Source organism: Bos mutus, chromosome 13 (assembly GCF_027580195.1).
Source record: "Bos mutus isolate GX-2022 chromosome 13, NWIPB_WYAK_1.1, whole genome shotgun sequence".
In the NCBI taxonomy this organism is placed as follows: domain Eukaryota; kingdom Metazoa; phylum Chordata; class Mammalia; order Artiodactyla; family Bovidae; genus Bos; species Bos mutus.
Genome location: NC_091629.1, coordinates 58091795 through 58163883, shown reverse-complemented (window position 1 = coordinate 58163883; position 72089 = coordinate 58091795). Strand labels below are relative to the sequence as shown.

Sequence of the window (72089 nt, the reverse complement as noted above, 5' to 3'; positions counted from 1 at the left end):
TGCTATCTAGGTTGGTCATAACTTTCCTTCCAAGGAGTAAGCGTCTTTTAATTTCATGGCTGCAGTCACCATCTGTAGTGATTTTGGAGCCCAGAAAAATAAAGTCTGACACTGTTTCCACTGTTTCCCCATCTATTTCCCATGAAGTGGTGGGACCGGATGCCATGATCTTCGTTTTCTGAATGTTGAGCTTTAAGCCAACTTTTTCACTCTCCTCTTTCACCTTCATCAAGAGGCTTTTGAGTTCCTCTTCACTTTCTGCCATAAAGGTGGTGTCATCTGCATATCTGAGTTATAGATATTTCTCCCGGCAATCTTGATTCCAGCTTGTGTTTCTTCCAGCCCAGCATTTCTCATGATGTACTCTGCATATAAGGTAAATAAACAGGGTGACAATATACAGCCTTGATGAACTCCTCTTCCTATTTGGAACCAGTCTGTTGTTCCATGTCCAGTTCTAACTGTTGCTTCCTGACCTGCATACAAATTTCTCAAGAGGCAGATCAGGTGGTCTGGGTGTTCCATCTCTTGAAGAATTTTCCACAGTTTATTGTGATCCACGCAGTCAAAGGCTTTGGCATAGTCAATAAAGCAGAAATAGATGTTTTTCTGGAACTCTCTTGATTTTTCGATGATCCAGTGGATGTTGGCAATTTGATCTCTGGTTCCTCTGCCTTTTCTAAAACCAGCTTGAACATCACGAAGTTCACGGTTCACATATTGCTGAAGCCTGGCTTGGAGAATTTTGAGCATTACTTTACTAGCATGTGAGATGAGTGCAATTGTGTGGTAGTCTGAGCATTCTTTGGCATTGCCTTTCTTTGGGATTGGAATGAAAACTGACCTTTTCCAGTCCTGTGGCCACTGCTGAGTTTTCCAAATTTGCTGGCATATTGAGTGCAGCACTTTCACAGCATCATCTTTCAGGATTTGGAATAGCTCAACTGGAATTCCATCACCTCCACTAGCTTTGTTCATAGTAATGCTTTCTAAGGCCCACTTGACTTCACATTCCAGGATGTCTGGCTCTAGGTCAGTGATCACACCATCGTGATTATCTGGGTCATGAAGATCTTTTTTGTACAGTTCTTCTGTGTATTCTTGCCACCTCTTCTTAATATCTTCTGCTTCTGTTAGGTCCATACCATTTCTGTCCTTTATTGAGCCCATCTTTGCATGAAATATTCCTTTGGTATCTCTGATTTTCTTGAAGAGATCTCTAGTCTTTCCCATTCTGTTGTTTTCCTCTATTTCTTTGCATTGATCGCTGAAGAAGGCTTTCTTATCTCTTCTTGCTATTCTTTGGAACTCTGCATTCAGATGTTTATATCTTTCCTTTTCTCCTTTGCTTTTCGCTTCTCTTCTTTTCACAGCTATTTGTAAGGCCTCCCCAGACAGCCATTTTGCTTTTTTGCATTTCTTTTCTATGGGAATGGTCTTGATCCCTGTCTCCTGTACAGTGTCACAAACCTCATTCCATAGTTCATCAGGCACTCTTATCTATCAGATCTAGGCCTTTAAATCTATTTCTCACTTCCACTGTATAATCATAAGGGATTTGATTTAGGTCATACCTGAATGGTCTAGTAGTTTTCCCTACTTTCTTCAATTTAAGTCTGAATTTGGCAATAAGGAGTTCATGGTCTGAGCCACAGTCAGCTCCCCGTCTTGTTTTTGCTGACTGTATAGAGCTTCTCCATCTTTGGCTGCAAAGAATATAATCAATCTGATTTTGGTGTTGACCATCTGGTGATGTCCATGTATAGAGTCTTCTCTTGTGTTGTTGGAAGAAGGTGTTTGTTATGACCAGTGCATTTTCTTGGCAATACTCTATTAGTCTTTGCCCTGCTTCATTGCGTATTCCAAGGCCAAATTTGCCTGTTACTCCAGGTGTTTCTTGACTTCCTACTTTTGCATGCCAGTCCCCTATAATGAAAAGGACATCTTTTTTGGGTGTTAGTTCTAAAAGGTCTTGTAGGTCTTCATAGAACCGTTCAACTTCAGCTTCTTCAGCGTGACTGGTTGGGGCATAGACTTGGATTACTGTGATATTGAATGGTTTGCCTTGGAAACGAACAGAGATCATTCTATCATTTTTGAGATTGCATCCAAGTACTGCATTTTGGACTCTTTTGTTGACCATGATGGCCACTCCATTTCTTCTGAGGGATTCCTGCCTGCAGTAGTAGATATATGGTCATCTGAGTTAAATTCACCCATTCCAGTCCATTTCAGTTTGCTGATTCCTAGAAAGTGGACATTCACTCTTGCCATCTCTTGTTTGACCACTTCCAATTTGTCTTGATTCATGGACCTGACATTCCAGGTTCCTATGCAATATTGCTCTTTACAGCATCGGACCTTGCTTCTATCACCAGTCACATCCACAGCTGGGTATTGTTTTTGCTTTGGCTCCATCCCTTCATTCTTTCTGAAGTTATTTCTCCACTGATCTCCAGTAGCATATTGGGCACCTACTGACCTGGGGAGTTTCACTTTCAGTATCCTATCATATTGCCTTTTCATACTGTTCATGGGGTTCTCAAGGCAAGAATACTGAAATGGTTTGCTATTCCCTTCTCCAGTGGACCACATTCTGTCAGATCTCTCCACCATGACCCGCCCGTCTTGGGTTGCCCCATGGGCATGGCTTAGTTTCATTGAGTTAGACAAGGGTGTGGTCCTAGTGTGATTAGATTGACTAGTTTTCTGTGAGTATGGTTTCAGTGTGTTTGCCCTCTGATGCTCTCTTGCAACACCTACCGTCTTACTTGGGTTTCTCTTACCTTGGGCATGGGGTAGCTCTTCACGGCTGCTCCAGCAAAGCGCAGCCATTGCTCCTTACCTTGGACGAGGGGTATCTCCTCACCAACGCCCTTCCTGACCTTCAATGTGGGATAAAACTCTAGGCCCTCCTGCACCTGCGCAGCCAGGGCTCTGGGTAACCGGCAAACACACACATAGCAGCCTTGCCTTCAGGTGAAGATTTTAAGTATCCAGTCTCAGTTCCTCATCTTTCATCGTTGTCAGCGAGTCCAAGCTCCCTCCAAGACGAGTTGTTCAGGCAAAACAACGAGGACTGTATTCAGACTCAAGAGGGAGGACAGAGGAAGACCTCTGTCCTCCTCTTGAGTCTGAATACAGTCTCTGTTCCAGGCCTGAATCAGATATAGGTATGTTTTATTTTTCAGAGATTTTCATAGGTATGTTTTAATTCTCACCTTCTGCTTTCCCCTGTTTCCAAACCTCAACCAGAGGCAAAAATTAAATGTGAATACATCACAAATGCCTAAAGATTTAATGAATCCTGATTTGTGATGATACCTCTACAGAAGTTGTAAACAGAGCAAGTTGTTATTCTAATGACCTGACATCAATCCAGGCAACAATAGGGATACACACTTCAGCGTGTCTCACCTGGACAAATTCAGCAGTCTGCCAGAGTCCTGTCTCTGCCCTTCTCACCCTAGAGGCCACACCTCCACACTACAGCCACAAGGATCCTGTATCAAAGTGAAACTTTACTCTGGAGCTGGTTGCTGGTTTCATCCCAGAATGCTGGCCAGAATGATGTCCAGGAAGATGAGCAGGGCTGCAGAAAGACAGATCTGCTCATGTTTGTGGCCTTGCAGAAGGGCGTCTATAGAAAGAAGGATGTTGACAGATCTGTTTACATACAACCAGATGGGTAAGAACAGGCCAGTAGGAAGGGAGTGTGAAATGGAGGATTTGGGGTCAGTCACATACAACGTGTAATCTCCCAACCTTCCATTGCCTGTTCTTCCTGTGTTTTTGTGTCTGCTGAGTCACTTCATCTTGTCTGACTCTTTGACACCCCATGGACTGCAGTTCACCAGGCTCCTCTGTCCTGCTTGTATCTACTCAGGCAAAATGAACAGTGACTTCACTCCTCAAACTTGACTCTGTCTGTGGTCTCGTGAAAACACAGAATGTGATTCTGCAGGTGGAATTTTGTCCAATATGGTCCTCAAAAAGCATCCCAGCACCTAAAACACTGCAGGGCACATGAAGGATGCTCTGTGGGTGGATGAGAGCAGATCAAAGGACTGCTAGGTGATCAGCAGTGTGTTAGGCCAGGTCCTCCTTTACAGCCTCAGGCAGCTGTCTTCATATCAACATGTCAGTGCTCTCACATTAACCCTATTTATTTCAGAACAGGAATGACACAGGTAAGTTTCCTGCAAACTGTTGTGGCAACATCTCTGCTGGACACATAAGATGTTTACATGGAACTGGTCCAAAGAGATGTTGGAGCCAGGGAAAAGAATCTCCACTGGGGCACAAACCCTGATATTCTGGGTAGAAATAAAGTAAAGGGAGTGGGCAGAATGGAAGTAGAGACATAAACATGTCTCCAGAGCATGACCACCCACTGCCCCCTCCCCTGGTTTCACCAACAGGAGAGCTACATGCCAAAATAGGGCTCCAGGGCTGGAGTGGATCTCAGGGACCTTGGAAGATGAAGTACCACCCAACCACCCAACCACAACTCAGGACTCTGCACTGGTGGTTTTTGGAACCGAGGAACTCTGGCCCTGACGTTGGTCCAGGCAGGAATTACTGGTCAAGGTGATGTCATCCTGGACCATAACTCTGTTTATGCATCAAAAAACAAGTAAGGGGAGGGGCAGAAGGGGAGGAGGGAGCAGAACCTGTATCCACAGCATGACCAACAGTCATCCCACATCTGGCTTCACCAACAGGAGAGCTGTCTGCCTGAGTGGACCTCAGGGGACCTTGGAAGAACACCAGTAGCCACCCCATTCCTCCTGCTCTCCCCAGTGGTGATGGGGCCACTGGACCTCAGTTTGGGTGCCAGCTCTGCATTTTCCTAATTTGTGCCTGAGGATTTAAAATTCTCAGAACCCTGTGTCTTCCAGGTGTCACATGAGACCGATAATGTCTGCATGATGTGGTTGGCAGGAAGAATGGATGCAACAGGCAAATATTCCTCTCCCTAGAGGCAAAATCCTTTGTGGTAGTAATAATAACAGTAATGAGTAATTACTCCAGGTAAAACTTAAATTCTTCATTTTAGCAGGCATTGTCCCAGACACATGAAACATATAATTCATCTAATCCTAAAACTCCTTAAAGAGTGGGCAAACTTGTGACATATCCTCGTGGGGCTCTCTTCTCAGGAGGGGAGCATTCTCTCAAACTTCCACAAGCCCCACCATTTTGCATGGTCCACCTGCCTCCACCTCACATTACTCCATTCACATTACTCACTTGTCCTGGAGGGCATTTAAAATGGTGACCTGTCATGTGGGCTCACAAGAAGTGTTGATAAAAAGATAGCTTGTTCTTCTTTAATGATCTTATCAATCAACTATCATTATTCTGTATTAGAGATGAAGATACCGAACTACAGCTACAGAAAAGTGACTTGCTGCAAGACAAACAGCTGAAAATCAGGAGGAAGACACTCACGTGTTTTTCAAGTATTCCCAGATATTTCAATTTCACTAACACACAAACAAACAAACACCACCCAGGCAAATCTTCTTGATACTAACACAGATGATGCATCAAAGATTTTGGATGTGATTTCATGACTGGCAATCACATTTACAAGGAAATGAGGTGGTCCCAGCCTCTCTGGCAGCATCCAGGCAGCCACGTACCCAAGGCTCTCAAAGTGCTGGTGGGGTGGAGGATGAAGGTGAGGTTGTAATAATGAAGAAGATTACAGAAAGAGTCAGGAATTCACATCCCAGGCTCTACTTTCACTGCAGTCATGAGGAGATTTTCTCCCGCATTGTTTCCATCCTTACTTCAATATTTATGGACTGTATCTTATGGGCCTGGAGCTGTGCAAATTCAAGGGACAAAGGGAAAACTTGGTCTCATGGTGCTTAGAGCCAACTGGATGAGGCAGGAGTAAAGCAAGTAGTCCTATGGGAGAGAGAAAAAGATACAGATTTCTGCTGAGGAAGGTAGGGTTTTAGAAGCAAGAGGGAAAGGCTGAATATTCTCACAAGCAGCCAGAGAGCAGCCCTGACTGGGTGCTCCTTGGACTTCAGCATCTCAGGGGAGCCCAGTTCCCATGGCCTATGCAAAAGAAGAGGAACTTGCTGATTGAACCTCTGAAGTCCCAGACTTGTACCTGGACAGAACCTAGGGTACATTTCTAGGACCTCATCCTAGAGATGAGCAACCACAGTGCTCTCAGGATCACAATGACAAACAAGAAGGAAGTGACACAGGAGCACTGCAGACCTGCTTTGTAGCTGGCTTAATTACTCTTCCCATCTAAGAAAGGGAGCATGAGAGTAAGCTTGTATTATCAGGATGGTGCTTCTAGGGCTGACCTTGTCCCAAGCTGGCCCCTGGAGGACATGCTCAGCCCATGATTTCTAAGGATACTGCACTCACTTTTCCCAGGACACAGTGAAGAAAATAATCACTGTGGGTGGTTTGAGAAGTGTGTACCCTCCTGAGCTCCACCTTCTTTCCCCAGCACTTCCCTCTCCCATGCCCTGCCTGCTATCTTAACCAGGATAGGATAGTACCAGCAGGGGTCTTAACACAGCCTGGGTGCCACTGTAGTCTTTGTTCTTATCATTTTAGCTACCATATACAAAAATACTGCCTGAAACTGGATGTGGCATTGTAGCTGTGTCTGCTTAGTTTGGCCTTGCAGGGACCCATGAATGGAGGCTCCAGGCAGACTCAGGCCACAGGGCTGTAGTGATGGGAAGATCTCAGTGAAATACCAAGATGGTCATCACAGCTGGGCCTAAAAGGTAAAATACAGAAAATACCAGTTTGTTTGCAATAGCGAGTGGTATGGGTGTGAATGTGAAAAGGCCATTTCATATCCTGTTTTGCAGACATTATTATTCCTGTTGTTAATTTCAGATCGACAGGGTAATATTGTAAATAATTGCATATCATTACTGATATTTATACATGAATTGGCATGTTTCCACTGATTAGCTGCAAATGGAACAAAAATAAAAGATACACATTAAGGTTATTCACCATATTTTGATCATGACTGAGCTGGACAATGCTTCACCAGTTTATAATATATGACCTGTACATGGGTATAGTTGAAAGTTTCCACTATGAGAAACAGTGTGAAGCTGTCATGGTTTAATGGAGAAGGGCATGAAAAAAAACTCCCACTATGTCCACTTTGTCACGCCATGGGCACTGGAATAAAGGAATATTGAGGAATACTGATACTGTGACTTATACAAGAAGTATTAATTTGGTCTTCTAACCAGTCCTGGAACCTATCTCCTAAAATGATTGGATTTCCTAAGAGATGGCAGTATCAAGGAGTCTTTTATGATGTGCAGAAGGTGACCAGCAAAACTCTAATCTAATCTTAGAAAGGAGGTTGTTTGCCTGGGTAACGAACACCTGATTGGGAGGTTGAGTTTTTTTTTTTAATTTATGTATTTTTCATGTAGGATAATTACTTTACAGAATTTTGTTGTTTTCTGTCAGTCATCAACATGAATCAGCCATCAGATCAGATCAGTCGCTCAGTCGTGTCCGACTCTTTATGACCCCATGAATCGCAGCACACCAGGCCTCCTGTCCATCACCAACTCCCAGAGTTCACTGAGACTCACGTCCATCGAGTCAGTGATGCCATCCAGCCATCTCATCATCCTCTGTCGCCCCTTCTCCTCCTGCCCCAATCCCTCCCAGCCTCAGAGTCTTTTCCAATGAGTCAACTCTTCACATGAGGTGGCCAAAGTACTGGAGTTTCAGCTTTAGCATCATTCCTTCCAAAGAAATCCCAGGGCTGATCTCCTTCAGAATGGACTGGTAGGATCTCCTTGCAGTCCAAGGGACTCTCAAGAGTCTTCTCCAACACCACAGTTCAAAAGCATCAATTCTTCGACACTCAGCCTTCTTCACAGTCCAACTCTCACATCCATACATGACCACAGAAAAAACCATAGCCTTGACTAGATGAACCTTTGTTGGCAAAGTAATATCTCTGCTTTTGAATATGCTATCTAGGTTGGTCATAACTTTCCTTCCAAGGAGTAAGCGTCTTTTAATTTCATGGCTGCAGTCACCATCTGTAGTGATTTTGGAGCCCAGAAAATAAAGTCTGACACTGTTTCCACTGTTTCCCATCTATTTCCCATGAAGTGGTGGGACCGGATGCCATGATCTTCGTTTTCTGAATGTTGAGCTTTAAGCCAACTTTTTCACTCTCCTCTTTCACCTTCATCAAGAGGCTTTTGAGTTCCTCTTCACTTTCTGCCATAAAGGTGGTGTCATCTGCATATCTGAGTTATAGATATTTCTCCCGGCAATCTTGATTCCAGCTTGTGTTTCTTCCAGCCCAGCATTTCTCATGATGTACTCTGCATATAAGGTAAATAAACAGGGTGACAATATACAGCCTTGATGAACTCCTCTTCCTATTTGGAACCAGTCTGTTGTTCCATGTCCAGTTCTAACTGTTGCTTCCTGACCTGCATACAAATTTCTCAAGAGGCAGATCAGGTGGTCTGGTGTTCCCATCTCTTGAAGAATTTTCCACAGTTTATTGTGATCCACACAGTCAAAGGCTTTGGCATAGTCAATAAAGCAGAAATAGATGTTTTTCTGGAACTCTCTTGATTTTTCGATGATCCAGTGGATGTTGGCAATTTGATCTCTGGTTCCTCTGCCTTTTCAAAAACCAGCTTGAACATCACGAAGTTCACGGTTCACATATTGCTGAAGCCTGGCTTGGAGAATTTTGAGCATTACTTTACTAGCATGTGAGATGAGTGCAATTGTGTGGTAGTCTGAGCATTCTTTGGCATTGCCTTTCTTTGGGATTGGAATGAAAACTGACCTTTTCCAGTCCTGTGGCCACTGCTGAGTTTTCCAAATTAGCTGGCATATTGAGTGCAGCACTTTCACAGCATCATCTTTCAGGATTTGGAATAGCTCAACTGGAATTCCATCACCTCCACTAGCTTTGTTCATAGTAATGCTTTCTAAGGCCCACTTGACTTCACATTCCAGGATGTCTGGCTCTAGGTCAGTGATCACACCATCGTGATTATCTGGGTCATGAAGATCTTTTTTGTACAGTTCTTCTGTGTATTCTTGCCACCTCTTCTTAATATCTTCTGCTTCTGTTAGGTCCATACCATTTCTGTCCTTTATTGAGCCCATCTTTGCATGAAATATTCCTTTGGTATCTCTGATTTTCTTGAAGAGATCTCTAGTCTTTCCCATTCTGTTGTTTTCCTCTATTTCTTTGCATTGATCGCTGAAGAAGGCTTTCTTATCTCTTCTTGCTATTCTTTGGAACTCTGCATTCAGATGTTTATATCTTTCCTTTTCTCCTTTGCTTTTCGCTTCTCTTCTTTTCACAGCTATTTGTAAGGCCTCCCCAGACAGCCATTTTGCTTTTTTGCATTTCTTTTCCATGGAGATGGTCTTGATCCCTGTCTCCTGTACAGTGTCACAAACCTCATTCCATAGTTCATCAGGCACTCTTATCTATCAGATCTAGGCCTTTAAATCTATTTCTCACTTCCACTGTATAATCATAAGGGATTTGATTTAGGTCATACCTGAATGGTCTAGTAGTTTTCCCTACTTTCTTCAATTTAAGTCTGAATTTGGCAATAAGGAGTTCATGGTCTGAGCCACAGTCAGCTCCCGCCTTGTTTTTTGCTGACTGTATAGAGCTTCTCCATCTTTGGCTGCAAAGAATATAATCAATCTGATTTTGGTGTTGACCATCTGGTGATGTCCATGTATAGAGTCTTCTCTTGTGTTGTTGGAAGAAGGTGTTTGTTATGACCAGTGCATTTTCTTGGCAATACTCTATTAGTCTTTGCCCTGCTTCATTGCGTATTCCAAGGCCAAATTTGCCTGTTACTCCAGGTGTTTCTTGACTTCCTACTTTTGCATGCCAGTCCCCTATAATGAAAAGGACATCTTTTTTGGGTGTTAGTTCTAAAAGGTCTTGTAGGTCTTCATAGAACCGTTCAACTTCAGCTTCTTCAGCGTGACTGGTTGGGGCATAGACTTGGATTACTGTGATATTGAATGGTTTGCCTTGGAAACGAACAGAGATCATTCTATCATTTTTGAGATTGCATCCAAGTACTGCATTTTGGACTCTTTTGTTGACCATGATGGCTACTCCATTTCTTCTGAGGGATTCCTGCCTGCAGTAGTAGATATATGGTCATCTGAGTTAAATTCACCCATTCCAGTCCATTTCAGTTTGCTGATTCCTAGAAAGTGGACATTCACTCTTGCCATCTCTTGTTTGACCACTTCCAATTTGTCTTGATTCATGGACCTGACATTCCAGGTTCCTATGCAATATTGCTCTTTACAGCATCGGACCTTGCTTCTATCACCAGTCACATCCACAGCTGGGTATTGTTTTTGCTTTGGCTCCATCCTTCATTCTTTCTGAGTTATTTCTCCACTGATCTCCAGTAGCATATTGGGCACCTACTGACCTGGGGAGTTTCACTTTCAGTATCCTATCATATTGCCTTTTCATACTGTTCATGGGGTTCTCAAGGCAAGAATACTGAAATGGTTTGCTATTCCCTTCTCCAGTGGACCACATTCTGTCAGATCTCTCCACCATGACCCGCCCGTCTTGGGTTGCCCCATGGGCATGGCTTAGTTTCATTGAGTTAGACAAGGGTGTGGTCCTAGTGTGATTAGATTGACTAGTTTTCTGTGAGTATGGTTTCAGTGTGTTTGCCCTCTGATGCTCTCTTGCAACACCTACCGTCTTACTTGGGTTTCTCTTACCTTGGGCATGGGGTAGCTCTTCACGGCTGCTCCAGCAAAGCGCAGCCATTGCTCCTTACCTTGGACGAGGGGTATCTCCTCACCGCCGCCCTTCCTGACCTTCAATGTGGGATAGCTCCTCTAGGCCCTCCTGCACCTGCGCAGCCAGGGCTCTGGGTAACTTCGGCAAACACACACATAGCAGCCTTGCCTTCAGGTGAAGATTTTAAGTATCCAGTCTCAGTTCCTCATCTTTCATCGTTGTCAGCGAGTCCAAGCTCCCTCCAAGACGAGTTGTTCAGGCAAACAACGAGACTGTATTCAGACTCAAGAGGAGGACAGAGGAAGACCTCTGTCCTCCTCTTGAGTCTGAATACAGTCTCGTTGCTTGCCTGAATCAGCCATAGGTATGTTTTATTTTTATTTTTTTTTTCATAGGTATGTTTTAATTCTCACCTTCTGCTTTCCCCTGTTTCCAAACCTCAAGGAGAGGCAAGGGTTAGAAGTGTGAATACATCACAAATGCCTAAAGATTTAATGAATCCTGATTTGTGATGATACCTCTACAGAAGTCTAAACAGAGCAAGTTGTTATTCTAATGACCTGACATCAATCCAGGCAACAATAGGGATACACACTTCAGCGTGTCTCACCTGGACAATTCAGCAGTCTGCCAGAGTCCTGTCTCTGCCCTTCGGCTCCTAGAGGCCACTCTCCACACTACAGCCACAAGGATCCTGTATCAAAGTGAAACTTTACTCTGGACGTGGATGCTGGTTTCATTCCCCGGAATGCTGGCCAGAATGATGTCCAGGAAGATGAGCGAGGCTGCAGAAAGACTGCATCTGCTCATGTTTGTGGCCTTGCAGAAGGGCGTCTATAGAAAGAAGGATGCTGACAGATCTGTTTACATACAACCAGATGGGTAAGAACAGGCCAGTAGGAAGGGAGTGTGGAAATGGAGGATTTGGGGTCAGTCGTGTACAACGTGTAATCTCCCCACCTTCCATTGCCTGTGAATGCATGTCTGCTGAGTCACTTCATCTTGTCTGACTCTTTGACACCCCATGGACTGCAGTTCACCAGGCTCCTCTGTCCTGCTTGTATCTACTCAGGGCAAATGAACAGTGACTTCTGTCCTCAAACTTGACTCTGTCTGTGGTCTCGTGAAAACACAGAACGTGATTCTGCAGGTGGAATTTTGTCCAATATGGTCCTCAAGAAGCATCCCAGCACCTACAGCACTGCAGGGCACATGAAGGATAGTCTGTGGGTGGATGACAGCAGATCAAAGGACTGCTAGGTGATCGGCAGTGTGTTAGGCCAGGTCCTCCTTTACAGCCTCAGGCAGCTGTCTTCATATCTACATGTCAGTGCTCTCACATTAACCCTACTCACTTCAGAAGGCAGGAATGACACAGGTAAGTTTCCTGCAACTGTTGTGGCAGCATCTCTGCTGGACACATAAGCTGTTTACTTGGAACTGGTCCAAAGAGATGTTGAGCCGGGGGAAAGAATCTCCACTGGGGCACAAACCCTGATATTCTGGGTAGAAATAAAGTAAAGGGAGTGGGCAGAATGGAAGTAGAGACATAAACATGTCTCCAGAGCATGACCACCCACTGCCCCTCACCTGGTTTCACCAACAGGAGAGCTACATGCCAAAATAGACCTCCAGGGCTAGAGTGGATCTCAGGGACCTTGGAAGGTTACTTACCACCCAACCACCCCAACCACAACTCGGGACTCTGCACTAGTGGATTTTGGAACCGAGGAACTCTGGCCCTGGCGTTGGTGCAGGCAGGAATGTAGCTGGTGAAGGTGATGTCATCCTGGACCATAACTCTGTTTATGCTTCAAAAAACAAGTAAGGGGAGAGGGCAGAAGGGAAGCAGGGAGCTGAACCTGTATCCACAGCATGACCCACAGTTGTCCCACATCTGGCTTCACAACAGGAGAGCTGTCTGCCTGAGTGGACATCAGGGGACCTTGGAGGAACACCAGTAGCCACCCCATTCCTCCTGCTCTCTCCCTCACTGGTGATGGGGCCACAGGACCTCAGTTTGGGTACCAGCTCTGCATTTTCCTAATTTGATCCTGAGGATTTAAGATTCTCATAATCCTGCGTTTTCAGGTATCACATGAGACCCGTGCTGTCTGCATCATGTGGCAGCAATGGATGCAACAGGCAAATATCCCTTCTCCCTAGAAGGCAAAATCCTTTGTAGTAGTAATAATAACAGTAGTGAGTAATTACTCCAGGTAAAACTTAAGTTCTTCTTTTTAGCAAGCATTGTCCCAGATACATGAAACATATAATTCATCTAATCCTAAAAATCCTTAAAGAGTGGGGGAAACTGGTGATGTATCCTCGTGGGGCTCTCTTCTCAGGAGGGGAGCATTCTCTCAAACTTCCACTAACCCCACCATTTTGCATGGTCCACCTGCCTCCACCTCACACAAAATACTTCCATTCACATTACTCACTTGTCCTGGAGGGCATTTAAAATGGTGACCTGTCATGTGGGCTCACAGTAAGTGTTGATAAAAAGATAGCTTGCTCTTCTTTAATGATCTTATCAATCAACTATCATTATTCTCGTTTTAGAGATGAAGATACCGAACTACAGCTACAGAAAAGTGACTTGCTGCAAGACAAACAGCTGAAAATCAGGAGGAAGACACTCACGTGTTTTTCAAGTATTCCCAGATATTTCAATTTCACTAACACACAAACAAACAAACACCCAGGCAAATCTTGATACTAACACAGATGACGCATCAAAGATTTTGGATGTGATTTCATGACTGGCAATCACATTTACAAGGAAATGAGGTGGTCCCAGCTTCTCTGGCAGCATCCAGGCAGCTACGTTCCCAAGGCTCTTGAAGTGCTGGTGGGGTGGAGGATAAAGCTGAGGATGTATTGTCGAAGAAGATTACAGCAAGAGTCAAGAATTCACATTCCCAGGCTCTTCTTTTCCTGCAGTCATGAAGAGCTTTTCTCCTGCATTGTTTCCATCTTTACTTCAATATTTATGGACTGTATCCTATGTGCCTGGAGCTGTGCAAAGTTCAAAGGATAAAGAGAAGGCTTGATCTCATGGTACCTAGAGCCAATGGTTGAGGCAGGAGTAAAGCAAGTAGTCCTATGGGAGAGAAGAAAGAGGCAGATTTCTGCCGAGGAAGGTAGGGTTGAGAAGCAAGAGGGAAAGGCTGAATATTCTCACAAGCAGCCAGAGAGCAGCCCTAACTGGGTGCTCCTTGGACTTCAGCATCCCAGGGGAGCCCAGTTCCCACGGCCTCTGCAAAGTAGAGGAACTTTCTGATTGAATCTCTGAAGTCACAGATCTGGACATTGTGTACCTGGACAGGACCTAGGCCATCCTGGAAATGAGCAACCACAGACCTCTCAGGATCACAATAATCAGCAGAAGGAAGTGAATTTTTGAAGCTGAAGTGGGGACTCAGGAGCACTACAGACCTGCTCTGTGGGGGTGCTGAATTACTCTTCCCATCTAAGAAATGAGAGTAAGCTCATTTCTTAGTAAGCATGAGAGTAAGCTCCGATTATCAGGATGGTGCCTCTAGGGCTAACCTTTTCCCAAGTTGGTCCCTCAAGGACATGCTCAGCCCATGATTTCTAAAGACACCGCAGCCACTTCTCCCGGGAGGCAGCGAGGAAAACAGACACTGTGGGTGGTTTGAGGAGTGTGTACCCTCCTGAGCTCCACCTCTTTCCCCAGCCCTTCCAATATCCCATGCCCTTGCTTGCCCTGTCTTACACTAGATAGGATAGCACCAGCAGGGGTCTTAACACAGCCTGGCCCCCACTGTAGTCTTTGTTCTTAACATTTTAGCTACCGTATACAAAAATCTGCCAGAAACTGGATGTGGCATCGTAGCTGCGTCTGCTTAGTTTGGCCTTGCAGGGATCCGTGAATGGAGGCTCCAGGCAGACGTCAGGCCACAGGGCTATAGGGAAGGGAGGATCTCAGTGAAATACCAAAATGGTCATCACAGCTGGGTCTAAAAGGTAAAATGTATATAATACCAGTTTATTTGCAATAGAGAGTGGTGTGGGTGTGAATGTGAAAAGGCCATTTCATATCATGCTCTGTACGACATTATTATTCATGTTGTTAGGCTTCAGATCGACAGGGTAATACTGTAAATAATTGCATATCATTGCTGAATTGGCATGTTTCCTCTGATTAGCTGTAACTAGAACAAGAATAAAAGATACACATTAAGAATATTCTCCATATGTTGATCATGACTGGAGCTGGACAATGGTCCACCATTTTATAATACTCTGATCTGTAGATGTATATAGTTAAAAGCTTTTGGTATAAAAAGAAAAGTGTGAAGGCATCACGATTTAATGCAGGCAGTCATGGAAGAAAACCCCCCAAAGTGTTTACTTTGTTTACATCATGTGAACTGGAATTAAGGAACTGTTGCTCCTAAAACGATTGGATTTCCTTAGAGATGACAGCACTCAGGGTCTTTTATGATGTGAGAAAGGTGACCAGCACAGCCTCAATCTAACCTTAGAATGGAGGTTGGTTGCCTAGGTAACTAACACCTGATTTGGTGGTTGAGTTTTTTTAATTTATATATATATATATATATTTTTTTTTTAACTTGAAGGATAATTGTTTTATGGATTTTTGTTGTTTTCTGTCAAACATCAACATGAATTAGCCATAAGTATAGGTTTTAATTCTCACCTTCTGCTTTTCCCTGCCCCAAAAACTAAGAGGAGGCTAGGCTTTGAAGGATGACTACATCACAAATGGCTAAAGATTCAGTTAATCCTGATTTGTGATGAAGCCGCCACAGAAATCTCAACAGAGCAAGTGATTCATGCTGTTCTAATGTACCAAGTTCAATCCAGGCAACAATATGGATACACACTTCATCATGGCTCACCTGTAAAATGTAGCAGCCTGCCCAGGGGCCTCTGTCTCCGCCCTTCACTCCCTAGAGGCCACTTTCCACGCTACAGCCACAAGGATCCTGTTTCAAAGTGAATCCTATCCCATGGCTCCCATGACCTGTCCCTCAGTGACCCCCTAGCTTTCTGAGAGTCAAATTCTGATTCTCACAGTTCTACAAGCCTCTTCATAACTTGTCCCCAGGCCCTCTCCATCTCATCTCCTCCACTCCCCTGTCCCTCAACCCTCTCAGCCTCAGCCACTCTGGTCGTGGCTGCTGCTCAAACATTCAGACACTTTTTTGGAAGCATATGCTCAAAATCTTATCACAGAGCATTTCCCTGACCCTTGCCAGCCTCCTTTATCCCCATCTGTCTCTCTCTTCACGACACCTTCACAACACCTCTCTCAACACAACACCTTCATAACCTGGCATAGGATTTTCCCCAACTTTATTGTGTATTCCCCTCCTTTATTGTGTGTATATTATTTTACTATATTTTGTTTATAGCTGTTTCCTACTTAAAGACTATGCTCTCAGAATCAAAAATATACATTTGGATAAATATTTCTCAAGTAAGTGACTCTCCTGTTTTGTACTCATGCCAAGTGCACCATCATTGAAGAGAGTCAAGAGAGTAAAATTATTCTATGATGATGAGGCCTGTCTATATAATTATGCATGTAACTGTCATCTATATCATCATAGGAAAATAAAATGTAGTCTGATAGGGGCTCAAGGAAAAGGTCATTGACTCTTGACTAAGATCATACCAATTCTGGCCCCAAGAGCAAACTCAACCAAGTACTACATTTCTTGCTCTTCCTGCCATTGTCTCTGAAGAGAAGACCCTCAGCTGTTACTCAACTCTGATTAATTTCATCACAGAGAAATGATCACTATTTTTCACATTTTTTTGGATATTTCATGGAAAAATGTAAGTAGGTCAACAAGTCTTTCAGATGAAAATATTTTGGTGGAAAATGGACACTGCTGACCACAAAGGTGTGAAATCTTTGTACTCACTTTCAAAAATCTCTAGAAACTTGGTGCCATTGATCTCATGTAAAAGTTGCAGATGGGACTATCCCAGGATATACAGCATGTAGGTGGTAGGATAAGGACAAGACACATTCTGTCACAACCCATTTAATCAAGTCCCTGATTCTGTCGGCAATTCTGAAAATGCAGAGAACTACTGAGGGGTTCTAAACGCTCTGTTCAACATAGTATAGTCCCCTTACCCCGGATCTCACCTGAGACACATATGGAAGAAAACAGCGAGTCTGGGTTTTGTCCCTGACAACAAACATGTGGGGTCTCTGCCAACAGAACCCAGTTCCCCCACACCCACTGGGCATCCAGCAGTCTATTCACTTTTGACACTGAATCCGTAGAGGTGACCCAGACCCCACAGGGTGACGGCTTCATCCTTGAGGTCAGCTCACACTTCAAGTGTTGATCACGAGCCCTGGGGTCACTTAGACCTGTGACCAACTGACTGTTAATTCAGATATTGTTTGACCCAACTCCCATGTTCAAGAAGTTATCACAACCACTCACAGAACTGGGGAACTTTTTACATATGGTCCCCTCTTATAATAAAAAATAAAACTCTGAGACAGCGAAAGGGAAGAGAAGCATAAGGCAAAGAGGGAGTAGGAAATTCTGAGCATCCATGCCATCTCAGGACACTTCCCCCTTACAAACCACTTATGTTATCACCCCTCTGAAACTCTCTGAATGCAGTGTTCATGGGTTTTAATTAAGGGTTTGAGGTAGGCAATTTTATTGAATCTTTGGCCATTGTTGATGGAACTCGGTATCCATTCTCTCTTCCCCAGAGGGTCTAGGGACTGATAATTCTAACCCTCTAATCATATGATGGCATATCCTGGAGTCCAGGTGCACACAGATACTATCTAAGGTCTCATCCTTCAGAGATTTCAGTACTTAGAGAAAGACAATAAATTCCAAGAGTTTCTGGATTCCTGGGGCGTGAACCAGGTTATGGATCAAATATGGATCTTTTTACTTTTCTAAAGTGGCATTTAGGGACAAGGTAGAGACTAGAAATTGACAGTCTCAGAGATGAAGTTCATGATTTTGTAAAATGAGGTGGGATATTTTTATTAAAAGCAGACCACATGCTTTTTGAGAATCAAGAAGTGTCCCTGGAGTTCAACTGCTCACTTCCCAGAAGAAATCCAGAGAGGGCTGGCAGCATCCACCACACCCCTCTTCCCACCCCTTCCATGCACTCACCTCCTTTTCCTCCAGTCTGCAGAGGAGAGGTGATTTGGGACTTACTCTGGACCTGGTTGCTGGCTTCACTCCCTGAGATTCCAGCCACTAGGGTGCCCTGGAGCATGAGCAGGACTGCAGAAATGTCGATTCTGCTCATGTTTTTTGCCTTGAAGAGGGCATCTATGGAAAGACGCATGCTGACAGATCTATTTACACCCCAGCAGATGAGTAAGAACGGGTGAGAAGGAGGGGAGTGTGGAGATGGAGGATTTGGGGTCAATCATGTACAATATGCAATCTCCCCACCTTCCATTGGCCTGCTTCTGCCTGTGTGTATCTTCTGCTCAGTCACTCAGTCTGTTCTGACTCTTTGAGTTTCCATGGACTGTAGCCCACCAGGCTCCTCTGTCCTGCTAGTGTCTGCTCTGGGCAAATAACCCGTGACTTCGGTCCTCAAACTTGACTCTGTGGTCAAGAAAACACAGAATGTGATTCTACAAGTGGAATTTTGTCCAATATGGTCCTCAAGAAGCATCCCAGCACCTAGAGCACTGAATGGCATCTGAAGGATGGTCCATGAGTGGATGAGAGCAAATCAAAGACTGCTAGGTGATCAGCAGTGTATTAGCCCAGGTCCTCCTTCACAGCCTCATTCAGGGGTCTGCATATCTACATGTCAATGCTCCCCCTCTCACATTAACCCCACCTACTTCAGAAGACAGGTATGACACAGGTAATTTCCTGCAACCATTGTGGCAGCATCTCTACTGGAACACATAAGCTCTTGACCTGGCAGTGGTCCAAAGAGATATTGAGCCGGGGAAGAACATCTCCATCTGGGGCACAAACCCTGATATTCTGGATAGAAATAAAATAAAGGGAGTGAGCAGAAGGGAAGCAGAGACATAAACACATCTCTAGAGCATGACCACCCACTGCCCCTCACCTGGTTTCACCAACAGGAGATCTACCTGCCAGAGTGGACCTCAGAGGCTAGAGTGGATCTCAGGGACCTTGGAAGGTTACCTACGACCCATCTACCCCCACCACAACTCTGGACTCTTCACTCTTTTGGAACAGAGGAACTCAGTTTGAGTCTCAATTCTGCCATTTCCTAGCTGTGTGATCTGGGGCAGCAAATTACCCTCTTCTTTACTTGTAGCATGATATCATGTTGCTCATATCATGAGGCTGTTCTGAATCATCAGAGACCATAGACATATATTCTTCTCCCTGCAAAGTCAAAGTCCTTTGAAATAATAATAATAATGAGTAATTATTGTAATTAACACTTAATGGCATTGACCAAAGAGTCACACAAAGACAATGGAGGGTCGCGAAAAGAGCTGGACCTGGGTGAGGTCAATCACTGAAGCAAGAGGGCTTTCAGTTATCTCTGAGGAAGAAGGAGACCTAATTGGAATTGGGGCTATGACTCCACTCTGGCACTGCTCCAGTTACTTGAGGGGGAACTTGTAGAAGATGACATTACTAGTCAATGTTATTTGTTCCTTTCTTACTACAGTCAACAGCACATCTAAAGAGCAATCAGGAGTGGAGGGATCTAATACTTCATGTGCTTTTATTTGTTTTGGTGTTCAATGCCATTAGCAGTGTAATCAATATGGTTTTTAAAAGTATGCAAATCTAAGGATTTCTTAATGCAGATATCACCATCTTCTTTCATTAAAAGCATAAATAAAATCTGTGTCTCAGGGAGATGAAATGACTTGCCAAAGACCAGAAAATACAGTCAGTTGCTGAAGCTAAGCTATTTCATTAATACCAACTCATTTTCTTTATACTGTTATCAACTAAAAATTATTAAAAATTAGATAACATATATTTATACTACTATTATCACTATTATCATATCTGACCTTCATTAAATGGTTACTCAGGCAGTCTTGGACAAAGAATTTAGCAAATACATCTCTTTCATTCTCATCAATACTCTATGAGATTGATAGAGAAAGAGAAAAGCAACCTCTGAGTTCTAAGACCTGACCTGATACCACAATGGCCCTTATGTTCTTCTGCTCAAGATAAACATTTTACAAAGCTTCAACATCAGATAAGGTCATTCTGGGTTGGTGAAAGATTTAGGCAAAAATAGGACATTGGGTAATCATGTTTTAGCCCTGAGCAAAGGAGCTACATTACACAAACTACCGATATGACCAAATACCTTCCTATCTTGAGTGACAGCTTTTCTTGAACAAGTACACCTCTAAACTCTATCTAGTCTTCCCTTCTTAGAGTGAAAATTAAGATATCAATCAGATAACCCTATGTGCGAGACAGCAAAAGAGACACAGATGTATAGAACAGTCTTTTGGACTCTGTAGGAGAGGGTGAGGGTGGGATGATTTGGAAGAATGCCACTGAAACATGTATATTATCATATGCGAAACAGATCACCCGTCCAAGTTCAATGCATGGGACAGGGTTCTCAGGGCTGGTGCACTGGGATGACCCTGAGGGATGGGATGGGGAGGGAGGAGGGTTCAGGATGGGGAACACATGTATACCTGTGGTGGATTCATTTCGATATTTGGCAAAACCAATACAATATTGTAAAGTTTAAAAATAAAATAAAATTAAAAAAAATTTTTTTTAAATCCTGTTCCTTGCTGCAGTGAGTAACAAACCCAACAAATTCAACTAGGGATGGGGGTATTTCTATTGGTCTCTAGCTAGAAATACTAAGAAGTAAGATCATTATCCTTATTTTATACTAAAGAAAAGAAAGCTCAGGGATGTTGAGAAATTTGCCCGAGACTCCAAGGAAGTGAGTAACAGCACAAGCACCATCTGTGTTCTTGTTTATTACAATTCTGTGGTCCCCATGCCTACTTTACTCATCTGTCATGAAATGGATACTGTCTGTTTTCCCAAGGTGCCTCCATCCTACATCTTCCCAGAGGCAGAAGCAGGAGATCATCAAAGGCCCTCTGCTGGGGAGAGCAGGAAACTGCCACGTTAGGAAATGAACAACAGTGTCATCTCCATGCCTCCATTTCCTCTCTTGAAGGACTCAGGATGGTTAATACAATAATGCAAGCAAAATGCTAACACAGAGCCCGGGGCACTAAAGGGTAATTGTCCTTCTTTAACTGAATGAAGAGTTGACTCATTGGAAAAGACTCTGATGCTGGGAGGGATTGGGGGCAGGAGGAGAAGGGGACGACAGAGGATGAGATGGCTGGATGGCATCACCGACTCAATGGACGTGAGTCTGAGTGAACTCTGGGAGTTGGTGATGGACAGGGAGGCCTGGCGTGCTGCGATTCATGGGGTCGCAAAGAGTCGGACACAAGTGAGCGACTGAACTGAACTGAACTGAACTAAGCAGCCCCCTCCCCACAGATGACTTCAGGGAATCAGATACCTTAGAAAACTGGACAAATGAGCCTCATGCCCATTCTCCTTCTGAGAGTCCATGAGGACAAACTACCCCAAAATTTGACTGAACTTAAAAGAAAGGAATAAAAGTTGTCTTGTGGAAGAGTCTGTCTCCCATGGTTTTGTGTGGCTTGTATAGCTATTAAGAGGTCAGTGATGCTACAGTGAACTTGCTTCCTATACCTGGTAGGGCACAGTCTCTGGCCAGGGCAAGGGGAGGTGCCCACAGTTTGCAGAACAGAGAGAAGAACCACCATTTCCATGGACCCTATTGGTTAAGGTTTGTAGTTGCAAATAACAGACTCCATTCCAGGCAGTTTCGTTTTGAAAATGCATTTATAGAAATATAAGCCACAGTGTGTGAAGCTACAGAAAGGAAAATTGGAACATCATTGTAGGGCCAAGGGTCTTCTTTATTCCAAACTCTCCTCTCATTATGGATGCTGAGAACTGGATCCTGGAAATTTCAACTTGGCCACGCACAAGAAGAGCAGTGATGGTGGGGAGGGGGATGACGGTGAGGATGCCGTGAGGATGGGGGTCAAAACAAAAATCCTGGCATCAAACCAAAGGGCTATAGTTACTTTGGTCATGAGGAATGTACTCCTACATTCCTTCTTTCCTTCCTCAAATAATTATGAGCTCTCACCTTCATGCCAATAATTGAGCTTTGGGGTCTCATGGTGTTGAGAGCCAACTGGATGAGGCAGAGTTAAGACATGAAGACAATGGAGGAAAGGAAATAGCAAGTACAGCTGAGGCATGTAGGAAGAGAAAAAACTGGAAGGAGATTGAACTGTTTTAGAAGCAGACACAGCGCAGCCCTGCAGGGATCCTCCTCAGACTTCAGAGTTTCAGGGGACCATTCCTCTCACGTCCTCTGCAAAACAGAAGGAACTTGTTGAGTGACATCATTGCAGTCCCACGGGTGGACACCAGTCAACTAGACAGATCCTAGACTTTCCAAATAATATGTAACCATAGTCCTCATGACCCGAATGACCTAAAAGAAGAAAGTGAGTTTTCCAAGCCTAGGTGGGGCACTCAGGAGCACTGCAGACCTGCCCTGGAGGGTGGCTGAATCAGTGTTCCCAACTGAGAAAGAGGAGCATGTGATCAGGCTGAGATGATCACAAAGAGGTATCTGGGGTTGACCTTCTGCCATCCTCTCCCTGGAGAACTCTCTCAGTGTGTAGTTTCAGAGGACACTGCAGCCTCTCCTCCTGGCAGCAGCAAGGAGGAAGACACTGTGCAGGGTGAATGGTGTGTGGCCCCCTGAGCTCTGCCCCTTTCCCCAGCCCTTCCCCTCCCCCTGTGCCCTGGCCCCTGTCTTACCACAGGGAACCAGCCACTTGACCGCAGGTCTTCATGCACTCCTCTTTTGTTAGGAAGTTGTTTTTGTTTCCTCCACAACCGCCATACCTAAACCGCTCACACAGGCCAGTATAGGCATTGTAGAAGTACCTGATCATCACGGTCTTGCAGTCACCCATTAATTTAGGCTCCATACAGAAAGCTTGCCTGGAAAATCCCATGGACGGAAGAGCCTGGTAGGCTGTAGTCCATGGAGTTGCTGAGAGTCGGACACGACTGAGCGACTTCACTTTGACTTTTCACTTTCATGCACTGGAGAAGGAAATGGCAACCCACTCCAGTCTTCTTGCCTGGAGAATCCCAGGGACGGGGGAGCCTGGTGGGCTGCTGTCTACGGGGTCGCATAGAGTCGGACACGACTGAAGTGACTTAGCAGCAGCAGCAGCAGCAGAAAGCAGGCTTAGGAGCTTCTGGAAGGAGAGGGGCAATGGCTCAGTTATGAGGATGGTCATCACTGCTCCGTACAAAGACAACTAGAAAAAAAAAAAAAAAAAGGACAACTAGAACCACCAGTTTGTTTGCAATAGAGAATGTTAGGGTTGTGGAAGATGGTCAAATTGAAAGACCATTTGAAACCTCCTTTTTCAGACGGAATTATGAATGTTGTGTGGCATGATGTGATATACAAATGCCTTTAATTAGCCTGAAAACTTCTATAGGATCCCCTGGTGGTCCAATAGTTAAGAATCCTCCTTCCAAGAAAGGAATTCTGGGTGCAAATCTTTGTCAGGGAACTAAAGTCCCAAATGCTGTAGGCACTGAGTCAGCAGGCCATAATTACTGAGCCTCGGACCCACAACTAATCACCAGTCCACCCAAATAAATGTGTAAATGTTCAAAAAAAACAAAAAACCCACAGCTCTACAACAACAAAAAGAAGTCACAGGTAAAAAATATTCCTTATATGTCAATAATTATTGGGTATAGATACCTGAGTTTTATAAGACTATTAATGTTCTCTGCACTGATCTGTATGGTAAAAACGTTTCACTACTCATAAAAACTGTGAAGGAATCATGCTATAAAGGAAAAAGGCATTAAAAAAAGCATGCCACTCTGTTTACTTTGTTTACCTCATGGGATCCCATAAAATGAATAATGATACTAATGATGTTGTGATTATAAGAGGAAATACATATAACTGTCTTTTCTCTGACACTATTCCTAAAAATCTTGGTATTTCTCATGTGATGAAAACAATAAAAGTGTCTGTTGGTATGTGAAGTCAGTGAGTTTGTTAATACCTTCAAAAGCCAGAATGGGCTCTGATTGCACAGGAAAGGACTACCTATAGGAGGGTGGGAAGTTTCATTTCTACCCTCTTCCATAGTGTTTTATCCCACCAACCCGCACTTTCCCCCAACCTCAAGGAGGGTAATGGAACCATCTATTGAACAATCTCCAATGGCTAATGATTGAATACATCATGACTAAGTAATGTTCTCATAGCAGACACCCTCTTCCAACAAGACAAGAGAAGACTCTACACATGGACATCACCAGATAGTCAATACCAAAATCACATTGATTGTATTCTTTGCAACCAAAGATGGAGAAGCTCTATACAGTCAGCAAAAACAAGACTGAGAGCTGACTGGGGCTAAGATCCTGAACTCCTTATTGCAAAATTAAGACTTAAATAGAAGAAAGTAGGGAAAACCACAAGACCATTCAGGTATGATATAACTCAAATCCCTAACGATTATACAGTGAAAGTGACAGATTCAAGGAATTAGATCTGATAGAGTGTCTGAAGAACTATGGATGGAGGTTTGTGACATTGTACAGGAGGCAGTGATCAAGACCATACACAAGAAAAAGAAATACAAAAAGGCAAAATGGTTGTCTGAGGAGGCCTTACAAATAGCTGAGAAAAGAAGAGAACTGAAAGGCAAAGGAGAAAAGGAAAGATATAACCATTTGAATGCAGAGTTCCAAAGAATAGCAAGGAGAGATAAGAAAGCCTTCCTCAGTGGTCAACGCAAAGAAATAGAGGAAAACAACAGAATGGGAAAGACTAGAGATCTCTTCAGTAGAGATACCAAGGGGATATTTCATGCAAAGATGGGCACAATAAAGAACAGAAATGTTATGGACCTAACAGAAGCAGAAGATATAAAGAAGAGGTGGCAAGAATACACAGAAGAACTGCACAAAAAAGATATTCAAGACCCAGATAAAAATGATGGTGTGATCACTGGACTAGAGCCAGACATCCTGGAATGCAAATTCAAGTGGGCCTTAAGAAGCATCACTACGAACAAAGCTAGTGGAGGTGATGGAATTCCAGTTGAGGTATTTCAAATCCTAAAAGATGATGCTGTGAAAGTGCTGCACTCAATATGCCAGAAAATTAGGAAAACTCAGCAGTGGCCACAGGACTGGAAAAGGTCAGTTTTCATTCCAATCCCAGAGAAAGGCAATTCCAAAGATTGTTCAAACTACCACACAATTGCACTCATCTCACACAACAGCAAATTAGTGCTCAAAATCCAAGTCAGGCTTCAACAGTACGTGAACAGAGAACTTCCAGATGTTCAAGCTGGATTTAGTAAAGGCAGAGGAACCAGAGATCAAATTGCCAACATCCAATGGGTCATCAAAAAAGCAAGAGAGTTACAGAAAAACATCTATTTCTGCTTTATTGACTACAACAAAGCCTTTGACTGTGAGGATCACAACAAACTCTGGAAAATTCTTCAAGAAATGGGAATACCAGACCACCTGACCTGCCTCTTGAGAAATCTGTATGCAGGTCAAGAAGCAACAGTTAGAACTGGACATGGAGAAGCAGACTGGTTGCAAATGGGGAAAGGAGTACGTCAAGGCTGTCTATTGTCACCGTGCTTATTTAACTTATATGCCAAGTACATCATGCGAAATGCCGGCCTGGAGGAAGCACAAGCTGGAATCAAGAATTCCGGAAGAAATATCAGTAACCTAAGATATGCAGATGACACCACCCTTATGGCAGAAAGCAAAGAGAAACTAAAGAGCCTCTTAATCAAAGTGAAAGAGGAGAGTGAAAGAGTTGGCTTAAAACTCAGCATTCAGAAAAGGAAGATCATGGCATCCAGTCTGATCACTTCATGGCAAATAGATGCATAAACAATGGAAACAGTGACAGACTTTATTTTCTTGTGGTCCAAAATCACTACAGATGGTGACTGCAGCCATGAAATTAAAAGATGCTTGCTCCTTGGGGGAAAAAAAGCTATGACCAACCTAGACAGCATATTAAAAAGGAGAGACATTACTTTGCCAACAAAGGTCTGTCTAGTCAAAGCTATGGTTTTTTCAGTAGTCATGTACTGATGTGAGAATTGGACTATAAAGAAAGCTGAGCACCAAAGAATTGATGCTTTTGAACCGAGGTATTGGAGAAGACTCTTGAGAGTCCCTTGGACTGCAAGGAGATCAAACCAGCCCATTGTAAAGAAGATCAGTCCTGAATATTCATTGGAAGGACTGATGCTGAAGCAGAAACACCAATATTTTGGCCACCTGATTTAGAGAGCTGACTCATTGGAAAAGACTCTCTTGCTGGGCAAGATTGAGGGCTGGAGAAAAAGGGGACGACAGAGGATGAGATGGTTGGGTGGCATCACCGACTGAATGGACAAGAGTTTGAGTAAACTTTACGAGTTGATGATGGACAGGGAAGCCTCAACCTCAGGGAGGGTAATGGAACCATCTATTGAACAATCTCCAATGACTAATGATTTAATGCATCATGACTAGGAAAAGAAGCCTCCATAGAAACTTCAACAGAACAAGACATTCGTGTTATTCAAAAGACATGGGATCCACCCAGGGAAAAATATAAATAAACACTCCACGTGAACCACCGCAGTAGCCTAATCACTGGGGCTCTCTCTGCTCTTTACTCCCTAGAGGCCACTCTCTGCACTGCAACCTCAAGGATTCTCTTAATTCAGTCTTATCCCATGGCTCCCAGGAGACCAATTCTTCAGTGAGTCCCCTTTTCTCTGACAGTCAAATTCTGATTCTTATAAAGCCTTACAAGGCTTCTCATGACATGCTCCCTTTACAAATCATTATATTCATGATTGGTAATCTGTTCAAAGAGGCCTCTATGCCTCATCCCCTTCTACTCTTTTCCCCTCACCTACACATACTAATCTCCAGTAACACTGGTCCCTTCTGCTACTCAAAGCACAGCAGGCACGTTACTTCTGCAGTCTCTTCTCAACACCTCCCTATCACAAAGGGTTTCTTTGACCCTTTAGACAAAAAGCACAGCTTCCTTTCTCTGCCTCACTCTCTACCTTCCAGAAACTGATAACCCACCATAACATTTCTCCCCTTTGCTATTTTATGTCTCCCTTCTGAAAAGCAAGTTATTTTGCCAGGTTTCCCCACCCCCAAGCACCGTGCTTTGTAGGGACTTAATAATTCCCATTTTCATTCTCTAAACAAGTGCAAGGTCCTTAAATACAAAGGATATAATTGATTTCCTTGTAGTACACAATCACCTTGATGATGGGGCACATTGGCATAATGGTCAAACTCCCTCTAACCTTCAGTCTGCTAAGAGGATAATAAAATAGTCTTTACGGGTCATCATTAACCCTGAAACCTCTCCAAACCCAAATATTTATGGATTTTTATGGAGGTTTTCAATAAATAGCCATATATACTGAGTTAGTGGCCTTTGCTGACTGATCTGAATCTCAGGTCCTGCCCCTCTTCCCAGAGGTGCTGGCAAGAAAGTGGTGAAATTTTAAAATTCTAACTGGGTGTTGGAGTTTTGGGGAAGACCCCCAGTACCTGAAGGTTTCCTGAGTTGCTTTCCCTGAGTGGTCTCATGACCTAGCAAAGAAAGTAAATTCCAAGAGTTTCAGGAGGCCGGGGCAATGAACCAGGACAAGGATCAAATATGGACCAAATACAAATATTAAAATAATAGTCAAAAGAGGACAATGGGAGAAGGCCAGGAGGCTTTCCTCATATTGTCTCAGCCTTGATCCCACAAGCAAACCACACAAGGGCTGTGTTTCTTGCTTTTCAGTGGTCCCAGGTCTTTCTGCTTATTTTAATAATAGAGGAATGATGATTATTTGATACCTCGATATGTTTTCTTCCCCACAGGAGGTCAAAGGATAAACTTCTTCAGATTAACATGTTGGTGGAAAATGACAAAATCAGTCATTAAACATGAATAAATTCTTCACACTCATTATTGGTAATCTGTTCAAAGAATGCTTGCAACATGTGTCCCTGTTCAGATGAGGAAACTGTAGATGACTTGACCCAGGACAAAAGTTGTGGGTGGTAGGGTCAAGACTAGTTACTATGATATTACAATCTATCTAATACAATACATGATTCTACCAGGAATTCTTTAAAAACAGCTTATTTGTAAGAGTTTCTGGATACAGTGTCTACTTTCATTACTTCCTGGCCTCAGGCTTCACCTGAGCCCCCAAATCACAGAGCAGAGTGAGTGATGTCACACCAAATATGTGATGTCTCTACCAATATCAATCAATTCCCCAAAGACATACTGGGTGTCCCCTGGTCAACTGACGTCTGATATGAAATCAGTGCATTTAGTGCAGATCCCACCCACCGAGGGCTCAAAAGTGCCCTCACTTTAGTGCCAGCCACCTGATCCTGAGTTATTTATGCTTGTGGCCAAATGGCCAAAATGTGGTGATTCCATGATCACCCCTCTACATTCAATAAGAGAAAGGAATTGACACCCAAACTTAGGAAAGCCCATACTTACTCTTCTCAGATGAACATACACATAAAGCTCACAAACTGTGAAATGGAGGAGATGTGTAGGACAAAGGGGAGTGGAGGTGTGTGAAGCGTCCATGCCCTAGTGAGCACAGAACCCTCACATCATGTACTTGTGTTCATCACCCGGAAAACCTGTTGAGCCAAAATATTCATGCACTTTTTTGAGGTTTCAAGAAATAGGCTTGGGGGCGGTCCTAAGATGGCAGATGAATAGGACGGGGAGACCACTTTCTCCCCCACAAATTCATCAAAAGAACATTTGAATGCTGAGTAAATTCCACAAAACAACTTCTGAATGCCGGCAGAAGACATCAGGCACCCAGAAAAGCAGCCCATTGTCTTCGAAAGGAGGTAGGAAAAAATATAAAAGACAAAAAGAGAGACAAAAGAGGTAGGGACAGAGATCTGTCCTGGGAAGGGAGTCTTAAAAAAGAGAGAAGTTTCCAAACACCAGGAAACACTCTCACTGGTGAGTCTGTGGCGAGCCTTGGAACCTCAGAGGGCAACATAACCGGGAGGAAAAATAAATAAATAATTAAAACCCACAGATTACGGGACCAAGGGTAACTCTCAGCAGAGAAGCAGCGCAGATGCCTGCATCTGCCACAAACAAGCGGGGACTGGGCAGGGAGGTGTGGGCTGCATTGCTTAGAGTAAGAACCAGGCCTGAATGCCTTGAGGGCAATCTGAGGGAACTAACTTGAGATAGCAAACCAGACTATGGGATAACTACCACATGAAAAGCCTTAACCTAAGACACTGCCAGGCCCACTCACAGAACAAAGGACTGAACAGAGCAGGCTGGCTGCAGACCGGCCCATCCCCCACCAGAGATAGGCAGGCGAGGGCAGCCAGAGCCAGAAGGGGGCAATCGCGGCCACAGAGAGGCATCATCTACCCTACTGCAAGTGCGCTTCGTTGCTAAACAAGACTTCTTGAGATTCTGGATGGTCAACAAGTGCCTGAGAAGGTGCGCCGGTTGTACACCCAGAAAACCGAGTGGCAGGGACAGGGGAGGTGATAAGTCACAGCGACCATGCTCGCCAAACACCTGGTCACCTGAGCTACTAGGACCTGGGAAGGGCACAAAACGCAGGCCCAACCGAGTCTGTGCCTTTGAGGACTACCCGAGTGTCTGAACCTGAGTGGCTTAGACCTGAGAGGTGCATGCAGCCCAGAGCCGGCCTCGGACAGTTCTCGGAGGAGCAACCTAGAGCCTAAGCAGTGTAGACAGGGGAAGCACACAACCGTGAGTGGGGGCAAACCCGTGTGGCCGAGACACAGCGAGCACTCCCCACACACGCCAGTGATATCTGTTTGCAGCCTTCCTCACTCCCCACAGCACGACTGAACAAGTGACCCTAAAAAAGTGTCCACCACCGCCCCCTTGTGTCAGGGCCAAAATTAGACACTGAAGAGATCAGCAAACAGAAGAAGCAAAAACAGGGGGAACAGCCTTGGAAGTGACAGGTGCAATAGATTAAAACCCTATAGTTAGTACCGACTACATAGGAAGGAGCCTATAGATCTTGAGAAGTATAAGCCGGATCAAAGAACTATCTGAAAGTGAAGTATAGATGGAGAAGTCTTGAGGCTACTGTAAGAATAAGACTAAAAACCAGTGGCAGGATGCTTAAGTCCAAATCCTGAGAACACCAGAGAACTCTTGACTCCAGGGAACATTAATCGATAAGAGCTCATCAAATGCCTCCATACCTACACTGAAACGAAGCACCACCCAAGGGCCAACAAATTCCAGAGCAAGACATACCATGCAAATTCTCCAGCAACACAGGCACATAGCCCTGAGCTTCAATACACAGGCTGCCCAAAGTTACTCCAAACCCATCGACATCTCATAACTCATTACTGGACACTTCATTGCACTCCAGAGAGAAGAAATCCAGCTCCACCCACCAGAACACCTACACAAGCTTCCCTAACCAGGAAACCATGACAAGCCACCCATCCAACCCCACCCACAGCAAGGAAACTCCACAATAAACATGAACCACCAACTGCCAGAATATGGAAAGGCCACCCCAAACACAGCAATATAAATAAAATGAAAAGGCATAGAAATACCCAGCAGGTAAAGTAACAGGATAAATGCCCACCAAACCAAACAAAAGAGGAAGAGATAGGGAATCTACCTGATAAAGAATTCCAAATAATGCTAGTGAAAATGATCCAAAATCTTGAAAACAAAATGGAGTTACAGATAAATAGCCTGGAGAAAAGGATTGAGAAGATGCAAGAAAGGTTTAACAAGGATCTAGAAGAAATAAAAGAGTCAATATATAATGAATAATACAATAAATGAGATCAAAAACACTCTGGAGGGAACCAAGAGTAGAATAATGGAGGCAGAAGATAGGATCAGTGAGGTAGAAGATAGAATGGTAGAAAAAAATGAAGCAGAGAGGAAAGAAGAAAAACAAATTAAAAGAAATGATGACAGTCTCAGAGACCTCGGGGACAATGTTAAATGCCCCAACATTCAAATCATGGGAGTCCCAGAAGAAGACAAAAAGAAAGACCAGGAGAAAATACTTGATGAGATAATAGTTAAAAACTCCCCTAAAATGGGGAAGGAAATAATCACCCAAGTCCAAGAAACCCAGAGAGTCTCAAACAGGATAAATCCAAGGCAAAACACCCCAAGACACATATTAATCAAATTAACAAAGAACAAATATTAAAAGCAGCAAGGGAAAAACAACAAATAACACACAAGGGGATTCCCATAAGGATAACAGCTGATCTTTCAATAGAAATTCTTCAGGCCAGGAGGGAATGGCAAGACATACTTAAAGTGATGAAAGAAAATAACCTACAGCCCAGATTACTGTACCCAGCAAGGATCTCATTCAAATATGAAGGAGAAATCAAAAGCTTTACAGACAAGCAAAAGCTGAGAAAATTCAGCACCACCAAACCAGCTCTCCAACAAATGCTAAAGGATCTTCTCTAGACAGGAAACACAAGAAGGGTGCATAAACTCGAACCCAAAACAGTGAAGTAAATGGCAACAGGATCATACTTATCAATAATTACCTTAAATGTAAATGGGTTGAATGCCCCAACCAAAAGACAAAGAAGACTAGCTGAATGGATACAAAAACAAGACCCCTATATATGTTGTCTACAAGAGACCCATCTCAAAACAGGGGACACATACAGACTGAAAGTGAAGAGCTGGAAAAAGATATTCCACACAAATAGAGACCAAAAGAAAGCAGGAGTAGCAATACTCATATCAGATAAAATAGACTTTAAAACAAAGGCTGTGAAAAGAGACAAAGAAGGACACTACATAATGATCAAAGGATCAATCCAAGAAGAAGAATAACAATTATAAATATATATGCACCCAACATAGGAGCACCGCAATATGTAAGACAAATGCTAACAAGTATGAAAGGGGAAATTAACAATAACACAATAATAGTGGGAGACTTTAATACCCCACTCACACCTATGAATAGATCAATGAAACAGAAAATTAACAAGGAAACACAAACTTTAAATGATACAATAGACCAGTTAGACCTAGTTGACATCTATAGGACATTTCACCCCAAAACAATAAATTTCATCTTTTTCTCAAGCGCACATGGAACCTTCTCCAGGATAGATCACATCCTGGGCCATAAATCTAGCCTTGGTAAATTAAAAAAAAAAAAAAAGCTGAAATCATTCCAAGCATCTTTTCTGACCACAATTCAGTAAGATTAGATCTCAATTACAGGAGGAAAACTATTAAAAATTCCAACATATGGAGGCTGAACAATAAGCTGCTGAATAACCAACAAATCACCAAAGAAATCTAAAAAGAAATCAAAATATGCATAGAAATGAATGAAAATGAAAACACAATGAACCAAAACCTGTGGGACACTGTAAAAGCAGTGCTAAGAGGAAGGATCGTAGCAATACAGGCATACCTCAAGAAACAAGAAAACAGTCAAATAAATAGCCTAACTCTACACCTAAAGCAACTAGAAAAGAAAGAAATTAAGAACCCCAGGGTTAGTAGAAGGAAAGAAATCTTAAAAATTAGGGCAGAAATAAATGCAAAAGACACCATAGCAAAAATCAACAAAGCCAAAAGCTGGTTCTTTGAGAGGATAAATAAAATTGACAAACCATTAGCCAGACTCATCAAGAAACAAAGGGAGAAAAATCAAATCAATAAAATTAGAAATGAAAATGGAGAGATCACAACAGACAACACAGAAATACAAAGGATCATAAGAGACTACTATCAACAATTATATACCAATAAAATGGACAACTTGGAAGAAATGAACAAATTCTTAGAAAAGTACAACTTTCCAATACTGAACCAGGAAGAAATAGAAAATCTTAGCAGACCCATTACAAGCAAGGAAATTGAAAATGTAATCAGAAATCTTCCAGCAAACAAAAGCCCAGGTCTAGACGACTTCACAGCTGAATTCTACCAAAAATTTAGAAGAGAGCTAACACCTATCCTACTCAAAGTCTTTCAGAAAATTTCAGAGGAAGGTAAACTTCCAAACTCATTCTATGAGGCCACCATCACCCTAATACCAAAACCTGGCAAAGATGCCATAAAAAAAGCAAACTACAGGCCAGTATCACTGATGAACATAAATGCAAAAATCCTTAACAAAATTCTAGCAAACAGAATCCAACAATACATTAAAAAGATTATATATCATGACCAAGTTGGCTTTATCCCACGGTTGCAAGGATTCTTCAATATCTGCAAATCAGTCAATGTCATACACCACATTAATAAATTGAAAAATAAAAGCCATATGATTATCTCAGTAGATACAGAGAAAGCCTTTGACAAAATTCAACATCCAATTATGATAAAAACCCTCCAGAAAGGAGGTATAGAAGGAACATACCTCACCTCAACATAATAAAAACTATATATAACAAACCCACAGCAAACATTATCCTCAATGGTGAAAAATTGAAAGCGTTTCCCCTAAAGTCAGGAACAAGACAAGGGTGCCCACTCTCACCACTACTATTCAACATAGTTTTGGAAGTTTGGGCCACAGCAATCAGAGCAGAAAAAGAAATAAAAGGAATCCAAATTGGAAAAGAAGAAGTAAAACTCTCACTATTTGCAGATGACATGATCCTCTACATAGAAAACCCTAAAGACTCCACCAGAAAATTACTAGAGTTAATCAATGATTATAGTAAAGTTGCAGGATATAAAATCAACACACAGAAATCCCTTGCATTCCTACACACTAACAATGAGAAAACAGAAAGAGAAATTAAGGAAACAATTCCATTCACCATTGCAATGAAAGAATGAAATACTTAGGAATATATCTACCTAAAGAAACTAAAGACCTATATATAGAAAACTATAAAACACTGGTGAAAGAAATCAAAGAGGACACTAATAGATGGAGAAATATCCGTGTTCATGGATCGGAAGAATCAATATAGTGAAAATGAGTATACTTCCCAAAGTAATTTATACATTCAATGCAATCCCTATCAAGCTACCAATGGTATTTTTCACATAGCTAGAACAAATAATTTCACAGTTTGTATGGAAATACAAAAAATCTCAAATAGCCAAAGCAATCTTGAGAAAGAAGAATGGAACTGGAGGAATCAACCTACCTGACTTCAGGCTCTACTACAAAGCCACAGTCATCAAGACAGTATGGTACTGGCACAAAGACAGAAATATAGATCAATGGAACAAAATAGAAACTCCAGAGATAAATCCACACACCTATGGATACATTATCTCTGACAAAGGAGGCAAGAATATACAATGGAAAAAAGACAATCTTTTTAACAAGTGGTGCTGGGAAAACTGGTCAACCACCTGTAAAAGAATGAAACTAGAACACTTTCTAACACCATGCTGCTGCTACGGCTGCTAAGTCGCTTCAATCGTGTCCGACTCTGTGCGACCCCATGATGGCAGCCCATCAGGCTCCCCCGTCCCTGGGATTCTCCAGGCAAGAACATTGGAGTGTGTTGCCATTTCCTTCTCCAGTGCATGAAAGTGAAAAGTGAAAGTGAAGTCACTCTGTCATGTCTGACTCTTAGCGACCCCATGGACTGCAGCCTACCAGGCTCCTCCATCCATGGGATTTTCCAAGCAAGAGCACTGGAGTAAGGTGCCATTGCCTTCTAACACCATACACAAAAATAAACTCAAAATGGATTAAAGATCTAAACATAAGACCAGAAACTATAAAACTCCTAGAGGAGAACATAGGCAAAACACTCTCTGACATAAATCGCAGCAGGATCCTCTATGACCCACCTCCCAGAATATTGGAAATAAAAGCAAAAATAAACAAATTCAGACCTAATTAAACTTAAAAGCTTTTGCACAACAAAGGAAACTATAAGCAAGGTGAAAAGACAGCCTTCAGAATGGGAGAAATAATAACAAATGAAGCAACGGACAAAGAATTAATCTAAAAAACATACAAGCAACTCCTGCAGCTCAATTCCAGAAAAATAAACAACCCAATCAAAAAATGGGCCAAAGAACTAAACAGACATTTCTCCAAAGAAGACATACAGACGGCTAACAAACACATGAAAAGATCACTCATTATCAGAGAAATGCAAATCAAAACCACAATGAGGTACCACTTCACACCAGTCAGAATGGCAGCTATCCAAAAGTCTACAAGCAATAAATACTGGAGAGGGTGTGGAGAAAAGGGAACCCTTTTACACTGTTGGTGGGAATGCAAACTAGTACAGCCACTATGGAGAACAGTGTAGAGATTCCTTAAAAAAATGGAAATAGAACTGCCATACGAACCAGCAATCCCACTGCTGGGCATACACACCGAGGAAACCAGAATTGAAAGAGACATGTGTACCCCAATGTTCATCGCAGCACTGTTTACAACAGTCAGGACATGGAAGCAACCTATCCATCAGCACATGAATGGATAAGAAAGCTGTGGTACAAATACACAATGGAGTATTACTCAGCCATTAAAAAGAATACATTTGAATCAGTTCTAATGAGGTGGATAAAACTAGAGCCTATTATACAGAGTGAAGTAAGACAGAAAGAAAAACACCAATACAGTATACTAACGCATATATATGGAATTTAGAAAGATAGTAACGATAACCCTGTGTGCGAGACAGCAAAAGTGACACAGATGTATAAAACAGTCTTTTGGACTCTGTGGGAGAGGGCAAGGTTGGGATGATTTGGGAGAATGGCATTGAAACATGTATATTATCATATGTGAAACAAATCGCCAGTCCAAGTTCAATGCATGATACAGGGTGCTCAGGGCTGGTACACTGGGATGACCCAGAGGGATGGTATGGGGAGGGAGGTAGGAGGGGGGTTCAGGATGGCTAACACATGTACCCCCGTGGCAGATTCATGTCAATGTATGGCAAAACCAATACAATATTGTAAAGTAAAAAAAAAAAAGAAAGAAAGAAAGAAAGAAAAGAAATAGGCTTATTGATTGAATTATTGGCCATAGGTGATTGATGTCAATCTCAGTGCCATTCTCTCTCCTCAGAGGTGCAATAACCACAAACCTTTATTCTCCTTTTTGAGTATTTGTGTTGGGAATTCCTGTACTGTGTGTTTTTCATGTTGTCTTATGAAAATCATCTTCTCATCTGTGAAAGGGAGTAAATTACAAAAGTTTCAGGAGGCCTGGTCTATGAAACAGGGAAAGGATCAAACATGGATAAGAAAATAACAGTCAAAAAAAGACAAGGGAAAGGGCTTGGAGACTCTCGTAATGTTGTCTCAGTCTTCGTCCCACAGCCTACCACAAGAGGGCTGTGTTTCTTGCTCTCCCTGCAATTGCTCTTCTCCACGGTTCCACATCTTTCAGTTAGTTTTAATAACAGATGAATAATCACTATTTGATAAATATTTTCACTTGGTAAAGCAAGCTAGTAGAGAAAATTTTTTCAGATTCATATATTGTGGTGGAAAATGGACAAATCTGGCTGTGACATGTGAATAAGTTGTTTATATTTCTGGCTCATCGTCTCTTCAAAGAACTCATGGAACATGTTTCCCTTAATCTGAAGAGGAAATTGCAGATGACTTGCCCCAGCACATAAGCATGTGGATGGCCTGGTCAGGACAAGATACTGTCAGGTCACAACCCATTTGATACACTATTGATTTGCTAGGAACTTGAAAATACAGGGTTTCTGGGTCCAGGGTCCTACTATCCAATTCACCTCTCCCCAAGCCTCACCTGAGCCTCCAAATCACAGGGGAGGAGGAGTCTCAGTTTTTTCCTAATATGAAACACATGGCTTCTCCACCAGCACCATCCACTTCCATGACATTGACACTGACAGTGAAGTCCCTCAGTCGTGTCTGACTCTTTGCGACCCCATGGACTGTAGCCTACCAGGCTCCTCCGTCCATGGAATTTTCCAGGCAAAAGTACTGGAGTGGGTTGCCATTTCCTTCTCCAGGAGATCTTCCCAACCCAGGGATCAAACCCGGGTCTCCCACATTGTAGGCAGATGCTTATCGTCTAAGCCACCAGGGAAGTCCTACATACGTAATATATTTATTCGTGACATTCATAATATCAGTGGAGCTCAATACTTGCAACTTCAGACTTCCTTGGGGTGCAGTAGTTAAGAATCTGTCTGCCATTGCAGCGTTGATGAGTTTGAACCCTGATTTGGGAAGACTCCACGTGCCGTGGCACAACTAGGCAGGTGAACTGCAACTGGTGAGCCCAGATGCCTAGAGCCCCTGCTTTGCAACATGAGAAGCCACCCCAACGAGAAGCTCACATACCACAACCTGAGAGTAGACCTCAGAACCAGAGAATGTCCTCATCTATTGAGGAAGACCAATTCAGCCAACACCAAAATAACACAAATCCTGCCCCACATGACAGGAGAAATCCAGAGAGGGTTGGCAGCACGACCTCTCACCTTCCCCCCACCCCTCATCACTTTGATGGCCTCCCATCATTCCCTGGAACCTGTAGAGGAGAGGTGAGTCCAGACATACCTTGGTCCTGAATATTGTTTCTAAATGCTGGGGTGCTGTCCACCAGACTTACCAGGAGGACCAGAAGGGCTGCAGAGAGGCAGAGCCGGCTCATCTTCGTGGCCTTGCAGGAGGGCTCCTGAGGATGCTGGGGACGGACCGAGTTTTTAACACCCTGGCTAGGGGGTGACCTCAGGTGATGAGGAGGAGAGTGGGGAAGGGGAGGAGTTGTGTAAGTCCTTTTTATTGCCCAATCTCCTTACCTAAGCATGCCTCCTGCTTTTCTCTGCAGGAGCCTAAGTTCCATTAACAGCAGTTTTTAGACTTGACTATGCCTGTGGGTGTCTGTAAACACAGATTGTGATTCCAATATGTCACTCAGGGAAAGTCCCAGCACCTAGAACAGTAGATGGCATGTGATGAATGGTCATGAGTGGATGCAAGCCCATCAACGGGCAGATAAGTGATCAGCAGTGTGTTAGCATACGTCCTCCTTTAAGCCTCCTGCACGTGTCATCTCACCTGGACCTCAATGCCCTGACCCCCCTCACCTAGCTCAGATGACAGGTGTGACACAGGCCACCTTCCTGCAACCACTGTCACAGCTTTTACACTAGATGGACACGTGCTCTTTACCAGACACTGGTCCAGGCAGGAATTTGGTTGGAGAATCTGATGTCCTCCTGGGCTGTGACCCTCCAGCGTGTTCACTCTGGTCACAGCATGAGCACTGGAATCATGGAATATTGAGGTTATAGTGATACTGTGACTATAAAGAACTATTAATTTGGTCTTCTTCCTATTCCTGATGCAGAGCTCCTAACACTGCTAAAGTTTCCTGAGAGATGACAGCAGCAAGGAGTCTTTTATCATGTGAGGGAGGTGACTAGTAAACACTCAGCCTGAAAAACCACTACAATATTGTAAAATAATTAGCCTCCAATTAAAATAAATTAATTAATTTTTTTTAATTAAAGAAAACACACTCAGCCTAAACCAAGGATGGAGTGTGTTGTCAGGGTAACCAACACTTGATTAGGGGAGTGGGAATTTTCATTTCCATCTTTCCTCTTTCCCTGCCCCCGCACCTCAGGGAGGGGAGAGGGGTGGAGAGTGAACCCATCACAAATGCCTTAAGATTGAATGATTCGTAATATGTGAGGAAGCCTCCAGAGAAACCTCAACAGAGCAAGTCATTCATGTTCTTCTAAAGCACTGTGATCTACCCAAGGAACAAAACAGGTACACACTGCACCATGGCTCACTGGACCACAGCAGCAGCCTGCCCAGGGGCCTCGGTCTCTGCCCTTGTTCCCTAGAGGCCACTCTCCACTTTGCAGCCTCAGGGTTCCTGCTTCAACTTGAGTCCTATCACATGGCTTCCATGACCAGTCCCTCAGTGACTCCCCAGCTCTCTCAGAGTCAAATTCAGATTCTTACAAAGTCCTACAAGGCTCCTCATGACCTGCCCCTGTGGCCTCTCTGCCTCATCCCCTTCCACTCCCCTCCCCTCACCCACTCAGTTCCAGCCACCCTGGTTCTGGCTGCTGCTCAAATACACCAGGCTCATTTTTGGCAGCCTCTGCTCAAGGTCTCCTTATTCCAGGGTGTTTCCCTGACCCTCTTCAGCCTCTTGAATCCCCATCACTCTTTCCTGACAACACTCATCATGACCTTGCATAGGATTTTCCCCGTCTTCATTGTCTGTCGTCCTCTTAGATAGCATATTATTTTACTATATTTTGTTTAGAACTGTTTTTCTACACCAATAAATATACCTTCTTGGACAAAAAGGATAAATATTTGATAAATATTTGTAAAGTAAATGAACCTCCATGTCACACTCATGCCGAGTGTACAGTTATTAAAGAGTCTGGTTATATTAAAATTCATGCTAGTCTATTTGATAATGAGGGCTGTGTATGTTTATAGATAGATAGATATGGCTTCCCTCATGTCTCAATGGTAAAGAATTCCTCCAATGCAGGAGATCTGGGTTTGATTACTAGGATAAGATGATCCCTGGAGAAGGGAAGGGCTACCCACTCCAGTATTTTTGTCTGGCAAATTCCATGCATAGAAGAGCCTGGAGGGGCTACAGTTCATGGGGTCACAGAGTCAGATCCGACTGAGCAATTTATGCTTTCACTTTCTTTCACTTGTCTATATAATAATGTGTCTCTCTAACATCATATATGCTGATATGAAAACGAAATAATAGTCTGACAGGACAACAAACTGAGGTGCATTGAGATTTAACTTACATTGTACCAGCCTGGAAATAACAGTCTTTGTACCTTGAGCAAACTCTCAGAAGTACTGCATTTCCAGCTCTTCCTGCAGTTGTCTCCGAAGGTAAGAAATCCAGTTGTCACTCAACATTCTGATTAATTTCATAACAGAGAAATGATCATGATTTGACAGATGAAATATTTTTAGAGGGATAGTGAGGAAATGTAGGTAGACAAGTCTTTTGGAGTAAAATATTTTGGTGGAAAGTGAACCATCACGGACCACGAATGTGCAAATTCTTTATATTCATGGCTGGTAATCCTTTCAAAAAAACTCATGTAACATGGTCCCCCTGTTCAGGAGAGGAAACTGCAGATGGCTTGCCACAGAACAGAAAGCCTGTGAGTATTAAGATCAGGATAAGTCACATCCATTTATTCAAGTACATGATTCTGCCAGGAATTCTGAAAATTCAGAGAACCGGGAAGGGGTTCTGAGTGCTCTCCCCAGATAACGTAGTTCCAGGGACCTGAACCTCTTACCAGACACAAATGATAGGAAAGAGTGAGTCCGGGTGTTGTCCCAGTCTCTGAACATGGGGTTCTCTACCAACAGCAATCAGTTCCCCAACACCCATGGGCATCCAGGAGTCAATGCACTTCTGACACTAAGTCTGCAGAGGTGACAAAGACCCCACAGGGTGAGGGCTTGGTCCCTGAAGACTGTCCATACTTCAAGTGTTGATCACGAGTCCTATGGTCATTTAACACACGTGTGACCCGCTGGCTACAAAATTAGAGGTTCCATGACCCACCTCCAAGTTCAATAACTTATTTGAACCACTCACAGAACTGAGGAAAGCCCTTTACTTATTGTCTTCAGTTATTATAAAGCATGAAACTCAGGGACAGTGAAATGGAGAAGCGTAGGGGAAATGGGGAAGTAAGGCTGCCAAGCCTCCAGATCCTCTCAGGACTCTCCCCTTTACAAACCTTTGATGTTATCACCTCCTCTGAAGCTCTCTGAACCTAATCTGCATTGGTTTTAATTGAGGGTTGGAGGTAGGCGATTTGATTGAATCTTCAGCTATTGTGACTGAACTCAGTATCAGTACCCTCTTGTCCCCAGAGGGACTAGGGTTGATAGTTCCTAACCTTCTAATCACCTGATGGAATGTTCTGAAGTCCAGTCCCATCCAGATACTATCTCAGGTCCCATCCTTCACGCATCTCATGACTTACAGAAAGACGCTAAATTCCAAAAGTTTCAGGAAGCTTGGGCATGAATGGGAACAAGGAATAAACAAACAAAATAAGGATTTTGTTGTTTTACTACATTGACTTTTAGGGACAAGATAGTGACCAGGAATGGAGAAGGAAACGGCAACCCACTCCAGTATTCTTGCCTGGTGAATCCCAGGGACAGAGGAGCCTGGTGGGCTGCAGTCTATGAGGTCACAAAGAGTCGGACACGACTGAGGGACTGAGCACAAAAATACATAGTGTTACCTTTTGAGAGTCAAGGAAGCAACCTAGATGTCCATCAGCAGATGAATGGATAAAAAAGCTTTGGCACATACACACAATGGAATATTACTCAGCTATTAAAAAGAATGCATTTGAATCAGTTCTAATGAGGTGGATGAAACGGGAGCCTATTACACAGAGTGAAGTAAGTCAGAAAGAAAAACACCAATACAGTATAATATGGAATTTAGAAAGATGGTAACAATGGCTCTATATGCAAGACAGCAAAAAAGACACAGATATAAAAACAGACTTTTGGACTCTGTGGGAGAAGGCGAGAGTGGGATGATTTGAGAGAATAGCATTGAAATATGTATATTATCATATGTGAAACAGATCACCAGCTCAGGTTCGATGCATGAGACAGGGTGCTCAGGGCTGGTGCACTGGGATGACCCTTGAGGGATGGGAGGGGGAGGCAGGTAGGAGGAAGGGTCAGGATGGGGAACACATGTACACCCATGGCTGATTCATGCGAATGTATGGCAAAAACCACAATATTGTAAAGTAATTAGCCTCCAACTAAAATAAATTTTTTTAAATAAATTTAAAAAATAAAAGAAAGAAATGTCCCTGAGGTGAAAACTTCCCAATATCCCAGAAGAAATCAAGAGACACTGGGCAGCCTCCATCCCACCCCTGCTCCCTAGCACCTTCCATGGCTTCTCTTCATCCTACCTTATCCTGTAGAGGAGAGGTGAGCTGAAACTTACCCTGGGCCTGGTTGCTGGTTTCACCCACTAGGGTGCCAGCCATCACAGTGCCCAGGAGGACAAGAAGGGCTGCAAAGAGACAGAAGGCCTTCCAGGAGGGCTCCTGAGGTAAGCTGAGAGTGACTGAGCTTCTCACACCCCAGCTGCATGGTGGGACAGGCCACAAAGAGGGGAGTAAGGAATGGGAGGAGCGGGGGTCAGGCTTGTCCAGTGTGAAATCTCCCACAGAGCCAGACTTCCTGCTTCTGCCTGCTGGGGCCAGATGCCTGGTAACACTGCTTCTCCAGCTTTACTTTGCCTGTGGATCCTGTGAAAACACAGTCTGTGATTCCACAGGTGCAATTTTTGTTTGATGCTCACGGAGCATCCCAGCACCTAGAGCAGTGCATGGCAAGCGATGGACACTGAGTGAGTGGACGAGAACAAATCAATGGGCAGATAAGTGCATAGCCAAGTTTAGCTCAGGTTCTCCTTTCAGCCTTCCATGGTATCATCGCATCCTGATAGCAATGTCCTTCCTCCTCACCTAGCTCAGAAGACAGGTGTGACACAGGGTGCTTTCCTGCGACTATTGTCACCAGTTCTCCACTGGATGGACGCCTGCTGGCTACGGCCACTGGTTCAGGCAAGAACTATGGTGATGAGGAAAGTGATGTCCTGCTGGAGCAGCAACACTGTTTTCTGGGTAGAAAAGCCGGTAAGGGGAGTGGGCAGAGGGGAAGCGGGGAGTTGATACACATCTCTACAACCTGGCCACCTGCTGTCCCTCACCTGGCTTCACCAACAGGAGTGTGCCTTGCTTGAGTGGACCTCAGGGGGCCTTGAAGACTGGCTGCAGCTGCCCCTTCCTCCTCCTCTCCCTCAGTGGTGATGGGGCCACAGGACCTTGGTTTGGGTACCAGCTCTACCTTTTCCTGACTTTGTTCCTGAGGATGTAAACCTCCCAGAGCTCCGTGCCTTCAGGTGTCAGATGAGATCCATGCTGCCCACATCACGGGGTTGCTGTGGAAGCAACGGCTGCAACAGAAATATATTCCTTCTCCCTGAGAAGTCAAAGTCCTTTGTAGTATCAATAATAATACTACTTTGTAGTATCAATAATAATACTACTTTGAATATTTATAGATGATAATATATAGACTCTTCTACGTGTTATATGTGTTATGGTCTTGACATATATTAACTCATTTTATTCACAAAAATCCTAAAAGAGGGTGTGAGGGACTATTGATATTTCCTCACACTACAAAGAAGGAAACTGAGGTAAAAAGCAATAAAGTAATCTTCCTAAAGTCACAGAGTGGAGAGAGAGGATTTGACCCTAGGAATCTGGTCTGAGTCTGTGCACACACTCTCTTTGCATTGTTGGCTGTAAACTATGGTACACACATGAGGGTGACACACCCATAATCCCCTCCCTCACACCCATTTATTCACTCCCAGTTACAGTCATGTAGCACAAGACCCCCACCCATTCACTCGTCCACACATTGACAAGCATTTCCCAACCACACACACACACACACATTTTGCCCCACTCCAGGGTCAAGGAGGAGGGAGCTGGGCTCAATGCCCAGAAGCCCCAGGAGCAAGTCCAGCCAAACATCAAGCAGGCAGAGAGCTGGGTGATGAGCTGCAGAGGATATGGGGCGGGGGGCGGGGGGTGGGCACTGCCTTCCTGCACAGACACCCTTTCCCTGGAGAAGGGCAGGAGCTGTCAATACCGAGCTGCCCCAGGACAGAAGGGCATCAGGAGCCCATGACTCACCAAACAAGCCATGGTGAGAGGAAGGTCTGCTCTCTTCTGAGACATTCCACGTGCATTTCATTTAGCCTCACATCCATCCTGCAGCATCTGGGTTCTCATCCCATTGTGTCAAGGAGAAAGTATGGGCTCATAGAGGTAAAACCACTTGTTCAGGACCCACAAACAACAGATGACACAACGAGGATTTCAGTTGAGGAGCCCTCTGGCCCTGCGCCTCTTCCTGCCTCAGTTTGTCCATCTGAGACCAGGAGCAGCAGAGCCTCCTCCTAACAACAGAGACCACTGTTCTCCCCCATCCTCTCTCATCTGTCTGTCTTTCTCCCTCATGTCCTCCTTTCCTGGTTCTCCTCACTCTGATCCAGACTAGGGGCCCCCAGAGGAGAAGCCCCCTGATGAAACAGTCCTCCCCAACCTCTCCCCTGCCTACTCTTGACTGTGTCTTGTCTCTAATTAGGAATCTTGTAGGCCGTCCCAGGCCTTTTCAGAGAAATTACAGGTCAGGAGCCTCATATTGTTCATATTCTGGATAAGGACCAGTTACAATGACAACCTGGGACCACAGTTCATATCTCTGCTTCTATTCTGCATTTTTTCCCTCTGGAAAATGAGATCTTGGATTCCATGCTATCTAAGGCTGTATCCTGATATGGATGGAATGCACCCAGGGCAGACAGACGTTTAGATATTTGAGATGCTATGCCTTCTGAGTTGTTGCTGTTTAGTCATTCAGTCATGTCCGATTCTTTGTGACCCCAGGAACTGCAGCACACCAGGCTTCCCTGTCCTTCACCATGTCCCAGAGTTTGCTCAAACTCATGTCCATTGAATGAGCAATGTCATCCAACCATCTCATCCTCTATCACCCATTTCTCCTCTTGCCCTCAGCCTTTCCCAGCATCAGGGTCTTTTAATGAGTCAGCTCCATGCATCAGGTAGCCAAAGTATTGAAGCTTCTGAGAAGTACATTCATATCCGAGTAAAGGAGACCGCTTTCTTGCTACATGATAAAACAGCACCTCAATTTTTGGACCACATAGTACGATTTTAAAGATTATTTTCAGGATTAAAAGGAAGAGAATAAAAACCAGAGGCTGCAAACCTGTCTAGAATGTATGTATTGTTAGCCCACAGAGTTCATTTTACTATTTTAAAGCATTTACAAGATTTCACAGTGGGAGATTTTATATAAAAATCTCTATCAACGCTGGAAAAGGAAAACAAACTACCATCATAGTCCTACAATTTAATAAGGGTAGTGAGACTCACACTTGAGTGAGCATCAGAATCCCTTAGCCATTTGGTCATACACAGATTTGAGAACTTCAGCCCAGAGTTTTTGATTCAGTAGCAAAGGTGGGATCTGAGTATCTGCATCAACAAGTTTCCCGAAGCACTGAGGGTGCAGTTCAAGGGACCACATTTTGAAAACCATGAACTAAGCTATGGAGTGCAGCTCTCTCCTCAGGAGGAGAGCATTCTCTCTGGTTTGGAGCATTCATTCCTTATTTTTCCCATGCCTCCATCCCTAACCCCACATACTTCCAACCTTAGGGATTACTCACCTGGTAAGATGGCATTTAAAACTGTGACCTGTGGGATGGGCTCACAGTAAGTGTTCAAAAAATGTAGCTTGCTCTTCTATAACAATTTATCAGCTAAGTATTATTATTCCTTTTTTAGCAATGAAGATAGTGAACTTCAGCTATGGAAAAGTGACTTCCTGGAAGAGAAACAGCGGAAATCAGAAGGAAGACACTTGCCTGTTAGTTGAGTGTCCTCAGTTATTCAATGTCACTAATACACAATCATACAAACACCATTCAGGCAAATTTATTTGATATTAATGTACATGATGCATCGAAGATTTTGGACATGACTTCATGAGTGTAAAATCATATTCACAAGAATCAGAGTTGCATCCCAGCAATTCTCACAGCATCCACACAGTTCAGGTTCCAAAAGCTCTAGAAAAGATGGTGGGGTGGCAGATGAAAATGTAGTGAAGAAGAAGATTAGGACAAAATTCTGGATTCAATCCCAGGCTCTACAGTCACTCCAATCATAAGGAGCTTTTCTCCAGCATTCTTTCCTCCCTTCCTCCAATGTTCATGGACTGTATCCTTTGTGCCAGGAGCTGTGCAAAGTTCTAAGGATAAAGAGAATACTTGCTCTCAGGGTGCTAGAGCTGACTGGATGAGACAGAAGTAAAGCAAGTAGACCCATGGGGGGAAGGAAAGAAGCAGATTTCTGCTGAGGAAGGTAGGGTTGAGAAGTAAGAGGGAAAGGACTGCTGCTCCTTGGACTTCAGCTTCTCAGAGCCCAGTGTTCATGGCCTCTGCAAAAGAAGAGGAACTTGTTGATTGACATCTCTGAAGCCCCAGACCTGGACAAAGTATACCTGGACAGGTCCTAGACCATCCTAGAAATGAGCAGCCACAGTCCTCTCAGGACCATGACGACCACCAGAATACTCAAAGGAAGTGAATTTTCCAAGCCAAGGTGGAGCACTGAGTACTATGGGCCTGCTCTCTAGGGTGGCTGACTTAGTGATCCCCTCTGACAAAGGAGAACGTGGCAGTGAGCTCTGGTTATCAAGCTGGTGCCTGTATAGCTGGCCTTTTGCCTAGCTGGCCCATGGAGGACATGCTCAGTCCATCGTTTCAAGGACTCTGCAGCCACTTCTCCTGGGAGGCAGTGAGGGGAAAAACGTCACTGTGGGCTGTTTTGAGGAGTATGTGCCCTCCTGAACTCCAATTCTTTCCCCAGCCCTTCCCCACCATGCCCTGCTCCCTGTCTTACCCAGGATAGGATAGCACCACCAAGAGTCTTAACACAGCCCCAACCACCCACAAAGACCCACCCATCTTTGTTCTTAACATTTTAGCCATCATATAGAAAGGTCTCCCAGAACCTGGACTTGGCATTATAGAAATGTCTGATTATTTTCACCTTGCAGGGACCCATGTATGGAGGCTCCAGGCAGATGTCAGGCTGCAGGGCTATAGGGATGGGAGGATCTCTGTGAAATAGGAGGATGGTCGTCACAGCTAGGTCTAAAAGGTAAAAAACAGAAATTGCCAGTATGTTTGCAATAGAGAGTGGAAGGAGTGCAGAGGTGTGAATGTGAAAAGGCCTTAGATATCTTGCCTTTTAGGGCATTATTATTCATATTTTTAGGTTTCACAATGACAGGGTAATATTGTAAATAATTACATGTTGTTACTGAATATTTCTAGATGAATTGGCATGACACATTGATTAACTGCAAATAGAACAAGAATAAAGGATATATACTAAGAATATTCTCCATATGTTGATCAAGATTGGAGCTGGACAATGGTTCATGACTTTATACTATTTTCTGTACATGTGTGCGGTTGAAAGCCTCTACAAAAAAAACAGACAGAAAGTGTGAAGGCATCATGATTTAATGGAAAAAGGCATGAAGAAAGCCCACTAATGTGTTTACTCTGGTTATATCATGGGCACCGTGTTGGGGTCCTTTAATGGACTGGAACCAACTGGAGTTGACGATAAGAAAGTGAAAGAGAGAGCCGGAGGGAAGGAGAGAGAGAGAGGGAAAGAAAGACACGGGGACCCAAGCTCTGATGGAGCAAAGGTATTTTATTACCAGAAATGCAGGCTTATATATCTTTAGTAAGATGATTACTCAGCTATTACACAGGATGAAATTTTATCAATAGCCACAATATGGATAGTCTAATACATACAAGGTCGCTGATGCCAAAAAGAGTCACTGAAGGGAGTTACTGAAAGGAATCCAAGCAGATACCATTTCTCATGATCTCAGTCCTGAGAGCTGCGTGCAGCTCTACTCGTACTTGGAATAAGAGCTGATAAGGAACAGAATTTATGAGAAACAGCATGTAGGAATCCTCCTGTTAAACATTCCCTGACAATTCCCCCTTATTTATTTATAATATTTGTAAAAATGAATTTGTTTAGTTTTAACAATTTTTGCATGAAGGTAATGGTAAACGATAAATATAATTGTCAAGACAATCACCAAAATTACAGTTCTAGACCCGATGCTGTGAGTAATGCTTTGAAACCATCCACGTGGGTCTAGCCCAGATAATTGATCAGCTAGTTGTTCAGCTAAAGTTTTCAAATTAGTAGAAGAGGACATATTTTTAGAAAAGGCTTTAAAGATTTCTTTTTGTAATAATTGTACACTCAGAGAAGCATTATCATGTATGTTTTATAAATTAAATTTGATTTGTTCCCAGTTGTAGGCACTATTATTGAATTGAACAGGTGCTCAAACTACTGCACAATTGCACTCATCTCACACGCTAGTAAAGTAATGCTCAAAATTCTCCAAGCTAGGCTTCAGCAATACGTGAACCGTGAACTTCCAGACATTCAAGCTGGTTTTAGAAAAGGCAGAGGAACCAGAGATCAAATTGCCAACATCCACTGGATCATTGAAAAAGAAAAAGAGTTCCAGAAAAACATCTATTTCTGCTTTATTGACTATGCCAAAGCCTTTGACTGTGTGGATCACAATAAACTGTGGAAAATTCTTCAAGAGATGGGAATACCAGACCACCTGACCTGCCTCTTGAGAAACCTATATGCAGGTCAGGAAGCAACAGTTGGAACTGGATATGGAACAACAGACTGGTTCCAAATAGGAAAAAGAGTACGTCAAGGCTGTATATTGTCACCCTGCTTATCTAACTTACATGCAGAGTACATCATGAGAAATGCTGGGCTGGAGGAAGCACAAGCTGGAATCAAGATTGCCGGGAGAAATATCAATAACCTCAGATATGCAGATGACACCACCGTTATGGCAGAAAGTGAAGAGGAACTAAAAAGCCTCTTGATGAAAGTGAAAGAGGAGAGTGAAAAGCTGGCTTAAAGCGCAACATTCAGAAAACAAAGATCATGGCATCTGGTCCCATCACTTCATGGCAAATAGATGGGGAAACAGTGGAAACAGTGTCAGACTTTATTTTGGGGGGCTCCAAAATCACTGCAGATGGTGACTGCAGCCATGAAATTAAAAGACGCTTACTCCTTGGAAGGAAAGTTATGACCAACCTAGATAGCATATTGAAAAGCAGAGACATTACTTTGCCAACAAAGGTCTGTCTAGTCAAGGCTATGGTTTTTCCTGTGGTCATGTATGGATGTGAGAGTTGGACTGTGAAGAAAGCTGAGTGCCAAAGAATTGATGCTTTTGAACTGTGGTGTTGGAGAAGACTCTTGAGAGTCCCTTGGACTGCAAGGAGATTCAACAAGTCCATTCTGAAGAAGATCAGCCCTGGGATTTCTTTGGAAGGAATGATGCTAAAGCTGAAACTCCAGTACTTTGGCCACCTCATGTGAAGAGTTGACTCATTGGAAAAGACTCTGATGCTGGGAGGGATTGGGGTCAGGAGGAGAAGGGGACGACAGAGGATGAGATGGCTGGATGGCATCACTGACTCAATGGATGTGAGTCTGAGTGAACTCCGGGAGTTGGTGATGGACAGGGAGGCCTGGCGTGCTGTGATTCATGGGGTCTCAGTGAGTCAGACACGACTGAGCGACTGAACTGAACTGAACACAAAATTGAGTAGAATTTCAATCACATTTTAGCATCACCTGTTTTTGTGCATCTGTTAATTGATCTCTAACCCATTTGATGCTGTTTTTAGTTCCTGTATTTTATCTTGAATATCTTCATCTATCTGAGCCTGAGTGGCCCACATAGTATAAGCATCTTTAGTCCAATTTTGGATAAAATTATGTGTTTAAATTGAGGTTTGTAAAGCAATGCCAGTGACGGCAGCAGTAGTACAAATAGCTATTAATGCCAAAATGCCAAAAATCAGCCATCCAATGAATCGTTTAGATCACCAGAGCAACTTAGTAAGTAACCGGGAAGCAAGTCTAGCGATGGGACCTTCTTCCCAGGCCCCCTGGAGATTTATTGGTAACCACAGACTACGTCAAGATCAAAGAATCAAAAGGGATTCATTTCTTAAGGAAACAGAAGAGTTAAGACAAGTATATAATTTGCAATTTATACAAGTTACAGAACATAAAGTCTTATTGAATTGTAAACTTTCTATAGCTAGAACAAAAGGAAGGGGAACACAAGCTTGTATGAAATATGATTGATTATAATGAAAGAAATAGTTTCTATGACTATGATTGGTCCCTGTGAAATGTCCAGTCCAAATCCCAAGTTCTTTGGTGCTTGCAGCAAGTTTCCAGATGTCCCATTGTTCAGGCCCAATCTGTTTATCGAAGACAATTTGAGGACGAGGAGGTGTCATTCCACAGTCAAGCCAGCCAAGGAGTCCTTTTCATGGAAGTGTTTCATTGAATTATTGGTAATCTTCTATGCTACTTGAGTAGCATAATCACACATAGTGCTGTTAATATCATCTGAGCAGTTAGATACCCACATATCATGGGGTCCCCAATCAACAATGGTGTAATTGGCCATAAACATTAATTTCCCTGATTTAGCTTGACATTTATCTCAATAAACAGGAGTATATTTAAAGTCTTTATAAGTAAACCCCTTACATTTTAACTTTTGTCTTTTTCCTGGAGTTTTGGTAGTATCAACATGGTTTTTATAAAAGGACAGGGCAGTAAACAGTCCAAGCAATGTGTGGAAGTTCCTTTTTGGAGGCAGGACAAAAGCCCACGTTTGTCGATGAACATTAATACATAATTTTGTTGGGCCCATGCATAAAGGAAGGATTTCATAGCCTAGAGAAATGTTAATTAGTCTTCCTTCTTCCTCAGGATGAGAGGGCCCCTCCAAGCTCCAAGGAGGGGGCATATGTGTTGAGTCATTAGTGGATACGATTGGTCCTATATTTGTCCATTCTATAACCTACAATAAAAGGGGTGAGGGGTTAGGTATATAAGCCCAATAAGTGTGATCAATCAAGTCAGCCTGAACAGGGGAAGCAAAAGCAAGCAAAGCAAGCATAGCGACAAAATTATTTTCAGGATTCCGAGGCATTCCCTGTTGAGAAATCAGATTTTCAGCTTGATTAGTAAGGATTTTTATCTGTCCCCAAGTAGGGAGATCATAGGGTCGATGATGTCGAGTGTGGTGTTTTTTGGAAATTTTTAAAACCTCCATGGCTTGTACTGGAATTTCTTCCTCCTGGGGTTTTTGTTGTTTCGTCTTTAGTTTGAATGTTGGGGGCCCCCTTAGGTCGAATCTTCGGAAGAGGAAGCCATGTGAGTTCGTTGGATCCATCTGGAGAAACAGAAGCATGCTCCTTTCCTTGTAAGATTGGTTTCCTAGATTTCCATTGATTAGTTAACCGGTCTTGATACCAAATGGGCAAAGGGAGGGAGGGGTCCTTCAATGTCTCGAAACGTTTTTCTGCTTTTGTCAAAATATCTCCTCACAGTAAGTTTAAAAAATTTAAAACAAAGCTGTATTAACAATAGTTATAGGCTTAAAGAATACATTGTGTTAGAATATAGTAAAGTCTGCTCTAGATAAGGAAGATAAAAGTGCTCCTGTGTATTCCCCCTTATTTAATTTTTTATTTGTAAATTCAGTGTGTGATGTGTTTGTTTAATTATGTTTTGTGTTTGTGAATTATAAGGAATGTCTGTAATCTATTTAATAGAGAATGAATGTAAAGACTGTTTGAATTGCTTTGAAATATAGGCAGGACCATTGTCTGTTTTTATAGAATTAGGTGTTCTCATTATTGCAAAGTAAGTTAACAGGTGGGTTATAATATGTCGTGTAGTTTCACCTCAGAGAGGTGTGGCCCATATAAAAGAAAAAGAATTTGTATTGATTGAGACATGTAAGAAGGAAGAGGAAGAAAGTTCAGGGCAATGAGTTATATCCATTTGTCATAAAATTCTCTTCTATTTGTCATAAACCTTTTTTACATTTTTGTATTCATTTTATTTGTTATTCCTTATACCTTTTTATTAAAAATATACATCTTATTTTTCTTTAGTAACCATGAAGTGTCTTGTATATTAGCATTTTATAGATTGGTGAATATATTTATTATATTATATATTATAATATATTATATATATTTATATATTTATTAATAGTCTAAAATCTCTTTAGTTTTTCTGTAAGAAAAAATTTTTGTAAGAGAAAGTTAGTGTCAGTAATTAATGTTTTAAAATCTTATTTTATTTGGAAATGACCTAGCTATTTAATAAACTTTTATTATTTAGTTTAGTACAACTTTAGAAATTTAAGTTACCCCAATCCTAAGAGGGGTATAAATTATTTTATTAAAAATATAATTATTTTTAATAGAGTTTATCTAAAAGTTTTCATCTCATTTATATACTTATATATATATATTTATATATATATATAAAGTTACCTTTTGTTGACAAATTTAGTTACTTCAAACCTAAGCATAATAAAAGTATTATACAATGTTGATGACTTAAGACATGTCTTAATTAGATTAGCAAACAATTATATTTAAATTATATTTATATTTAAACAAACATTATATTTAATATTGAATATTTTTCAGTTCACGTGAACTTGAATTTAAATAGAGCTCATTAACTTCATATTATCCAAAAACAAAGACATACATTGAGACATAGATAATTTTAGATAGACGGATATAGTTTTCCAATTTAAAATATCTTTTTTTTTTTTTAGTTCCACCAATTTGTTTATGGCTGGAGTCCCAGATAGAGTGGGCTGTGTATCCCAAGTACATGATAAGAGTTAACTTTAGGTTTTTTCTTAGGTCTGTTTTTGTTTCCCAGGCAGAATTGGAGCTCTAAAAAAAAGTATTTTAACAGGTTAACCTTTTCCTAACTGCACGTGTAAGAAGAACCGGTTTTGCAATTTTAAAAAAGATTTTATTTTAATCAGTTTTTTCTGGAGTCTAAAGAATATCATGGCCATTCAGTGTCAAAAATATCATTTCTCCTTTTTATAGTTACAGTATATTATTAATGATATATGCCTGAGGAAATTGCTGTCACATTGGATTAAAGTCCTGGCTACAAAATTTTGACAAATAGTAGGACTGTTAAGCATATCTTGAGGTAACACAGCCTATTGAAATCTTTTATGAGGCCCGATATGATTAGGATAAGGGAGAGAGAAAGTGAATCTCTCCTGGTCTAAAGGGTGTAAAGATATATTAAAAAGCAATCTTGTAAATCAGTAATAATAATGTGTCAATTTTGAGGAATAGTAGTAGGTAATGCGGAAAAGGCAATGGCAACCCACTCCAGTACTCTTGCCTGGAAAATCCCATGGGCAGAGGAGCCTGGTAGGCTGCCGTCTATGGGGTCGCTAAGAGCTGGACACGACTGAGCGACTTCACTTTCACTTTTCACTTTCATGCATTGGAGAAGGAAATGGCAACCCACTCCAGTGTTCTTGCCTGGAGAATCCCAGGGACAGGGGAGCCTGGTGGGCTGCCGTCTGTGGGGTCGCACAGAGTCAGACACAACTGAAGCGACTTAGCAGCAGCAGCAGCAGCAGTAGGTGATGGGATCCCTGGTTGTAATGCACCCATAGGTTTCATAGTTGCATTAACTTTTCTAAGGTCTGTTAAGAGATGCCATTTGTTAGATTTTATATATATATATAACAAAAATAGGAGAGTTCCAAGGAGAACAAGATTCCTCAACATGTTTTAATTCTAATTGTGTAGTATGTTCTTTAGTAGCCTGTAATTTTTCTTTTGTTAGGGGCCATTGCTCTGTCCAAATAGGCTTGTCATTCTTCCAAGTTATTTTAATAATTGCTTTGTTTGTTAAATGAGCAATGGCCCTTAGGAAAAATGTGGAATGTATATCTGAGTTTGCCATTGCATAAGTCCCTTCCTATTAGATTAAAGGGTGCATATATCATATAAGGTCTTAATGTTGTAGGCTGGCTTAATGTTTGGTCCTTCACATGGGTAGATTTGAACATTTTGATAAATTTCTTGTACTTTGGTTTGAGAAATTCCTGCAATTTGGCAAGAGATTTTTTGTACAGGCCAGGATTTGGGCTATAAGTGTTTGGAAATAATAGTAATATTAATATTAGATCCAGTGTCAAGGAGACTAGAAAATCTTTTACCATTATTTTTGATATTTATATTTGGTTGGGCATATTCAGATACCAATGATGTCCATAGGGATTGTTTTTGATCTGTACTGTTGAATATTCCTGTCCATACATCATTAGAGGAGTTAATAGAAATGTAAGGCAAAAGAAGGAATTGAGCAATTTTGTCCCCCTTTCTGAATTGCCATAGAATCTGAGATGACATCATGATTTGAATTTTTCCTTTATAATCTGAATTAATTACTTCAGGGTGAACAGCAATTTCTTTAAAAGTCAAATTATATCGGCCAAGTAAAAGACCGAAGTTTTGTGGGGGCAGGGGTCCAAAAAGTCCAGTAGGTACTCTAGAAGGGACTGCTTGAGGGTAGAGGAAAAAATTATTTAGGGCTGGTATACAGCAGCACTGCCAGATGTTGAGGGTTTGAGGGAAAAGATAGAATTTTCCCCTGGTTTTTGTTGAAGGGGACCTGGCGGGGGGCGGGGGGGTCCCCTGCTTAGAGTTTCTTGGAATAGGTTTTCCTTCAATATTAAATTTAGATTTACAGTCTTTGGCCCAATGCATTCCTCTACAGCAGCGAGGGCAGATTTTTGTAGTTTTTTTATTAGCCTTCTTAGGGCAGTCCCTTTTTAAATGGTTTTTATCTCCGCATGTAAAGTATCCTTCATTTCCCTTTCTAAAGGCAGTAGCCATTGTCTTAGCTAGCATTTGCATCTTTTGAGTTTCTGATCCTAGATTGCGACGAGCCTTCAAATAATCAATAATAGTCCCAGTCTCACGAATTGGAGCGATGGCTTTTTTACATTCCTGATTTGCATTTTCATAAGCAAGTAATTTCTCTAGCTGTTTTTTTGGTTTCTTCTCCGATTACAGTACGGGAAATAGCAGTTTCTAATCTAGCTAAAAAATCAGCATAACTTTCATTAGGTCCTTGTAATATTTTAGTGTAGCTACCTGTAGGCTCTTCTTGAGGAGTAATTCGATCCCAAGCTTCAAGGGCCACTGTTTTTAATTGTTCATGCAATAAGGGAGGGCATTGTATTTGAGCTTCTATGGTATCAAATTGTCTGGCGCCAGTTAACATTTCAAAAGTAATTTGGTTTGGGGGAGTGCCAGCTCGAGCATTCCTGTTAGCATGAACTCTGGCTATATCATGAAACCACATTGTCCATTGAAGATATTCTCCTGGTTTAAGGAGAGCTTTTATTAAAACTCGCCAATTATAGAGAATAAAGTTTCCAGTAGAAGATGCCACAGCATTTAGAAGCTCTTTAGTAAAAGGCGATGTGGGCCATACATAGTCATAGCTTTTTTCATTTGTAGCATATAAAAAAGATTAATACCTTCATATTGAGGTATTATGTGCCCTTGAGCATCAGGATTTCTTAAAACTGGAAAGATAGAGAAAGCATTGGCGTCAGAAACTTGTGATTGCAAAGCCAGTAATTCAGAGAGTCTCTGTCATGGAGGAGAGCAAGTAAGTGCCGATTTTTTGCAAATATGAGTCTGTGCTAAGGACTTATCATTATTATCTAAAAAAGTATTGCCAGTTTTGGTGTCAAAAGGCGTCTTAGGAGAGTTGTTATCAGAATTATTAGGTTCTAGCAAAGGAGAGACCTTTGGAGTTGCGCTTGTTGGCAGAGGAGGAACATTTGGCATGGCCGGGATAGGATTAGTAGGAAAATTTTGAAATATTTTATGTTGTTTAAATTGGGCCTTTTGTAAAGTTTTATCATTTAATTTATATTCATGTAATAAGTGTTCTGTTGTCGAATATTGGGAGGGCTAGAATTTACCTTGAAATGGCAGAATTACAGCTTTAATGAGAGCCCCATAGGGGCTAGAAATCAACTGGAATATTTTCTCCCTGCCTGGCGGCTCATTCAACATTGTCTTTGATCCGATGCCAAATTTCGAAATCAAAACTGCCTTTATCAGGGAACCAAGGATTACATTTAACTACTGTTTGAAAGCAAGCCTCTATTCATTGGTGTGAAACCAAAAGTCCCTGAGCTTTAAACAAATGGTGAAGTAAAGTAGAGAAATAACGGGGCTTTCCACCCGCTTGACCTGTGTCTTAGTACTTACCGACCTCAATAGGTCCCGAACTCAATAGGCCTCTTGAGTCACTCTATCCAAAATGCCACGCATACCAGAGTCCCTGTTCTGGGCGCCACTTGTTGGGGTCCTTTAATGGACCAGAACCTGGTGGTCCAGAGTTGACGATAAGAAAGTGAAAGAGAGAGCCGGAGGGAGGCAGAGAGAGAGAGAGAAGGAAAGAAAGAAAGACACGGGGACCAAGCTCTGATGGAGCAAAGGTATTTTATTAGCAGAAATGCAGGCTTATATATCTTTAGTAAGATGATTGCTCAGCTATTACGCAGGATGAAATTTTATCAATAGCCACAATATGGATAGTCTAATACATACAAGGTTGCTGACACTGAAAAGAATCACTGAAGGGAATTAATGAAAGGAATCCAAGCAGATACCGTTTCTCATGATCTCAGTCCTGAGAGCTGCATGCAGCTCTACTCGTACTCGGAATAAGAACTGATAAGGAACAGAGAATTTATGAGAAACAGCATGTAGGAATCCTCCTGTTAAACATTCCCTGACAGCACTGGAATAATGAAATATTGAGGGAATATTGATACTATGACTTACATGAGAATAATTAATTTGGTCTTCTTCCAACTCCTGAAACAGAGCTCCTAAAACCACTGTATTTCCTAAGAGATACGAGCACTACAAGAGTCTTTTATCGGAGAGGGTCGCCGTGGGCCGGCAGGGAATAGTTGGGGCTTGCGGGACCTTGGGCCGGGGCAGTCTTGGGAAACTCCGGCGCGCAGAGAAACATGGCACTCCCCACGCTGCCCTCCTCCTGGTGCAGCCGGCGACTCCCAGATCAGCAGGCTGCCCGACAGCGCCGCCGGGAGCAGGAGGCACATCTTCGGCATAAAAAAAAAAAAAAAGTCTTTTATCATGTGAGGGAGGTGACTAATAAAGGCTAAATTTAACCTTAGAATGGAGGTTGCTTGCCTGGGTAACCAACTCCTGATTAAGGGGTGGAGTTTTAATTTCCACTTTCTGCTTTTCCCTGCCACCACACCTCAAGGAAAGGAGAAAGTTTGAAGAGTAAATCCATCACAAATGGCTAAAGATTTAATGAATCATGATTTTTTATGAAGCCTCTACAGAAACCTCAACAGAGCAAGTTATTCATGTAATTCTAATGCACTGTGATCCATCCAGGCAACAATATGTGTACACATTCCAGGGTCACCAGGACTAATGCAGCCGCCTCCCCAGGGGCCTCAGTCTCTGCCCTTCACCCCCTAGAGGTCACTCTCCACACTGCAGCCACAAGAACCCTATTTCACAGTGAATTCTATCCCATGGCTCCCTTGTCCGGTGCCTCTCTGACTCCCCAGCTTTCTGAGAGTCAGATTCTGATTCTTACAGTTCTACAAACCTCACATGAGCTTTTACAAGGCTCTTTAAGACCTGCCCCCATGGCCTCTCTGCTTCATCCCCTTCCACTCCAGTCCCCTCAACTCACTCACGTCCAGCCATCCTGCTCCTGTCTGCTGCTCAAACACAATAGGCATGATTCTGGCAGGCTCTGCTCAACACCTCATTATCACAGAGGGTTTGCCTGACCCTGGACAGTCTCCTTTATCCCCATCACTCTCTTTCTTCACGACACTAATCACCACCTGGCATAGGATTTTCTCCTCTTTATTCTGTGTCTTTCTCCTATAAGGGTGTTGTTTTACTATATTTTGTTTACAGCTGTTTACCAACTCCAAGAACCATGTTTGTTTTCTGAAACCAAAAGGATAAATTTTGATAAATATTTCTCCAATAAATGACTCTTCTATTTCATACTCATGCCAAGTACACCATCATTGAAGAGAGTGGCTAGAGTAAAATTCCTGTTAGTCTCTATGATGATGAGGCCTGTCTATATAATTATGATTGTAACTTTCATCTATATAATTATAGGAAATTAAAATATAGTCTGATAGGGGAGCAAGAGGAAGGACACTGAGTCTTGACTAATATCATACCAGCCTGGAAAAAGCAGTCTTGGGCCCACAAGCAAACCCAAGAAAGTACTGCATTTCTTGCTCTGCCTGCAGCTGCCTCTGGAGGGAAGATGCTCAGCTGCCACTCAACTCTTTCATTAATTTCATCACAGAGAAATGGTCATTATTTGACACATATGTATTTTTTTTTTTTTGATTCATCATGAAGAAATGGAGGTAGGTCATCAAGTCTTTCAGACTAAAAGCTTTTGGTGGAAAATGGACAATATTGACCACAAACGTGTAAATTCTTTGTACTCGTGACTGGTAATCCTTTCAAAAACCTCAAGTAATATGGTTCCCCTGCTCTCACCGAAAAAACCTCACATGGAACTTGCTGAAGGACACACAGCATGTAGGTAGTAGCATGAGGACAAAACATGATCTGTGACAATCCGTTTAATCAAGTATCTGATTCTGCCAGGAATTCTGAAAATGTTGAGAAGTGGAGAGGGGTTCTGAGTGCTCTGCTCAACATAATATGGTCCCCTGTCTCTGAGCCTCACACCAGACACAAATGTTAGAAAAAAGTGTGTCTGAGATTTGTCCCTGATTCCATACATGTGGGGTCTCTGCCAACAGCAGCAAATTCCCTCACACCCACTGGACATCCAGGAGTACATTCACTGGTGACACTAAACCCACAGAGGTGACTCAGACCCCACAAGGTGAGGACTGCATCCCTGAGGATGGCTCACACTTCAAGTGTTGATCATGAGCCCTGGGGTCACTTACACTTGTGAACAACTGGCTATAAGTTCAGAGATCCCTTGACCCATCTCCCATGTTGAATAGGTTATCAGAACCACTCACTGAACTCAGGAAAGCCCTTTACTTACTATCCCCAGTTATTATAAAGAATAAAACTCAGGGATAGCAAAACTCAGGGGCAGGGAGGAGAACCATAAGACAAAGAGGGAGTAGGAAATACTGAGCCTCTAAGCCCTCTCAGGACCCTACCCCCTTCACAATCCCTTGATGTTATCACCTCAGCTGAAGCTCTCTGAACCAGTATTCATGTGTCTTAATTGAGGGTTGGATGGAGGCAATTTGATGGAATCTTTGGCCATTGCTAATGGAACTAAGTATCAGTACAATCTCCTCTCCCCAGAGGGACTGGGAACTGATCATTTTAACCCTCTAATCATCTGATGGCATGTTCTGGAGTCCAGGTCCACATAGACATTATCTAAGATCTCATTCTTCACTTGTCTCATGATTTATTGAAAGATACTAAATTCCAAGAGTTTCAGAAGGCTTGGGGCAGGAACCAGCACATGGATCAACTATGGATATTTCTGTTATACTAAAGTGGGGTTTAGGGACAAGATAGAGACCAGGATTAGAGAGTCTAGAGATGAAGTCCCTAATTCTATAAAGTGAGGTAGGGTCGTTTTTAAAAAAAATCTGAACACATAGTTTTTTTGAGAGTCAAGAAATGTCCCTAGAGTTCTATTGCTCACTTCCAGAAGAAATCCAGAGAGGTCTGGCAGAACCCAACACACCCTTTGTTCCCAGCCTATTCCATGGACTCACCTCCTTCCCCTCGAGTCTGTAGAGGAGACGTGAGTTGTGACTTATCCTGGGCCTGGTTACTGGTTTCACCCTGTGTGATGTGGGCCACTAGGTGCCCAAGAGTTCGAGAAAGGATACAGAAAGGCAGACTCTGAGAGAGCTGGAGAGTCACTGAGGGATTCATCATGTGAGCATTTTGATAAAACTCAAGTTTTAAGAGGATCCCTGAGTTGAGCTATTTAAAATCCTGAAAGATGATGCTGTGAAAGTGCTGCACTCAATATGCCAGCAAATTTGGAAAACTCAGCAGTGGCCACAGGACTGGAAAAGGGCAGTTTTCATTTCAATCCCAAAGAAAGGCAATGCCAAAGAATGCTCAAACTACCACACGATTGCACTCATCTCACATGCTAGTAAAGTAATGCTCAAAATTCTCCAAGCTAGGCTTCAGCAATACGTGAACAGTGAACTTCCAGATGTTCAAGCTGGTTTTAGAAAAGGCAGAGGAACCAGAGATCAAATTGCCAACATCCACTGGATCACGGAAAAAGCGAGAGAGTTCCAGAAAAAAACATCTTATTCTGATTTATTTATTATTAATGCCAAAGCCTTTGACTGTGTGGATCACAATAAACTGTGGAAAATTCTTCAAGAGATGGGAATACCAGACCACCTGACCTGCCTCTTGAGAAACCTATACACAGGTCAGGAAGCAACACTTAGAACTGGACATGGAACAACAGACTGGCTCCAAATAGGAAAAGGAGTATGTCAAGGCTGTATATTGTCACCCTGCTTATCTAACTTATATGCATAGTACATCATGAGAAACGCTGGGCTGGAAGAAGCACAAGCTGGAATCAAGATTGCCGGGAGAAATATCAATAACCTCAGATATGCAGATGACACCACTCTTATGGCAGAAAGTGAAGAGGAACTCAAAAGCCTCTTGATGAAAGTGAAAGAGAAGAGTGAAAAAGTTGACTTAAAGCTCAACATTCAGAAAACGAAGATCATGGTATCTGGTCCCATCACTTCATGGCAAATAGATGGGGAAACAGTGGAAACAGTGTCAGACTTTATTTTTGGGGACTCTAAAATCACTGCAGATGGTGACTGCAGCCATGAAATTAAAAGATGCTTACTCCTTGGAAGGAACGTTATGACCAACCTAGATAGCATATTCAAAAGCAGAGATATTACTTTGCCAACAAAGGTTCGTCTAGTCAAGGCTATGGTTTTTCCAGTGGTCATGTATGGATGTGAGAGTTGGACTGTGAAGAAAGCTGAGCGCCGAAGAATTGATGCTTTTGAACTGTGGTGTTGGAGAAGACTCTTGAGAGCCCCTTGGACTGCAAGGAGATCCAACCAGTCCATTCTAAAGGAGATCGGTCCTGGGTGTTCTTTGGAAGGAATGATGCTAAAGCTGAAACTCCAGTACTTTGGCCACCTCATGTGAAGAGTTGACTCATTGGAAAAGACTCTGATGCTGGGAGGGACTGGGGGCAGGAGGAGAAGGGGACGACAGAGGATGAGATGGCTGGATGGCATCACTGACTCGATGGACGTGAGTCTGAGTGAACTCCGGGAGTTGGTGATGGACAGGGAGGCCTGGCATGCTGCAATTCATAGGGTCACAAAGAGTCAGACTGAGTGACTGAACTGAACTGAACTGAAGCTGCAGAGTGGAGAGTGGCCTCTAGGGGGCGAAGGGCAGAGACAGAGGCCCCAGGCTGCTGAGTGGTCCAGGGGGCCATGATGGAGTGGGTCTCTGTGCTGTTCCTTGGGTAGATGACACTTCTTTAGAATAACCTGAATGACTTGTTCTGTTGAGGTTTCTGTGGAGCCTTCATCACAAATCATAATTCATTAAATCTTTAGCCATCTATGATGGATTCACCCTCCACCCCTCAGTAAGGGGTAGAAATCGCCTTGGAAAACAATATGATGTCTCATTAAGAGAATGTTAGAAAGAACTTCTAGGATGTGGCTGTGTTAAATGATTTGGGGGAGGGTTTCAGGATGATTGGTATTATGAAGTGGGGTAGTTCTCTGAATTGGTATCTGAATCTTAACTCTAAGAAGGGAAGACTAGATAGAGGTTAGAGCTGTACTTGATCAAGAAGTAGCAATCACTCAAGCTAGGGGGATATGTGGTCATTTTGGTAGTTTGTATAATGTAACTTCTTGTGTCTGTTCAGACATAATTACCAAATGACCTATTTTTGTTTTAACCTTTCACAGACACAGTAGGAACTTGTCTGATCTTTAAGTTCTGTGTAATGTTTATGTTGAACAAGAGAACAGAAGCCCCACTGTGGTGCCAGGTCAGACCTTGCAACTCAGAGGTTGCTTTTTGCTTCATCTATCAATCTCATAATATTGTGATCAGAAGAAAAAAGATATGAATTATGTTAAATCCTTTGTGTAAGTATTGACAGCAGTAACATTTTGATAAATGTCAGATCTGATGGCACTTCCCTGGTGGCTCAGATGGTAAAGTGTCTGTCTACAGTGCAGGAGACCCGGGTTCGATCCCTGGGTCAGGAAGATTCCCTGGAGAAGGAAATGGCAACCCACTCCAGTACTCTTGCCTGGAAAATCCCATGGATGGAGGAGCTTGGTAGGCTGCAGTTCATGGGGTTGCTACGAGTCGGACATGACTGAGCAACTTCATTTCACTTCAGATCTGATGGCAATGATAGTGATACTACTAATATGTAAAGAATTTGATTTTTACTAAAATTATTAATTTATAACAGTGTAATGGGAAATGACTTGGTGTTAAAGGAAAGAAACTGACTTCCATAACTCACTATACTGCTGTGTGGTCTTGAACAAGTCGTTTCATCTCCCTGAGACACAGATTCCTTTTTAGAAAAAGAGGATGATGTTGTCTGCATTAAGAAAACCCCAGACTTGGGTCCTTTTGAGAACCATTGCTGATTATGCTGTTAACATGCTTTGAACACCACAGAACAAGGCAAATTATAAAGAAGCACAGAGTGTTAGTTTCCTCAGCTCCTGACTCCTCTTTAAATGTACTGTTGATTGTAGTAAAAAAAAAAAAGTAGCATTGATTGTTGTAGTGTCCCCTTCTAGAAGTTCACTGTGAGGAAGTTCCCCCAGTGCCAGAGTCGAGTCAAAATCTGTCCTCCAAATAGGTCCCCTTCTTCCTCAGAGGTAACTGAAAACCCTCTTGCTTCAGTGATTGACCTCACCCAGGTCCAGCCCTTTTCCCACCTCACTTTGCCATTATTTGACCCTCTGGCCAAAGGAGTTAACATAATTATTCATCATTACTATTATTTTAAAGGACTTAGACTTGGCAGGGAGTAGGATATATGTCTATGGCCTTCATTGCTTTCAGAACAACTCCACAATGTCAGCAGCATGAGCTGCTATGTAACTGGGTATGTATGTCACTACGCTATGTAACATGTAAAGAGGAGGGAAATTTCTGGCCCCAGGGCACAAAGTCAGGAAAAGGCAGAGCCAGGATGCAAACTGAGGCCTCTACTCCCCAAACCACAGGTTGAAAGACCAGAGTTGTGTGGTGTTACAGGCGATCTGCCAAGGTGCCCTAAGGCAGACAGCTTTCCTGTTGGTGAAACCAGGTGAGGGGCGGTGGGGGATCAACCTGTAGAGATATGTTTGTCTCTCTTTTGGCCCACTGCCCTTACTCTTTTTTTTTCTATCCAAAATATCAAGTCTGTGTGCCAGATGGACACGCTCTTCCTCCCCGCTCACCATCTGCCTGGACCACTGCCAGGTAAAGAGCTGGTGTCTGTCCAGTAGAGATGCTGCCACAATAATTGCGGGAAGCCTGACATGTCACACCTACCTTGAGAAAAAGGTGGGGCTAAGGTCGGGGGGATGGGGGGGAAGTGCTGTAAAGACACCTACAGGAAGCTGCAAAGGAGGACCTGAGCTAACACACTGCTGATCACCTACAGCTCTAGGTGCTGGGATGCTCCTTGAGGGACCACACTGGACAAAATTCCACCTGCAGAATCCCAATCTATGTTTCCACCAGGCCCACAGGCATAGTCAAGTCTAAGAAATGTTACTGGGCACTTGGCCCCAGCAGGCAGAGACAGGAAGTCTGGTTAGATGGGGAGGTCAAGCATGAATAGGAATAGCCCAGTCCTCCCCTTCTTCTTTGCTCTCCTCATCCTCCATACAGTTGGGAGGTGAGAAGTTCAGTCAGCCGCCAGCTTTCCTCAGAAGTCCTCCAGCAAGGCCACGAAGATGAGCCAGAATCTGCCTCTCTGTAGACTTTCTCATCCTCCAGAGCACCCCCAGGGGGTAAAACCTGCATCTGGGCCCAGGTTAAGTCCCCGATCACCTCCTCTTTACAGGCTGGGGGAGGGGGGTTGAGGGGAGTCCATGGGAGGGACTGGGGAGCAGGGGTGGAGGAGGTACACCAAACCCTCTCTGGATTTCTCCTGATAAACTGGGCAGTTTTCACTCCAGGAACTTCTCTTGACTCTCAAAAGGTATCATTATATGTTCAGCTTTGGAGAAAAAAAAAAAAAAAAAGCATTCCACCTGACTCTACCAGATCGTGGACCTCATCTCTGAGACTCTATTCCTGGTCACTATCTAGTCCCTGACTGCACTGTAGTGTCATAACAAGATCTGTAATTGATCCTTTTCTCCATTTATGCCCCCAGGCCTCCTAAAACTCTTAGAACTTACTGTATCTCTATAAGTCACAAGATGAGTGGACTTGAGATAGTGTCTGGATGGGACTAGACTCCAGAACATGGCAGGAGGTGATTAGAGGGTTAGAACTATCAACCCCAGTCCCTCTGGGGAGAGGAGAGGGTACTGACATGGAGTTCAGGAATCAGTGGTCAAAGATTCAATCAAATTGCCTGCACCCAACTCTCAATTAAAACCCAAACAAACATTGGGTTCAGAGAGCTTCATGGGAGATGAACACACAAAGGGCTAGAGGAGGGGAGAGTCCTGAGAGGGTCTGGAGTCTCGGCATCCTCTACTCCCCATTTACCCTAAGCTTTTCCACTTCCCTGTCCCCGAGTTTTATGCTTTACACCCCTAACTCCCCATTTACCCTATGCTTCTCCTCCATTGGGCTTCCCTGGTGGCACAGATGGTAAAGTATCTGCCTGCAATGCAGGAGACCCAAGTTCCATCCTTGAGTTGGGGAGATTCCTGGAGAAGGGAATGGCTACCCACTCCAGTATTCTTGCCTGGAGAATTACATGGACGGAGGAGCACGGAGGGCTACAGTCCATGGGGTTGCAAAGAATCAGACATGACTGAGCAACTAACACCTTTTCTCCTCCATTTTGCTGTCCCTGATTTTATGCTTTATAATAACTGGGGACCATAAATAAAGGGCTTTTCTGAGTTCTGGGAGTAGTTCTAATATGTTATTGAACATGTGAGGTGCATCATGGAACCTCTGAATTTATAGCCAGTTGGTCACATATGTAAGTAACCACAGGACTTGTGATCAATACTTAAAAGTATGGGCAGTCCTCAAGGACCAAGCTCTCCCTTGTGAGATCTGGGTCACCTCTGTGGATTTAGTGTCTGAAGTAAGTTGATTCCTGAATGCCCAGTGGGCTTGGGGGAACTCGGTGCTATTGGCAGAGATCCCGCATGTTTGGAATCAGGGACAAATCTCAAACTGACTCTTCTCTACCATTTGTGTCTGCCATGAGGATCAGGACGCTGGGACTAAGCACTCAGAACCCCTTCCCAGTTCTCTGCTTTTCAGAATTACTGGGAGAATCACATACTTGATTAAATGGATTGTGACTTATCCTGACCCTAACACTCAAATGTTTCATGTCCTGGAGCAAGTCACCTGAAGTTTCCTCACCTGAACATGGGAACCAGGTTACAAGTGTTTTTTGAAAGGATTGCCAGTCATGAGTATCAAGAGTTTACATATTTGTGGTCAATGATGTCCACTTTCCACCAAAATTTTTTACTCCAAAAGACTTGTATACCTACATTTCCTCACCTCTCTAAAAAAATTTAATCTGTCAAATCATGATCTGTTATGCAATTCATCACAACGTTGAGTGACAGCTGAGCTTTTGCCCTCCAGATGAAAGTAGATGGAGAACAGGAAATTTCTCATATAATTCACAGTGTCAATATTCCATTATTCCAGCACCCATGATGTAACCAAAGTGAACACACTGGTGGCTCTTCTTTCATGCATTTCTCTAGTACAGCATAATGCCTCCCCACTCTCTTTTAACTCTTTATTTTGTATTGAAGTATAGACTTTCAGTTCAGTCCAGTCACTCAGTCACATCCAACTCTTTGCAACCCCATGGACTGCAGCACGCCAGGCCTCCCTGTCTATCACCAACTCCCAGAGTTTACTCAAACTCATGTCCATTGAGTCGGTGATGCCATCCAACCATCTCATCCTCTGTTGGCCCCTTCTCCTCCTGCCTTCAATCTTTCCCAGCATCAGAGTCTTTTCAAATAAGTCAGTTCTTCGCATTAGGTAGCCAAAGTATTGGAGTTTCAGCTTCAACATCAGTCCTTTCAATGAACACCCAGGACTGATTTCCTTTAGGATTGACTGGTTGGATCTCCTTGCAGTCCAAGGGACTCTCAAGAGTCTTCTCCAACACCACAGTTCAAAAGCATCAATTCTTCAGTGCTCAGCTTTCTTCACAGTCCAACTCTCACATCCATACATGACTACTGGGAAAACCAAAGCCTTGACTAGATAGACCTTTGTTGGCAAAGTAATGTCTCTGCTTTTTAATATGCTGTCTAGGTTGGTCATAACTTTCCTTCCAAGGAGTGAGTGTCTTTTAATTTCATGGTTGTAGTCACCATCTGCCATGATTTTGGAGCCCCAAAAAATTAAGTCAGCCACTGTTTCCACTGTTTCCCCATCTATTTGCCATGAAGTGATGGGACCAGATGTCATGATCTTAGTTTTGTGAATGTTGGAGTGAACTGATAGTCAATTAACAATATTGTGATAGTTTCAGGTGGACAGCAAAGGGACTCAGCCTTGCATATACATGAATTCATCTCTCCCAAATTCTCCTCTCATCTAGGCTGCCACTTAACACTGAGCAGCATTACATGTGCTATACAGTAGGTCCTTGTTGGTTATCCAGCTTCACGCTTTCTTTATTAATGGTGAGAAGTTTCAATCACACACATATCCAGAAAATAGTATTATAAACCCACAGACCATTGTACAGCTCCAATCATTATCAGCATAAGGAGACTATTCTTAATACGTGCCCTCTTTTTTTGTTCTTTTGGAGCTAGTCAGTGGCATTATGCCAATTAAAGATATTCAGGGGCGGTCCTAAGATGGCAGAGGAATAGGACGGGGAGACCACTTTCTCCCCCACAAATTCATCAAAAGAACATTTAAGCGCTGAGTAAATTCCACAAAACAACTTCTGAATGCCGGCAGAGGACATCAGGCACCCAGAAAAGCAGCCCATTGTCTTGAAAGGAGGTAGGAAAAAATATAAAAGACAAAAAAAAGAGACAAAAGAGGTAGGGATGGAGCTCCATCCTGGGAAGGGAGTCTTAAAAAGAGAGAAGTTTCCAAAGTTTCCAAACACCAGGAAACACTCTCACTGCCGAGTCTGTGGAGAGCCTTGGAAGCACAGAGGGCAACATAACAGGGAGGAAAAATAAATAAATAATTAAAACCCACAGACTACGAGCCCAACGGTAACTCCCCCAGCGGAGAAGCAGCGCAGATGCCTGCACATGCCACTAGCAAGCAGGGGCTGGGCACGGAGGCGGCGGCTGCATTGCTTAGAGTAAGGACCAGGCCTGAATGTCCTGAGGGCAATCTGAGTGAACTAACTTGGGCTAGCAAACCAGACTGTGGGATAGCTACCACGCAAAAAGCCCTAACCTAAGACACCGCCAGGCCTGGGCACAGAACAAAGGACTGAACAGAACTAGCCGGCTGCAGACCATCCCCCTCTGGTGACAGGCAGCTAGAGCCAGAATGGGGCAATCGCAGCCCCAGAGAGACATTATCTACCAAACTGCAAGCAGGCTTCTTTGCTAACTAAGATTTCTTGGGGTTCTGGACAGTCAACATCCACCTGAGAAGGTGCGCGGGTTGTACACCCAGAAAACTGAGCAGCAGGGACGGGGGAGGCGATAAGTCACAGCGACCGCGCTCACCAAACACCTGGTCACCTGAGCTGCTCGGATCTGGGAAGGGCACAAAACGCAGGCCCAACTGAGTCTGCACCTCTGAGGACTACCTGAGTGCCTGAACCTGAGCAGCTTAGACCTGGGAGGGACATGCAGCCCAGGTCCAGCCTCGGACGGTACCCAGCAGAGCAGCCTAGAGACTGAGCAATGTGGGCAGGGAGGGCACACACGCCGTGAGTGGGGGCAGGCCCAGTATGGCCGAGACACTGCGAGCACATGCCAGTGTTATTTGTTTGCAGCCTCCCTCCCTCCCCACAGCGGGAATGAACAAGTGAGCCTAAAAAACTGGCCACCACCGCCCCCTTGTGTCAGGGTGGAAATCAGACACTGAAGAGACCAGCAAACAGAAGAAGCTAAAACAGAGGGAACGGCCTTGGAAGTGACAGGTGCAATAGATTAAAACCCTGTAGTTAGTACTGACTACATAGGAAGGGTCCTATAGATCTTGAGAAATATGAGCCAGACCAAGGAACTATCCGAAAATGAACTGACCGCACACTGCCCACACAACACCAGAGAAAGTCCTAGATATATTTTTACTATTTTTATGATCATTTATTTTTATTTCTTTTAATTTTTAAGTCCTCTATTACTCCTTTAATTTTCATTTTTATAACCTACTATTACTCTGGGGAAAAAAAGACCCTATTTTTTAAAGCAAACTTCATATATATATTTTTGTTTTTATAATTTTTGTGACTTTGTTTTTTTTCTTCTTTTCTTTAATACTGTATTTTTGAAAATCCAACCTCTACTCTAGATTTTTAATCTTTGCTTTTTGGTATTTGTTATCAATTTTGTACCTTTAAGAACCCAATCTTCAGTACCCATTTTTACTTGGGAGCAAGATTACTGGCTTGACTGCTCTCTCCCACTTTGGACTCTCCTTTTTCTCCACCAGGTCACCTCTGTCTCCTCCCTCCCCCTTATCTTCTCTACCCAACTCTGTACATCTCTTTGTGTGTTCCAGATGGTGGAGAACGCTTAGGGAACTGATAACTGGCTGGATCTGTCTCTCTCCTATTGATTCCCCCCTTTATCCTCCTGGCCACCTCTGTCTCCTTCCTCCCTCTTCTCTTCTCTGTATAACTCCGTGAACATCTCTGAGTGGTCCAGACTGTGGAGTGCACATAAGGAAGTGATTACTGGCTAGGTTGCTCTCTCCTCTTTTGATTCCACCTCATCTCATTCGGGTCACCTCTAACTCTCTCCTCCCTCCTCTCTTCTCCATGTAACTCTGTGAACCTCTCTGGGTGTCCCTCACTGTGGAGAAACTTTTCATCTTTAACCTAGATGCTTTATCAACAGTGCTGTATAGAAGGAGAAGCCTTGAGACTACTGTAAAAATAAGACTGAAAACCAAAAGCAGGAGGCTTAAGTCCAAATCCTGAGAACACCAGAGAACTCCTGACTTCAGGGAACATTAATCGACAGGAGCTCATCAAACACCTCCATACCTACACTGAAACCAAGTACCACCCAAGGGCCAACAAGTTCCAGAGCAAGACATACCATGCAAATTCTCCAGCAACACAGGAATACAGCCCTGAGCTTCAATATACAGGCTGCCCAAAGTTACTCCAAACCCATTGACATCTCATAACTCATTACTGGACACTTTACTGCACTCCAGACAGAAGAAATCCAGCTCCACCCACCAGAACACCGACACAAGCTTCCCTAACCAAGAAACCTTGACAAGCCACCCATACAACCCCACCCACAGCGAGGAAACTCCACAATAAAGAGAACTCCACAAACTGTCAGAATACAGAAAGGCCATCCCAAACTCAGCAATATAAACAAGATGAAGACACAGAGGAATACCCAGGAAGTAAAGAAACAGGATAAATGCCCACCAAACCAAAGAGGAAGAGATAGGGAATCTACCTGATAAAGAATTCTGAATAATGCTAGTGAAAATGATCCAAAATCTTGAAATCAAAATGGAATCACAGATAAATAGGCTGGATACAAGGGTTGAGAAGATGCAAGAAAGGTTTAACAAGGACCTGGAGGAGCCTGGTAGGCTGCAGTCCATGGGGTCACCAAGAGTCAGACACGACTGAGCGACTTCCTTTTCACTTTTCACTTTCATGCATTGGAGAAGGAAATGGCAACCCACTCCAGTGCTCTTGCCTGGAGAATCCCAGGGACGCGGGAGCCTGGTGGGCTGCCATCTCTGGGGTTGCACAGAGTCGGACACGACTGAAGTGACTTAGCAGCAGCAGCAGAAGAAATAAAAAAGAGTCAATATATAATGAATAATGCAATAAATGAGATGAAAAACACTCTGGAGGCAACAAATAGTAGAATAATGGAGTCAGAAGATAGGATTAGTGAAGTAGAAGATAGAATGGTAGAAATAAATGAATCAGAGAGGAAAAAAGAAAAACGAATTAAAAGAAATGAGGACAATCTCAGAGACCTCTGGGACAATGTTAAACGCTCCAACATTCGAATCATGAGAAAATACTTGAGGAGATAATAGTTGAAAACTTCCCTAAAATGGGGAAGGAAATAATCACCCAAGTCCAAGAAACCCAGAGAGTCCCAAACAGGATAAACCCAAGGCAAAACACCCCAAGACACATATTAATCAAATTAACAAAGATCAAACACAAAGAACAAATATTAAAAGCAGCAAGAGAAAAACAACAAATAACACACAAGGGGATTCCCATAAGGATAACAGCTGATCTTTCAATAGAAACTCTTCAGGCCAGGAGGGAATGGCAAGACATACTTAAAGTGATGAAAGAAAATAACCTACAGCCCAGATTACTGTACCCAGCAAGGATCTCATTCAAATATGAAGGAGAAATCAAAAGCTTTACAGACAAGCAAAAGCTGAAAGAATTCAGCACCACCAAAACAGCTCTGCAACAAATGCTAAAGGATCTTCTCTAGACAGGAAACACAAAAAGGGTGTATAAACTCGAACCCAAAACAGTAAAGTAAATGGCAACAGGATCATACTTATCAATAACTACCTTAAACGTAAATGGGTTGAATGCCCCAACCGAAAGACAAAGACTGGCTGAATAGATACAAAAACAAGACCCCTATATATGTTGTCTACAAGAGACCCACCTCAAAACAGGGGACACATACAGACTGAAAGTGAAGGGCTGGAAAAAGATATTCTATGCAAATAGAGACCAAAAGAAAGCAGGAATAGCAATACTCATATCAGATAAAATAGACTTTAAAACAAAGGCTGTGAAAAGAGACAAAGAAGGACACTACATAATGATCAAAGGGTCAATCCAAGAAGAAGATATAACAATTATAAATATATATGCACCCAACACGGGAGCGCCGCAATATGTAAGACAAATGCTAACAAGTATGAATGGGGAAATTAACAATAACACAATAATAGTGTTAATACCCCACTCATACCTATGGATAGATCAACTAAACAGAAAACTTATAAGGAAACACAAACTTTAAATGATACAATAGACCAGTTAGACCTAATTGATATCTATAGGACATTTCACCCCAAAACAATGAATTTCACCTTTTTCTCAAGCACACATGGAACCTTCTCCAGGATAGATCACATCCTGAGCCATAAATCTAGCTTTGGTAAATTCAAAAAAACTGAAATCATTCCAAGCATCTTTTCTGACCACAATTCAGTAAGATTAGATCTCAATTACAGGAGAAAAATTATTAAAAACTCCAACATATGGAGGCTGAACAACACGCTCTGAATAACCAACAAATCACAGAAGAAATCAAAAAAAAATCAAATATGCATAGAAATGAATGAAAATGAAAACACAACAACCCAAAACCTGTGGGACACTATAAAAACAGTGCTAAGGGGAAAGTTCATTGCAATACAGAATACCTCAAGAAACAAGGAAAAAGTCAAATAAATAACCTAACTCTACACCTAAAGCAACTAGAAAAGGAAGAAATGAAGAACCCCAGGGTTAGTAGAAGGAAAGAAATCTTAAAAATTAGGGCAGAAATAAATGCAAAAGACACCATAGCAAAAATCAACAAAGCCAAAAGCTGGTTCTTTGAGAGGATAAATAAAATTGACAAACCATTAGCCAGACTCATCAAGAAACAAAGGGAGAAAAATCAAATCAATAAAATTAGAAATGAAAATGGAGAGATCACAACAGACAACACAGAAATACAAAGGATCATAAGAGACTACTATCAGCAATTATATGCCAATAAAATGGACAACATGGGAGAAATGGACAAATTCTTAGAAAAGTATAACTTTCCAAAACTGAACCAGGAAGAAATAGAAAATCTTAACAGACCCATCACAAGCATAGAAATTGAAACTGTAATCCAAAATATTCCAGCAAACAAAAGCCCAGGTCCAGATGGCTTCACAGCTGAATTCGAACAAAAGTTTAGAGAAGAGCTAACACCTGTCTTACTCAAACTCTCTTCCAGAAAATTGCAGAGGAAGGTAAACGTCCAAACTCATTCTATGAAGCCACCATTACCC

General features: G+C 42.8%; 1 long non-coding RNA gene across 3 annotated transcripts; it reads right to left on the bottom strand.

Annotated features, from left to right (window-relative positions):
• Positions 1 to 21694: 21694 nt before the first annotated feature.
• LOC138990546 (uncharacterized) lies at positions 21695 to 56093 on the bottom strand. 3 transcript variants are annotated; one of them, XR_011466683.1, is made up of 9 exons: positions 55881 to 56093; positions 46684 to 46787; positions 45297 to 45454; positions 39793 to 39878; positions 37759 to 37892; positions 37569 to 37643; positions 36058 to 36141; positions 22687 to 23198; positions 21695 to 22231 (listed from the first exon to the last, which is right to left on the bottom strand). It is a non-coding gene; the product is annotated as an uncharacterized lncRNA (long non-coding RNA). The 3 variants fall into 3 exon arrangements; XR_011466681.1 differs by lacking the exon at positions 55881 to 56093 and having other exon boundaries at positions 46684 to 47331; XR_011466682.1 differs by lacking the exon at positions 55881 to 56093 and having other exon boundaries at positions 22687 to 23135; positions 46684 to 47331.
• Positions 56094 to 72089: the final 15996 nt, after the last annotated feature.